This window comes from Myxine glutinosa, chromosome 4 (assembly GCF_964187855.1).
Source record: "Myxine glutinosa chromosome 4, kmMyxGlut1.1, whole genome shotgun sequence".
NCBI classification, from domain to species: Eukaryota; Metazoa; Chordata; class Myxini; order Myxiniformes; family Myxinidae; genus Myxine; species Myxine glutinosa.
In genome coordinates this window covers 186361810-186428802 of record NC_136264.1, presented here as the reverse complement: position 1 = coordinate 186428802, position 66993 = coordinate 186361810, and the positions used below count along the sequence as shown (strand labels likewise).

The window sequence follows — 66993 nt, the reverse complement described above, 5'->3', positions numbered from 1 at the left end:
GGTGCAGTGATGTGGGAGGAATGGGGGTGGGGAGGGAGAGGATTTGAGCTCTTGAAGTCACATTTTACATGAGATGTAATGACACATTTCAAACTGTATTTCCCATGTGCACACACATGCATTCACATGTTATCAGAAGTAAATACATTGTGTAGATGACATCATTCGTGGATCTGATAAATTGCCAGTAATAATTTTGCAAAACTGAATGTGCAGCATCTAAATGAAGATGTCCAAATGTCACACATATGTCCATGCTCGTGGGATTCCCATGGGTGACCCCACCAGTATCAGCGGCGGATCTAGGGGGGGGGGGGGAGGTGCAGGAGGTACTCCTCCTGGATCGAAGGGGGGGTGCGCACCCCAACCTCCCTCTGCAACGCAATGGCATGGATGTGCTGGAGGCATACCCTATGATTGACGACAAGTAGAACGCGCTCACTCAGCTACGGTCAAATGCTGAAACTGAATTCTCTCTGTGGTTCGATCACGCCCGAGGAACCGGATGACTTCCGGTTCCTCGGGCGAGTGAGGCGTGCTTCGAGCTCTCCACGGCATCGAAGTTTGAGTGTTTTCCCATTCTTGACTTTGTCAAATTTCCACTGGTTATATTTTGCTGTGTCCGTGTTATTGTGTGTTTCTAGTTGGTGTTGGTTTGTGGTTCGTGCAAACTTGTGTGTAATTAATCGTTTTCTGGGTTGTACCTCGTGCGTGGCCTGGTGACTTGGGGCTTCCCTCCCCCCGTCGGTGTTTTGTCGGTTTGGGTTATTTCCTTCGCTGTATTGCTTGTTTCTTTTATTTTGTTTTCTCCTCCTCACCTCACCTCCCTAGACAAATAATTCTATATTAATTCTTTCTCTCCTCCAGGACACGTGCTTGTTCGCTCTCCTCCTTGACCTCGTCTCGGCCTGTGCCCCGCCCCCTGTATCTCGTTTTTCTTCCGCCTCTGCTCCTTTCTCAAATCCACGTTCTCGCTTGGAGACTTTTCCCGGATTGTTTTTCATGGTTTTCATGGTTCTGTTGGATATTGTTGGAATATGTTTAAACCGCAGCCGTGATGCTGACGCCGCCCCCCCCCCCCCCCAGAATTTCCATGTTTTAAACGTTTCCCAGTGTGTACCCTGGTCAGAATAGGTACACCGTATCCCTGCGTGTCGTAAGAGACAACTAAGAGGGTTGGCGTCAGGAAGGGCATCCGGCCATAAAAACATTGCCTCAAAAAGAGAACCGTGACAATTACAAGTACATATGGGCAGGGTGCAGCCCGAAGTGGAGATCGGTTTCTGAGGTTTGGGACATGGAATGTAGGGACAATGACAGGTAGATCAGGAGAAGTGGTGGAAGTATTGGTCAGAAGAAGAGTGGACATATGTTCTGTGCAAGAGACGAGATGGAAGGGAAGTGGTGTGAGAATGGTGAAGGGTAGGCAGGGACAGAAATACAAGTTTGTGTGGCAAGGGTGCCCGGAGGGCGTGAATGGTGTTGGTGTCCTGTTTTCTGAGGAGTTTGTAGACAGTGTGGTGAGTGTGACGAGAGTGAGTGATAGGTTGTTGATGGTGAAAATGATGATTGGAAAGCTCTTGGTGAACGTCATCTCGGGATATGCTCCGCAGGTTGGTCGAAGCGATGAAGAGAAGGACAAGTTCTGGTGTGCGATAGAGAAGCTGATGGAAAACGTGAAAGATGAGGAAGTTGTTGTGGTGGGAGGAGACCTGAATGGTCATGTGGGAAGGAGTATGGATGGTTTTGAGGGAGTTCATGGGGGTTACGGATATGGTGTGAGAAATGGAGAAGGTGAAAGGATTTTGGAGTTTGCTGATGGAGCTGATTTGTTGATTTGTAATACTCAGTTCCAGAAAGAGGATAATAAGCTTGTTACATACACGTCAGGTGGGTCGACGACAACCGTTGACTACCTGATGGTGCATAGGCGAGATAGGGGGCACCTCCGGGACACAAAGGTGATCCCAGGGGAGGAGGCTGTTTCACAGCACCACTTGGTTGTCTACGACATAAGGGTGAAAGGTGCAAGGAGAGCTCGGCGGGTGAAGTACCAACCGAGAATGAAGGTGTGGAGGTTGAAAGAGGTGACAGTAAGGGAGGCATTAAAAGAGAGGCTGAGTAGGGTAGAGGATGATATGGTTGAGCTTGAAAGTGGTTGGATGTCAATGAAAGCTAGTCTGTTGGGAGCCGTTGGTGAGGTATGTGGATGGACAAAAGGACCACCGAGGCACTCGGAAACATGGTGGTGGGATGTTGAAGTTGGAAAGAGGATTGACGAGAAGAGGAAGAAGTTCAAGGAGTGGCAGAAGGCGAAGGGTACGGGAGCAGAAACAGCAGAGCATGAAAGTTATAAGGCAGCCAGAAAGGCTGCAAAGAAAGAGGTAGCAAAGGCGCAGGAGGCATGTAGGAAAATGTTCGGAGAACGCTTGGATTCGGAAGAGGGTCAGAAAGCAGTATTCAAGATTGCAAAGCACAAACCGAAAGAGAGGTGTGATGTGATGGGGGTGAGTTGCTTGAAGGATGAAGTGGGACAAATCGTTGTCGACCCAGATGGAATTAAAGGAAGATGGAAAAGATATATGGAAATGCTGTTGAATACAGAGAATGAATGGGATGGCAACATAGAGAGTAACCCAGTTTTAGGACCAGCAGAGAAGATAACTGAGAAGGAAGTTGAGGAAGCGATAAAAGCAATGAAGAGTGGAAAAGCAGGAGGGCCGACGGGAGTTGTGGGAGATATATTGAAGGCAGCAGGAAGTTGGGGTGTGAAGAGAATGACAGAGATCTGTAATCTGGTGGTGAAAGAAAGCCGCATTCCAGTGGATTGGGAACTGAGTACCCTCATCCCTCTATACAAGGGGAAAGGTGACCCTCTGGAGTGTGGCTCGTACCGAGCGATAAAGTTATTGGAGCATGGAATGAAGGTATTGGAAAGGGTGTTGGAGAGGAGGATAAGGAAGAAAGTGAAGATCGACGAAATGCAGTTTGGATTTATGCCAGGAAGAGGAACGACAGATGCGCTTTTCATTGTGAGGCAGTTGCAGGAGAAGTACATGGATAAGAGGAAGAAGTTGTTTTTTGGGTTTGTTGATCTGGAGAAAGCATTCGATAGGGTTCCACGCAAAGTATTGACATGGGCATTTAGGAAGTTAGGAGTGGAGGAATGGTTGATCAGAGTAGTGATGGCAATGTACAAAAGAGCGTGCACAGCTGTAAGGATGAAGGACGGGAACAGTGGTGAGTTTGAGGTGAAGGTGGGAGTGCATCAGGTGTCGGTACTAAGTCCACTACTATTTGTAGCTGTGATGGAGGTGCTGGCTCAGAACGTAAAGGAGGGTTTACTGTGGGAGTTGTTGTATGCAGATGATCTGGTGTTGATTGCGGAAAGTATGGATGGACTGAAGGAAAAGATGAACAAGTGGAAGGAATGTATGGAGACAAAAGGTCTGAAGGTGAATATCAGAAAGACGAAGGTGATGGCAAGTGGTAAAGCATGTGGTGAGATGGAAAGAACTGGGAAGTGGCCGTGTGCTGTGTGCAGGAAGGGTGTCGGAGTGAACTCCATTCAATGTACAATGTGCGCTGAGTGGGTTCATCAAAAATGTAGTGGTCTGAGAGGGTCATTTACCAGTGTGGCAGCTACATTCAAATGTAAGGTGTGCACAGAGGGAGCTGCAGATGGAGGAAATGTTGAGTTGGATCTTGGAGAGGGCGTGAAGCTGGAAGGTGTGAAAACATTTTGCTACCTCGGAGACATGCTGAATGGAGAAGGTGGATCAGACTCGGCAACGGTTGCTCGAGTGAGATGTGCATGGAAGAGGTTTCGGGAACTGAGTGGCGTGCTGATGAGGAGGAGAGTGTCGCTGAAGCTGAAGGGAAAGGTGTATGCTGCATGTGTGAGAAGTGTTATGATTTATGGGAGCGAGACATGGGTAATGAACGTAGAGCAGCAACGAAGGCTGGAAAGGGTGGAAATGCAAATGGTTCGATGGATGTGCGGAGTATCGTTGAGAGAGAGGAAGACAAATGATGAATTGCGAAAGATGATGGGAATATTGCCGGTGATTGATGCTGTGAAGAGGAACAGGTTGAGATGGTTTGGTCATGTGTTGAGGAAGGATGAAAGTGACTGGTTGAGAAGAGTGATGGAAGTTAATGTAGAAGGAAGTAGAGGACGGGGAAGACCGAGAAAGACTTGGCTAAAGATGGTGAAAGAAGAAATGCGGGCAAGGGGGTTAACAAGGGGAGATGCAGAAAATAGGGCCAAATGGAGAAGATTGTCATGGGGACCGCAAGGCTAACCCCCGCTCTAGCAGGGAAAATGGCCTTAAAATGCATGTTGTTGCTGTTGTTTGTTCGATCACGCTAAGGCCATGATATAATCTGTAGGAGGTGATGTCACAATGCCGAGAGTTGTAAAACGACAAATCCTTCGTCCAAACACTGCCGCCAATACTCCCTTGCTCTTCTACCTCAGAAACATGCCCATTCCATTCCTCGACCACCTCAGCCAGGAAATGGACACCCGATTCTGTGCTGAAAATCGGGAAGATCGTGATCTGTCTCTGCTGATGCCATCTGCAATAATCGCCGATACCTGCGACATTCCAGCCCTACATCAGAAGCTATTGGGTTGGAAAAACGACATGGAACATCCCGCAGGACTGATAAATGAGCTTACAGACCAGCAGATGTTTTGGAGAAGGAAGCCCAACAACACGCTTCCAAGAATATTCATGGATTGTTTCTGCGCAGTAGATGGAGACGAATTTCCATCCATCAAAGTCCTACTCCATATTGGATGCACCCTCCCTGTCGGCTCCTGTGAGGCCGAACGCTCATTTTCTTGCCTGCGTTGTCTGAAGACCTACCTAAGAAATTCCATGAGAGAAAGTCGGATGGCATCTCTGGCCCTCGTGAACATACACCATGACTTCACCATATCCGCACATGATGTGTGTGACATTTTCATTCAGAAACACAAGCTCCGTCTATTCCAAAATAGCATAATTTACGATTAATAAAATAATTCACAATCCGCTTTCCTGTCTTTTGTGGGGAGGACCCCCTGCCTTGAGCTTCACAACCTCGGCGCATGGCGGTGCCGGGCTTTGCCCAGCACACAGTCTGTCATCGCCATCATTTCACACCATGGGAGTGCACAGGTCTTTTGTAACTACGAGTGAGCCCGTTGGTCCAAATGGACCAAATTTTCATCGGCTTTCATGGCCTTGCAGCAGACCTGCCTGCTATAGTGCTTGAGTTGGAATAAATGCTCTGTAAAATATTATCATCGTTTTTGATATTATTTAGTAATGAAAATGGCATGCCAATTGCCATGGAAGGACCTATTAAGCTGCTCTATACACCTTAACATGGCGTGCGTTTAGAAACATGGGAATTCTTCTGGATTATTTGTAGTTAATCAGCCTAATTAACTCAGGAGATCATAACAATCATTTCGCGAGAACTACACAAATCAGAAATTCCATATCAGAAAGCTCCAGTAGACTACACAAAAAACATGCCGCACGCATGCACACACCACACATACACACACACACACACACACACATACAGACACACACACACACACACACACACACACACACACGGACACACACACACGGACACACACACACACACACACAGAGACACACACACAGAGACAGACACACACACACACACACACACACACACGGACACACACGGACACACACACACACACGGACACAAACACACACACACGGACACAAACACACACACACGGACACACACACACACGCACACAAACACAAAATTCATCAATTTATAGTAGAAGGAACAGCTGAACAAGTCGTTTTCCCAGTTCCTCTATCTGACCATTAATCATCGCGAATCTGTTGAACTGTTGGACCAGAGAAGAACGCAAGGAACTGCAGAAACTTCCAAGAACGCACGAAATGCCGTTTGTGACGATCTTTTTTTTTTAATTCCTGAGGGATCCGCCCCTGAGTATATATGTATATATTCAAATTCTAAAGATTGATGAGAGAGGAAAACAAATACAGTGAACACAAAGGATTATCCTCCAGCATTGTGTAACAGAAATTCTCCATACACTTAATTTAAATTCCGCACATTTCATATTATCACATGAAAGAAGTCGATGGATGCCGATGTCGGACATGTTAATCTGAGGAGAAACGAGCATTTATAACTTGCGCATTGTGTTTACAATTTCTTTCACTTTTCATTCTTAATCGATTAAATATTGTTTGGTGATAGTGTTTCCAGATTATATATAATGTGACTATGTGAGGACTTTAAAAGGTGCTACTGTAAAAAAAAACACGCAATTCAACAACAACAACAACAACTCACGGAGTTCCTCAAAAGCGGTTGATGTTGCCCTCGCACTCGCAGACTCACATACAAAGTCTAAATCGGCGGAGTTTCGGAGTTTGCGATGACGCTCGTGGTTGGCATCGGTGGGTGAGTTCTGCGGAAAGCGGTGTCACGATGACCAATGGAGGAGGTTTTTGATGAATCACAGTCGGTGGTGTCGTCTAGTGGTTAAACCGAGCTGTCCGAGTCTGGGAGGGTCTGCGGTTCGAAACGCACCCGAATCGGGCGGATGGATGTTTCAATGCTCCGTGCTGCTTCCTTGCTTCGTGCTCAGCATTTACGAAGGATAGAGCACGGACCATATGTTGGTAACCATAGCTAAGACTTTCAGCTGAAGTTCCTTGTTGAAGAAGGAATACAAATTATTAAGAGCACTGTGCCGGGTTGTGACGCTTTTTTCAAATGTGAATTAATTCCAATGTTGATGAATTTGTTCTTCACTGTCACAGAGTAACCAATGGCGGGAAAACGACTCTGGCGCTGAGGCTGCTTTCTGCATTCCCACAGTGCAGGATCATTCATCAGGACACTTTCCTGAAAGCAAGTTGTTGTGGAAAAAAAATACCTGTCTTAATACTACCTATGTGACGTCACAGTCTGATATACATTTTACATTCTGGTATTAATGTTTGGACACTGATGTCAATGTCATATTTGTGTGACCTGACATTCTGAGATTGATGTCATATTCTGATAGTCATTCTGGTATTGATGTCATATTAATGTGATGTCACATTCTGAAATCAATATCATATTTATGTGATGTCACATTCTGAAATCAATATCATATTTATGTAATGTCACATTCTGATATCAGTCATAATTATGTGATGTCACATTCTGATATCAATGTCATAATTATGTGGTCACATTCTGATATCAATGTCATAATTATGTGATGTCACATTCTGATATCAATGTCATAATTATGTGGTCACATTCTGATATCAATGTCATAATTATGTGATGTCACATTCTGATATCAATGTCATAATTAAGTGATGTCACATTCTGACATCAGTCATATTAATGTGATGTCACATTCTGAAATCAATGTCATAATTAAGTGATGTCACATTCTGGACATCAATGTCATATTAATGTGATGTCACATTCTGAAATCAATATCATATTAATGTGATGTCACATTCTGAAATCAATATCATATTTATGTGATGTCACATTCTGATATCAATGTCATAATGATGTGATGTCACATTCTGATATCAATGTCATAATTATATGATGTCACATTCTGATATCAATGTCATAATTATGTGGTCACATTCTGATATCAATGTCATAATTATGTGATGTCACATTCTGATATCAATGTCATAATTATGTGATGTCACATTCTGATATCAATGTCATAATTAAGTGATGTCACATTCTGATATCAGTCATAATTAGGTGATGTCACATTCTGATATCAATGTCATAATTAAGTGATGTCACATTCTGATATTAATGTCATAATTAGGTAATGTCACCTGCCGAAATCAATATCATATTTATGTGATGTCACATTCTGAAATCAGTGTCATATTAATGTGATGTCACATTCTGATATTGATGTCACATTCTGATATCAATCATATTGATGTTATGTCACATTCTGAAATCAATATCATATTTATGTGATGTCACATTCTGATATCGATGTCATAATTATGTGATGTCACATTCTGATATCAATGTCATAATTATATGATGTTACATTCTGATATCAATGTCATAATTATGTGGTCACATTCTGATATCAATGTCATAATTATGTGGTCACATTCTGATATCAATGTCATAATTATGTGGTCACATTCTGATATCAATGTCGTAATTATGTGATGTCACATTCTGATATCAATGTCATAATTATGTGATGTCACATTCTGATATCAATGTCATAATTAAGTGATGTCACATTCTGATATCAGTCATAATTAGGTGATGTCACATTCTGATATCAATGTCATAATTAAGTGATGTCACATTCTGATATCAATGTCATAATTATATGATGTCACATTCTGATATTAATGTCATAATTAGGTAATGTCACCTGCCGAAATCAATATCATATTTATGTGATGTCACATTCTGAAATCAGTGTCATATTAATGTGATGTCACATTCTGATATTGATGTCACATTCTGATATCAATCATATTGATGTTATGTCACATTCTGAAATCAATATCATATTAATGTGATGTCACATTCTGATATTGATGTCACATTCTGATATCAATCATATTGATGTTATGTCACATTCTGAAATCAATATCATATTTATGTGATGTCACATTCTGATATCGATGTCATAATTATGTGATGTCACATTCTGATATCAATGTCATAATTATATGATGTTACATTCTGATATCAATGTCATAATTATGTGGTCACATTCTGATATCAATGTCATAATTATGTGGTCACATTCTGATATCAATGTCATAATTATGTGGTCACATTCTGATATCAATGTCATAATTATGTGATGTCACATTCTGAAATCAATGTCATAATTAAGTGATGTCACATTCTGGACATCAATGTCATATTAATGTGATGTCACATTCTGAAATCAATATCATATTAATGTGATGTCACATTCTGAAATCAATATCATATTTATGTGATGTCACATTCTGATATCAATGTCATAATGATGTGATGTCACATTCTGATATCAATGTCATAATTATATGATGTCACATTCTGATATCAATGTCATAATTATGTGGTCACATTCTGATATCAATGTCATAATTATGTGATGTCACATTCTGATATCAATGTCATAATTATGTGATGTCACATTCTGATATCAATGTCATAATTAAGTGATGTCACATTCTGATATCAGTCATAATTAGGTGATGTCACATTCTGATATCAATGTCATAATTAAGTGATGTCACATTCTGATATCAATGTCATAATTATATGATGTCACATTCTGATATTAATGTCATAATTAGGTAATGTCACCTGCCGAAATCAATATCATATTTATGTGATGTCACATTCTGAAATCAGTGTCATATTAATGTGATGTCACATTCTGATATTGATGTCACATTCTGATATCAATCATATTGATGTTATGTCACATTCTGAAATCAATATCATATTTATGTGATGTCACATTCTGATATCGATGTCATAATTATGTGATGTCACATTCTGATATCAATGTCATAATTATATGATGTTACATTCTGATATCAATGTCATAATTATGTGGTCACATTCTGATATCAATGTCATAATTATGTGGTCACATTCTGATATCAATGTCATAATTATGTGGTCACATTCTGATATCAATGTCATAATTATGTGATGTCACATTCTGATATCAATGTCATAATTATGTGATGTCACATTCTGATATCAATGTCATAATTAAGTGATGTCACATTCTGATATCAGTCATAATTAGGTGATGTCACATTCTGATATCAATGTCATAATTAAGTGATGTCACATTCTGATATCAATGTCATAATTATATGATGTCACATTCTGATATTAATGTCATAATTAGGTAATGTCACCTGCCGAAATCAATATCATATTTATGTGATGTCACATTCTGAAATCAGTGTCATATTAATGTGATGTCACATTCTGATATTGATGTCACATTCTGATATCAATCATATTGATGTTATGTCACATTCTGAAATCAATATCATATTTATGTGATGTCACATTCTGATATCGATGTCATAATTATGTGATGTCACATTCTGATATCAATGTCATAATTATATGATGTTACATTCTGATATCAATGTCATAATTATGTGGTCACATTCTGATATCAATGTCATAATTATGTGGTCACATTCTGAAATCAATATCATAATTATGTGATGTCACATTCTGAAATCAGTGTCATATTAATGTGATGTCACATTCTGATATCGATGTCACATTCTGATATCAATCATATTGATGTAATGTCACATTCTGAAATTGGTGTCATAATTATGTGATGTCACATTCTGAAACAAATATCATAATTATGTGATGCCACATTATGATATCAATGTCATAATTATGTGATGCCACATTCTGATATCAGTCATAATTATGTGGTCACATTCTGATAGCAATGTCATATTTATGTGATGTCACATTCTGATATCAATGTCATTATTATGTGATCTCACATTCTGATATGAATGTCATATTTATGTGATGTCACATTCTGATATCAATGTCATAATTATGTGATAATTGTGATATCACATTTTGATATTGACATCACATTCTGCTAATGATATAACTTTCTTATTCTGACAATGAGATCCCAGTTTGATATTGATTACATCATACCCATCCGGGTTAAAGGTCAAGATCAAATGACAGTCTGAAAAAAAAGTGTTTTTGTCATCGCTCAATTTTGCCAATTGCGGAATATCAAAGACCGCTTGGCATTACAAGATGATCTTGCATCATAATAGTGTACCTACACTGAAGTTGTGCACCTGATATTTCTTTCTTGTTCTTGACCGACTTTTTCGGATTGTGACATAATTAACAAAAAAAACACCCTTTTATCATAACTTTAATAAGTTCAATCTTTGGATAGATTGTAGATGGGGACACATTTTCTTTATTTACACTCTATCCCTAAATGTTGAAGGTCAAGGTCATATGGTGGTCTCAAAAATATGACCATAATTGGATCGCAGGCCAAGGGTAAGTGGCGGGAGATTGCCATGGGTAAGTTTCTCCGGTTGGGGGAGGCTTACCCTTGGTGATTGCTTTGTGATCGCAGATATCTAGTTTGATATTGATGTAAAATTGTAATATACTAGAGAAATACCCGTGCTAAGCACGGGTGGGACGCCAGAAGCAAACAGGCAATGCAGATACGGTGAATGCTAAAGCCTGAAACAAATGAATTCCACATTCCTGTAGCACCTTCAGTCGCACGTTAGACATGGACAGCAGGTTCGTGAAGGATTTCCATGAAAAACGTACCTGTTCGCAAACAAACGGGTACGTTCACGTAGAGAAACATCGATCGTGGGTCCGTGGCGAATCTGCATATGGCGATGGCAAAATATCAGAAATTGAAGGCTTTTTTTTATTTTAAACGATTCATAAAAACATCCGTTAAATCATATCACACGCAAGTCATCAAAATCTAAACAGTATCTTTAGAATTTCAATAAAAGCCACATCACTGTTCATATCGGTAAATATTATTCCATCGTGTTTCGAATCGTGATCGATACACTATGATCGTGTCGTGATGATCGTGATCGTGAATCATGATCGATAATCGTGTTCACAATCGCTATGTCGTATGTACTCCCGATACGGGTACCAAAATCCCCGATACGTGTAACTGTACCAAATTAACAGTTAAAAGGATTTTGAGCCGATAGGTGTTACGGCCTTGGCAAGATCGATGGAGACAGCGATCTGTTAGATCTGATCCTCCTTCATGCCGAAGTGCAGATCCTCCTTCATGCCACATCCGATCGATGCAGCTGTGCAGCGATCGGTGCAGTCGTTTGTGTGGCACACGGTGCAGCGATAGGTGCAGTCGTTTGTGTGGCACACGGTGCAGCGATAGGTGCAGTCGTTTGTGCGGTACACGGTGCAGCGATATGTGCAGTCGTTTGTGGCACACGGTGCAGCGATAGGTGCAGTCTTTTGTACGGTACACGGTGCAGCGATCGGTGCAGTCGTTTGTGTGGCACACGGTGCAGTGATCGGTGCAGTCGTTTGTGTGGCACATGGTGCAGCGATAGGTGCAGTCGTTTGTGCGGTACACGGTGCAGCGATAGGTGCAGACGTTTGTGTGGCACACGGTGCAGCGATAGGTGCAGCCGTTTGTGTGGCACACGGTGCAGCGATAGGTGCAGCCGTTTGTGCGGCACACAGTGCAGCGATCGGTGCAGTCGTTTGTGCGGCACACAGTGCAGCGATCGGTGCAGGCGTTTGTGTGGCACACGGTGCAGCGATAGGTGCAGTCGTTTGTGTGGCACACGGTGCAGCGATAGGTGCAGTCGTTTGTGTGGCACACGGTGCAGCGATAGGTGCAGTCGTTTGTGCAGTACACGGTGCAGCGATATGTGCAGTCGTTTGTGTGGCACACGGTGCAGCGATCTGTGCAGTCGTTTGTGCGGCACACGGTGCAGCGATCTGTGCAGTCGTTTGTGCGGCACACGGTGCAGCGATCGGTGTAGTCGTTTGTGCGGCACACGGTGCAGCGATAGGTGCAGTCGTTTGTGCGGCACACGGTGCAGCGATATGTGCAGTCGTTTGTGCGGCACACAGTGGAGCGATCGGTGTAGCCGTTGTGCGGCACACGGTGCAGCGTTCGGTGCAAACGTGGACTCCCACACTGCCACATCCTGCTGATACTTGCTCCCGCATGACGGATGTTTATATAAATCGGTTAAAAGAGAAAAAGCCTTCAATTTCCGATATTTAGCCTTTTCATTTGGGCCTCTCAATTGAAGCCCCGCCCTTAGGACGGGTACCGTTGCTCCACGTAAGAAGACGTCATAATGAACGTCGTGCGAACGCGAATGTTATGCGGGAGTCCAAACCTGAGAATGCTTGAGACTAAAGCTGAAATTGGGAAAACTAAATAGCCTATTTTACTCCTGGGGATCCCAGGACTATCCACTCAAAATATCTTTGCGATCGGTTCAGCAGTTTTTACGGTACCTTCGACGGACAGACAGACAGACATTTGGTCAATTATACTAAGATATACCATCTTAATGACATATATTACAAAGCAATGTCACATTCTGATATTGATCGTTCATTCTGATATATCAGCCATATTTATGTGACTTAATATTCTAATCAATGTCACATTGATGTAGTCACATGTGATATTGATGTCCCATTCTGAGAATAACGTCATATTTTGACATCGATTTCTCATTTGTTGCTCTTTAACGGGCACTATTATCGCACCTTGTGGGGTCGGCCGGGGAAAGTTTGGCCCAAGTCTTTCACGAACCAGCCTGGCCAGGTGACATTTGCTGATAGTTGTAGACATTCGCTCCTTTCCTTTTCCATAGTGGGTAGAACAGAGGTTATGCCTGACATGGTGCTGGCATTACTCGCCTACTCTTTGCGAGGGACACCATGGGATCTTTAACGTCCACCAACCCATGCTGGCAGATGGGACTCCTAGTTTAACGTCCAGAAAGAGGGACGGCACACACATTGATGAATCACCCTGCCTGTGAAACACCGAACTGACAGTTTATAGCTGCGTCGGGATTCAAACCCAGGCTGGACAGCTTGGAGGACTAAAACTAAAACAACTCATGGAGGACTTTTTCTTCCTTTCATTTTCCATAGTTGTAGAACAGAGGTTAAAATAGCAATTTCAATGTTTTAATTGATAATGAAAGGAATGAAAAGGCTAGCAAGCTGAATCGGGAAACAAGGTGACAATTGTCACCACGGTGATCTCAAGAGAGAAGAATTAGGAGAAAACGGCATGCAAAAAGGAGGAGATGGAGAGAGATTTCCTGATAGGATTTTGAAGGAAACCAGAAAGGAAATGGGGAATTCAAGATGTTGTTTTTGTGGCGGGAGATGAATCTTTGTTCATGGAAATGCATGTTTATTGACCTCTTTTACAGCCTCCAGAGCAGTTGGCAATAGGAGCGGATGGATTTCATCAGTATGATGGTGAGAAAATTGCAACATTGTACTTTGTGGCATCAGACAAATTTATCTTTAAAATGTTCTGGCCAGCCTGGTCGGTGTTCTCATCTGAGTGCACATTGATCGTGATGTGAAGATGTCAGGATAGAATCCCATGTACTGTTTTGATTTTCCTGTTGATGACCGTATCGTTCATATATGTACCGCATGTGGTAAAACATTGGGGTGGTTGGGATTATACATTTTTAAAGAAAGAAGGTGCTTCCATCCAGAAAGTAAAACGAGAAGGACACTCTTTGATGTCAGGACGTCGACCGATATGTCTCCGCCCACATTATTGCATCATTATACATACCTGTACCAACTTTTAATTTAAATCCTTTCAGCTGTTCACAAATTATCACTTTTTACCTGACATGACCTCTGACCTTTGACCTTGGGACCCCAAAATCTAATCGGTTCCAAATTAGATTTTACACAAGATAGACTATACACTATACAGGCCATAAGACCTGTATAGTGTATAGTGTGTGGGTATGTCAACAGTCTGCCCAGTTAGACCACCCTCTCGATAATACAGTCCCTCACCATAAGACCTGTAGGAATTTTGAGGTGGACGACTTTTCTCATTGGATCCTGTTAGGGCATGCCTAAAGGAAGGGAAAAAAATATTTGCTAGACATCTGGCATCCAGGGCCTAATATCTGGCATCCCATCATACACACTGATTTGTGCTTTTTTTGGCCACGACTGTATAATACATGGTAATTTTGTAGGCTCCACTTTAGATGACGGTGGGTTACGTGAGGTAACCTCTGCTCTTAGTCTTTTTGATGGATTTGTACTGGAATCTGGAAGTGGTTCTTCATTTGGTCCCTCCTGCAGCAGAACTTCATTTTCTCTCTGTTTTTCTGAGCAACGTTTTCTTCAGTGTGTATGATTTGTAACACTCATTTGTGCAATGATACACAAAATCAAAATCATCTCCTAGATAATTAATTCGTTCCAGAACAATGTATGTTCATATTTCAGCTGCTGCTAAAATATTTTGTCTTCTCTCCTGATTTATGTACTCAGCCTGTCATCCTTCTGAGGTCGGCAAATTGAGTACCAGTTCACTGGTAATTCCCTGTGTGTCGCAAGAGGTGACTAACAGGGTTGGCGGCAGGAAAGGCATCCGGCCATAAAACATTGCTTCAAAAAAGGGGACCATGGTGCCCGAAAAAGGCCAACCCCTGCTCGGTGGGGAAAATGGCCTCTAAAGGTGGTTCTTCTCCTGATTTGTGTCTTTCGCATATGATACACTTCCAGGTGTCCGTCTCTGTAGAAGTTCCTGTATACCGACGTAGTTGCAGGCCAACCTTAAGTAGCTTGTTTTCTGCCATTTTCACAAATCACTCAACCTGAAACACAAAACACAAATACAATGTAAATTAGTCATAAACTAGAGCAATGAGACTGTGTCACCAATATGCCTCTGCATAGTCCCACAACAGGTTGATGCCTTGTTCACTGTCCTAAAAATAAACATGTTTGATTTAAATCCCTTCAGCTGTTTTCAAGTATCACATTTTCACCAGCCATGACAGGTTTCACATCGATCGGTAAAGCGGTTTCAGAGAAGGGATTTTTTTTAATTATCGGCTTTCAAACTAATATGGCTGCCACACCATGTGACATATGACCTTTAAAATGTACACTCTGCATATGCATTGGCAGCGGATCACGTTTGTGAAGTTTCGTGTTGATCGGATAAGGTTCTTTTTTTTTTTTTCTTTTTCTTTTTTGTATACAAGATCGAGGCTCGTGAAAGAGCGAACATTAATCACACAGAAAGACAAACCGACACATAAAACATATAACATCGGGAGCGGTAGACAAGATGGGGAGAGAGGGGGAAGGACACAAACACAACATTTGAGAGCAGGGACCGAGAGACATGGAGACATCGAGAGATCTGAGAGAGGGCGAGGGCTTTGGGGGGGGGGGGGCATGGGAAGGGGGCGGTGGGAGAGGTATAAAACATATGGACACTGCCAGGACTTCCAGGAAAGAAGTTGGAATTTCAAACAAGGTGGATCTGGGGTGAATTAGCGGGGGTAGAAAAGATCAAGGTTTTGGATGGGGGAAGATAAGAGATGGTGGTGAACAGCTGTTTTAAAGACCTGGAGGGAGGAGTGGGATTGAAGGGAGTGAGGGAGTTTGTTCCAGAGGCGGGAGAAAAGAGGCATGAAAGAGTGAAGGTGAGCAGAGAGCCGAGATTTCGGCAGTTTAACCATCAGAGGGTTGCTGGCAGATCTTGTGCGACCTGTAGGAATATTTGGGGGACAGAGCACAGAGAGTTGGGGTGCAAGGCCGGAGAGGAGTCGGTAGAAGACAGAAAGACCACCTACCTGCCTGCGGTGAGTGAGTGAAAGGCCCTCAGAGATAGCTTCATCGTGGGAGATTCCAATAATTCTGAAAGCTTTGGTTTCAACAGCGTGAAGCCGAGCTAGGTGTGAGGCAGGAGCACCGGCCCATAGGGGAGAACAGTATTCCATTGAGCTGCGGATGAAAGCCTTGTATGTGGTGAGGAGCTCAGGTGTGCCAAGGAAGGACTTCGCACGACGGAGGATGCCCAGTCGGCGACTGGCTTTGGAGGCCAGCTTGGAAATGTGGTTTTCCCAAGAAAGATCATGGCAGATAGTGAGACCCAAAAGCTTGAGCGACAGAACTTCTTGGAGAGGATTGTTGAGAAAGTAGATGGGAGGGTTGTCCAGTCGATCTTTTCGGAGAGACATAGTAAGAGTGTGAGATTTGTCAGGATTGAAAGACATGTTCCACTTGTTTGACCAGTCTGTGATTTTGTCCAAGTCTTCAGAGAGTGAGGAGGCTGCAGACTGCCGATCTGAGGGAAGAGGACACCGTCACAATTTCGGTCTTTGAGGCCGGCCGATAGGCACGAGGTTCTCCTGACCACGTGGCCCTTGACTTGGTTTGTCCGCACAATGTGGGCGCTTTCAGGATGAACTTTAGCCGGGGAGCGTTTGGGTGCGTGGCGCCTTTGGGCGCCCCGGTCTGATACTGCCGCCCACGCGCAGAACACCATGTGAGTGCACGTGGGTCCCGGCGGTCCCACTGGCCTAGCGCTACCATGTTTAGACAGCGAGATCCGTCCCCGGGCACCGGCAAGCCAGGCACGGTAGGACACCCGCGGAGCCCCGGCGGGCCAGGGGCGCGCGAGCCTACGCGTTAGCGTGCTACGGCGGAATCAACGGCTTCGGCCACGGCCGGGCCGATACTCGGCCCGGTCGCACCGGAAATGAACTGGTTCGAGCGGCAGAGAGTTGGAGCGGCAGAGAGTGGAGCGAATGGAGCGGCAGAGAGTGGAGTCATCAGCAAAGAGATAGAGAGGATTTTCAAGAGAGTCAGAGAGATCATTGATGAAGACCAGAAAAAGCATGGGGCCCAGAACACTGCCTTGGGGAACTCCAGCCTGAACAGGAAGAGGAGATGAGAGAAACCCATTCAGGGCCACACGTTGACGACGACTAGAGAGGAAGTCCGCCAGCCATGCGTGGAGATTTCCATGGATACCAAAGGAGGAGAGTTTGGTGAGCAGAGCGGGGTGCCAGACCGTGTCGAAGGCACGTGATATGTCGAGGGAGACAGCTCTAATTTCCTGTTTGGCATTGAGGACCTCCATCCATTGTTGAGACAGCAGAAGCAGCATGTCCAGAGTAGAGTGACCTGGTCTGAAACCAAATTGATGATCAGAGATCAAGCCATTGGAGAAGAGGAAAGATTTCATATCCGAAGCAATGATGGATTCCATGACTTTGCTGATAATTGGGAGAAGGCTGATTGGTCTGTAGTTGCTAGGATCTGTTTTTGCACCTTTTTTGTGCAAAGCGGTGATGTTGGCTGATTTCCAAGCAGATGGCAGTTGACCTTGAGCAAAAGAGAGGGTGAAGAGAACATAGAGAGGGTGAGATAGAGCAGCAGGGCAGGATTTTAGGACCCGTGGGCTGATGCCGTCGGGTCCAGTTGGAGAATCAGAGTCGAGGGTTGACAGAAACTTTTCCACCTTGTCAGGAGGAAAGGACACTGAGTCCAGGAGCAGCAGGGTACGACTGGGTATGGTGGGTACAGAGAGGGATGGGTTTGGGACACAAGATTTAGAGGCAAACACAGAGTTGAGGCATTCGGCTTTGTCACGTGCGGTGTCAACTGTGTAGCCATTTGAGGTAAGGGAGGGGATGGAGGGGGAACAAACACCAGAAACGGATTTGACCAGACGCCACCAGCATTTGGAAGAGGGAGACAGATAAGAGAGTTCTGTCCTGAGAACGGAGAGATATTGTTTCCTGGCTCTCCTGAGGGTGGACACACACTTGTTTCGGGCTTTGTGAAAGGAAATGAGATTTCCTTCCGTTGGATTTGCTTTCCAGGAGACGAAGGCAAGTTGTTTCTGGGCAACAGCCTCACCACAAGATTCCGTGTACCATGGACGGGAGGAAGGGTATGACAACTGAAGACGAGATGGGATAAATCTGTGCATGAGAGAGAGCAATTTACTTTGGAAGAATTCCCAGGATGAGTTGATGTCAGAGGTGGTAGAGATGGGAGACCAGTCCAGATGATTGATGGCTGCTTGAAGACCGTGCCAGTTGGCCTGAGTGAAATGCCAGACTCGTCGACGCTGAGCAGGCTCCCTGAGGATGGTCAGAGAGATGTCCACTTTAACAAGGACATGATCAGATGATCCGATTGGAGCAGAAGAAGAGCAGCAGACATTTTCAGGGAAGTTAGTCATAACCAAGTCCAGAAGAGAAGATGTTCCGTTGACTGAGATCCGGGTCGGGAAATTGACAGATTGTGTCAGTCCCAGTGAGTCGCAGAAGTCCTTTGCCGAGGAGCCATGGCTGGTGAGAGAGGTACGCACACCCAGCCAACTGGCATGATGACAGTTGAAATCACCACATATGAGGAAGAGAGAATTGGGATGAGTAGATAGAAGTTGGTCCATATTATCAGACAGCGAGATGTAGATGGAGTCATCACTGTTTGGTGGACGGTACAACACACATATGAACAAGAGGTGGGAGCGAAGGGGAAGCCGTAGCCAGAGGTATTCCTGGGGGTGAGGTGGAGAGAGTGCAGTGCAGGGCGAGTGAGGAAGAGAGTTTTTGATAAAGATAGCAAGCCTGCCTCCAGGACGAGGCTCAGGTCTATCATACCGGAGGAGGGAGTAGCCCGGGAGAGATACTAAGGAATCAGAGACATCATAAAGGAGGAAAGTTTCTGTTAAGCAGATCACGTCTGGTTTGGCAGAAGCAACCTGTATGGAGAGATCAGTTAAGTTTGAACGAAGGCCCCGGATGTTTGAGGTCCATACCGTTAATGAAGAGGAAGGGGGAGCATCAGATACAGAACAGGGGGGAGGAGGGGTAGGGTAAGATGGGTAAGATGTGGAAGAGGTGGAAGAGGTAGGGAGAGCTGTTGAAGGTGTGTCAGAGATTTCAGAATAGCTCGGAGAAAGGGAAGGATGGGGCAGACAAAAGGTTTGATGGTGATTGGGTGAGGCACAATGAGGTGTTATTTGAGGAGGGGGAAGAGCGAGGCAGAAGGTTGGGGGAGATGGAGGTGAGCGTTGGAAGGGGGAAGAAGCGGGGAGGACGCTTTGAGGAGGGGGAGTGAGAGGGGGGAAATTGAGAAGCAATGAGGGTGGGGAGATTTGAAGGTGAGGGGTGAGGGGGGAGTTTGGGAGGGAAGGGACAAGGGGAGGGATTTGAAAGGGATGGGATATGGGGGAGATTTGGAGGGGAGGGGTGAGGCAGGAGTCTAGGAGGGGAGGGGCGAGGGTGAGGGGGTAGTTTAGGAGGGAGGGGGCAAGGGGGGAGATTTGAAAGGGATGGGTGATGGGGAAGATTTGGAGGGGAGGGGTGATGGGGAAGTTTGGAGGGGAGGGGTGAGATTGGATTTTAGAAAGTGTACGATTTATGGGAAACGAACATTTATTGCTAAATGAGTTTCTTGTGACCTTCGAGTCAAAAATACGTTTAAGGACGCTGGATGGAGGATGGAGTGCAGGAGAGTTTAGGGAATGTAGAAAAAAGGCACTATAGGAGATGGATATTTTTTTGGGGATGAATTGATTTGGTGAGCAAGTCGAAAGCAGCCTTTTAAAGAAGAAGAAGAAAAAGGTGTTATAAAATATGACGGAATACATAACTTGAGGGGAAAGTGTAAACATTGAAGGTTAATAACAGTGAAAACTATCTGGGGAAATGGGGGAGAAACACGTGGTCGAAGAACGAACGAACGAATAAGAATGAATAAACGAATGAGAACAGAGAAGGAAATGTTTTTATTTTTTATTTTTTTGAGTTGAGATTTACACAAGGAAGTAGGCTATGGGTGAAAAGCCTGGGAATACAGAGAACGAAATTTATTGGATCACAAACGACGGACCGCTGAGAGAAAAACAAAGCCTCAAGGTTGTACAGTGTACACTGTACAAGGCCTCAAGACACGACACGAATTAACACGATTTTCAATACAGGTATGAAAGATTTGCACCGAAAAATCTTCGTCGGGACACAATATACGTACAACACCATAAATAAATAGTTTTAACGAAAATACAAATGGGAACAATCACTTAAGTTCGATTTCAAATCGTTCGCGACGTGGCAAAGGCCTTGCTCGCGACACGGCAAACAGACGATCAATTTATGAAAGATAAACACCGAGAAACAACCAAAGTTGCACACAATAACTTCACACACCGAAAGATAAATACAGTTTCGACAAAATACAATTGTGAACAGACTTAACTTCGAAAAACGTGGAGACCGTGTGGAGCTTCGAAAATCCCTCCCACCGTCTCCGAGATCTCGCGAGACTCCCAGTTCATTTTTATATCCAAGATGGCTGCCAAACCACGTGACCTATGACATCATCATTTTCAAACTATATGCAACAGTGGTGTTAGATGATATTTGTAAAATTCCGCATCAATAGGGTAAGTGGTTTCAGAGATGGAATGATTTTTTATTTTCCTTCAATCCAATATGGCTGCCACACCATGTGACCAATGATGTTTTCTTGATCATCTTTTAATCGCCATGCCTAGTCAATGACACACATAAAGTTTTGAGTCAATCGATTTGGTGGTTTTGGAGAAGATGTTTTTTAAAGGTTTTAGGTTAATTCCAATATGGCGGCCAGATTGCAGACAATGACGTGCTGTTTCTGACAATGTCGCCGTTCCCTATGGAAGTGTTATATGACAAAGATCTTGCAGGATGAAAATGGAATGTTGGAAATGCAATAAAACCTAAAATTACATAAGGCAGTATCTCATTACAGAAATTAAAACTGAGTAAAATCAACTGTCTTTCTTGTGTCTTTGCAGTATTGGAGGCACTGAATATGGATGCTATGATGGATGAAATCCAAATGTGGATGAACGCAAAAGATACCAAGAATCCACGCATCCTAGTAGTTGAAGGTTTTCTCCTCTACACTTATCTGTAGGTTTTTACTCTACTTTTTTCTGTTACATTCTACAGATTATGTTTTGGAACTTGGTGTAACATTTTGCCCTCACCCCTTGACTTTTTCACATTTTGTTGTGTTCAGCCTAAATTTAAATTTGATTAAATCGAGATTTTTTTTTGTCACTGATCGACAAATAATACTCCGTAATGTCAAAGTGGATTTTTTTTTTTAGAAATCCTTACGAAATCATAAAAAACTAAATAGAGAAATATCTAATTCACATAAGTATTCACACCCCTGAGTCTTGGGGTCATTGTCATGTTGGAATGTAAATCTCTGCCACAGTCCAAGGTATTTTACACTCGGAAGCAGGTTATCAAGGATTTGCCTGCATTTGGCTCCATTCATTGTTCCATCTATCCTTACAAGTGTACCAGTCCCTGCCACTGAAAAGCACCTCCATAGCATGATGCTGCCACCACCATGCTTAACAGTAAGGATGCTGATGGAAAGGTGGTGATGAGCTGTGCTCAGTTTCCGCCAGACATAGCGCTTTGCATTCAGGCCAAACTGTTCAATTTACCTCTCATCAGACCACAGAATCTTTTGCCATGAAACAGAAATTATGCTCTGAGTCTTTCACGTGACTTTTTGCAAACTGCATGTGTGCTGTCATGTGCCTTTTTCTCAGTAGTGCATTCTGTCTGGCCACTCTCCCATAAAGCCTAGATTTGTGAAGTGCGACAGAGACTGTTGTCCTTCCAGCAGGTTGTCCCAAGTCAGCCAGGGATCTCTGTAGTTCTGTCAGAGTGGTCATTGGTTTCTTGGTCACCTCCCTGACCAAGGTCCTTCTTGCCCGGTTGCTTAGTTTGGTCGGATGGCCAGCTTTAGGAAGTGTCTGGGTAGTTACATACTTTCCATTTCCTCCTAATTATGGAGCTCACTGTGCTCTTAGGAACTTTCAACACTTTAAAATTGTTTTATGCCCTTCCTCAGATCTATGCCTTCTCACAATTATATCTCGGAGTTCTACAGACAGTTCCTGGGACGTCATGGTAGAATTTCTGCTCTGACATGCACTGTCGACTGTGGGACCTTATATTGAAAGGTGCATTTCATTGTATATCATATCCAATCAATTGAATTGGCCACAGGTGGGCTCCAATCAAGTTGTATAGACATCTCAATGAAGATCAAAGGAAATTGGATGCACCTGAGCTCAATTTGGAATATAATAGCAAAGGGGATAAATGCTTATTAACTCGAGAGATTTCAGCTTTTCATTTTTAATTGTTTTGTAAAAAAGAAAAATATATATCCACTGACATTATGGGGTATTATGCTTAGATCAGTGACAAAAAAATCTCAATTTAATCCATTTTAAATTCAGGTTGTAACAAAACAAAATGTGAAAAAAGTCAAGGGGTGTGAATACTTTCTGAAGGCACTATATGTCTTTTTTATGGACTTTAGCACTTGTGCTTGTGGACTCGGCTCAGCCCGCAGTGCAGGGCAATGACTTGATGGATGGAGCTGTGGTTGGTCCTCGTACGGCTCGGCTCGCAGTGCAGTGCAGTGACTCGGCGGATCGAGCTGCGATTGGTCCTTCCCTGTGCCTGTGGGCTTGCCTCGGTTGTCCTTTGTGAGTCAGCCCTGCTTGGCAAGGAACTGATGGACCGAGAATGTGAGGCTTGGCAATTTTAAAGAGCATGGGAGCTAAGGAGGTCCGAGCGTGGGAGTGAAGGAGGTTCAAGCATGGGAGTCGATGAGCATTTTTGCGCGAGCGAGATGAGGGTCAAACTGAGTGATTTTGCACTATAATTTTTGTTGAAGAACTGAGTGATTTTTGTGAAAGCATTTATTGTTGTAAGCTGAATAGGCACAATTTAATGTATTAAGGACAGTGGGTAGAGCGGGACATAAGGAAAAGGAAGGAGATGGGTAAGGGGGATGAGGAGATGAGGTAGGGAGTGAGTGGAGTGAGGGGAGGGTGGGAGTTCAGAGAAGAGGGAGTGAGTGGGGTGGAGGTACGTATGAGTGCCTCCAGGGTGGGGGAGAAGAGTCGAGCGTGGAGGGAGTGAAGTGGGCTGGGAGGAGGGGAGTAACGAGTGGAGAAAGAGCAGTGTGTGTGCGAGAGCATACACAGGGTTAGGCTAACACGCTCGGGTGTTAGGTCCAGCAGGTCAGCCCGGGTTGTGCTGCTGATTGATGACCTGACCTGAGCATCCCATATTTATCAAGATGGTACTAGCTCTGCCAGGTGGGTAGCGGTTCAGAAGCAATGTTAGGCAAGGTCGTTTGAATGTGGGATCAACGGGATGAGGGGAGAGGGACCGAGGTGGTGGAGATGATGCAGAGAAGGAGGTAGTAGGTGTTGTGTGTGCAGGAGACCAGATGGAAATGAGAAAGGACGAGGAGGTTGGTAGGAGGGTACAAGCTGTTGCATGCAGGAGGGGACGGAAGGAGTAATGGTGTGGGAATAATAGTATTGGAAGAGATCAGCAAGCCGGTCTACCTTTACGGTCTGGAGACAGTGGTAGTGACTGAGAGACAACATCAGAGGCTGCAGGTTTGTGAGAACAACTGGGTCAGGAGGATTGTGGATGTGAAGAGGGTGGCTAGGTGGAGAATGGATGAACTGAGGGAGGAGATTGGTGAAATGCCAGCTGAGATGGGCTGGATGTTTGGTGCAGATGGGGGAAGAGAGGTTGGCAAAGAGAGTGGATATTTTGAGGGAACAAGGTAGGAGGAAAACAGGTAGACTTTGGTTGAGATGGGAGGATTGTGTGAAGAGGGATATCAGAAAGGTGCGGGTGGTTGGAGAGTGGAGAGAGTTGGCTGACGACAGAGGGGAGTGGGGGAGGATCATGGTCAAGGCAGGGCAGGAGATTGGTACCATTGGACCTCAGTAGTGTATATATGTTGCTTCTGGGACACTCTCATTTTTCCCATTGACTTACATGTTAATTTTTCCCCTCCCTCATTGCCCCTAAACACCTCTATTTCTCTCACCCTGTTCTTTACGAACCTTCTAACCTTTTGACATGTTATCCTTATTCATTAGACCACTTAAACAATGGTCCTTCTGTGTGAACCTGTGATCCTTCTGACCTTATGGACCTTTTAACCTTTTACTCTTAATATCTTCTGGTGAATCATCTTTGGCCCACTCAAACAACGACCCTACAAATATTTGTTTATGCGTGGGAAATAATTTAATTCTCTTGCCACTCCCTTCACCATCTAATATATTAACAAAAAAGATGTTTGAGTTTGGTTCTTTATTAAGATATTTTAACTGAGCTAAGATAAAATGGTAAACCTCCCTCAATGTTCTTGTTTGAGTGCCTCCAGTGCCACATACCATTTTTAAATTAAAGTATATATTTTCCTGGCAACCATCAAAGTTTTCCGTCCACTCAAAAATATTTCCATCTTTTTTACCCAATTCACCGGTATTTAAATTAATTCTCTTATTTGTTTTGTAAATTTTTTTACCAGTTGTCTTTTCAATTATACCTATTTGATATTTTTCACATTCGTTATGTTTACCATTTATATACCAAGGTTGATTACACCTCCACTCTTTAGTCTGGTTGGTACTTGGTTCTGTCATTTATATAATTGTAAAAAGGCGGCGGTAGCCCGTTAAAATCCCTAACCCCCCTTTTTAACTTATCACTTATATACTTATATAACCATAAGGGAGACTATCAATTCCATTTTCTAAAATAAACCTCTTATCATCAAAAGCCCCCAATGCTTTCTTATTTATCTCTTCTGAATATAATTGATGTTTATAACTTCTTATTCCATTAATCTTTCTAAACTCTTCTTTCTTTGTTGTTAAACAGTTATAATAATCCTTAAAGTTTATTGTTTCTTTAATGACATTTTTCTTTATGCCTTTTAACTTCTTATCAGTTTTTTCAACGTTATTCACAATGTATTTATAAGCATAAGCCTTAGACCTCAATCCCACAAATTCACTCATGACATTTCCTCCTAATTCATCCTTAAACTTTCCAATCACCTTTTTATTTTTAGAAGAGAACAACTCACTCTCTGGACTGTAATTACTAGTGTCATAGATATTAATGTCCCTTTTCATGTCTGAATAAACATCATCAGTATTAATTTGCAAAATAAAACTATCTGTATCCATATAAAGTAGATGAACATCATTTTGATATTTCTTCCTCAAGTTATTATAAAAGTAATCATACATTAATGACTTTGATAAATCAAGAATTGATGTTCCAATATAAATAGGTTTGTCCATTTTAATACTCTCTTTAATCAAATGGATCGCACAAAAGTTCTCAGTAAAGACCTCAGCTCTAGTAAAACTCGGTCTATTAATTAATTTTGATGCTTGTTTCCAAGATGTTGATAGTCTGATATTTTGTCTTTTTCTCACATTTTCCATGGTCTTACCAAAGACCGCATTATTCATCAATTTATAAAAGTCTTTCTCAAAATCTGTTTTTGACTCTGTTCTTCTTTGTGTATTAAAATCAATGTACCCCTTCAACCAATGACTTTGATTGAACTTTAGAACCCTATGGATCTTCTCTACTCTTAGACCTTTTGATAAATATTGTTGCAAATTTCTTTGGTGTAGAACATAATTTTTCTTGTTATATAATGTAGTAAGTAATTTTTCTGTTGATTCACCTATATTAAATGATTGTTGATAATCACTTAACCACTCCTTCTTTGGACTTTCCTTTTCACAAGCAAATGGGAGATCTTTGTGTAGGTTATGAAGTTCCTCTGGATATTTCAAATCGACCTCAAAATAATAACCAACCTTTGAATCATTCAATTCTTTTTGTGTAGAGATACATACATCTTGTAAAACCTTTTTGTAATCTTTTTCCTTTACCCATCTAAGTTTTCCATAAGGAAGAGCCTGAGACATTGCCCAGCCATACAGGTTGTTCGCATCATAATACATCAAGTAGGAGCTCTCTACCGATGGATTATAATTTGGAATGTACTTGTTATTTGCTTTAGCATATCTCTTTGAACAGACTTGTGAAATTCCTCCTCTCTTTGCCTTTTCAATCATCAAAAGCATATCAACATCGGTTATCAAATCCAAACTTGTTTTGTCATTTTTAACATCGCGCTCCAAGCCAATCCAGGAGCAGTGTAATAGTGAGCAGGATCCAATCCATATCCAGAATGACAGATTGTTCTGAAAGCCTCAAACACATCAGCCAACAAAAGCACATCAGTTTTGAGGTACAAATCGTGATACTCACCAAGATTCTTAATGTTATATTTTTTCCAAACATTTTGTGCGTGTACATAATCTTTATCAGATATATGACTATTATTTAATTTGTTATAGAAATTTTCTTTTAAAGGAAGTTGTGTTTCATTGAATCTCTCAAATGAGTCCATATAGTCATAGGGGTAAATTCCCTTTTGTGTTAGAAAATCTTTATCTAAAAAATACTCTGAAAGACATGGAAACTCTTTTAGATTTTGAACCAAGTTAGCCAATGGACTTGCCATGAATTTAAATGTATCAAGAAATCTGATATGAGTAATAGGAGATGTGTGAATTGTTTTTGTGAATGAAATGTATTTCTGATCCGTGTTTGGAATTGCTGAGATACTTCCAGAAGTCTTTGAGAGTTCCTTGATAAATAGATGTGTATCATAATGAGCGTTGTTATGAAGAAAGACAGGAATGAAAGGGGGGAGTTGATAATTAATATTACAACTTTGATGAGCCGGACCTCTATATTTACCAGTGAGATGACAATGGTCTCTAACCTTTAGACCTTTACCAATTTTCTCCTCACAAATATGACAGACATTGTTTTTTATAAATTCCCTTTTTTCTTTACTTGTTAAGGACATTGGTCTATTGGTTTCTCTCATTATCTTGGTTAATCGAACACAGTCTTTTTCTAGTCGTTTCACAAACTCCTCTGGGGTATTTGAGCCTCTATACATCTCTAACTTGTATATTTATCACCAACGGATGATTTGATATAATAACAAAAACCACAAGGAGTATGTTTTTGATATTTATTTGTGTATGATTCTTTTGGATCTGGAGAAGCAGTATCAATTTTTTCTAAAATACTTTCAAAATCAGCATATATAACAAATGGATGTTTTATTGTTTTCTTTTCATCTTTGAATGTGATCTTTGAGTCTTTTTTAGGCATGTTGATTACCGTTGATTTATGTTCACCACAATAATTTGAATGTTTATCTAATCTTTCTTGTGTATGGAAGAAGTTAAGACAACGCATACAAATATATATTTTATTTGTTCTTTTACATACTTGTGGTTTTATTAATTTAGCAATATCTTTGATGTATGTATAATGTGAATTTTCCTCTGAATTAAAATATAGAAGATTAATATGAGTTTGTTTACAATTGTCAGAAAGCTTTAAAACCTGAATGTTGTTTGTTTCTGTTAGACCATAAACATTAACTGATAAATTATTCATCTTTTCAAATTTAGGAATATCATTTAAAGTCATCGGAAACTTTAGATCTTTCGTATTTAATGTATTCTCATATTTTTTATAATGAGATACTCTTTCATCATGAAAATGTGGAGGATGTAAGTGTGCTAAAATAGACCAGAGAAAACATTTATTGTCTTTATTTTTGATATTGATAACTGCTTTTCTATTTTTGATAACACTGGGTAAATCAATGTAAGAAGAAGCTTTTAGAGGATCTGATTTAAGAATATGAATGTCTATGTAAATAATTTTTCCTATATTGAATCCACTTCCTACGATTGAATTATCCACATCTTGCTCTTGTTTAATAAGTTCATCATAGACTCCTGATGTTTTAAAATCTTGATATGAAGATATAAAGTGTGGCTCAGTTCTCATGTATGGTGTATCTATAACTCCTTTATCCTTTGTCATTTCTAATTTTACTCCCATATAAAATTTTAGTGGTTTCATTTCTTTTAGTGTTTTTTCAATCAACGTTTGAACAGCAGGTTTAACTATTTCTACAGCATCAACTATAGACTCTGGTTCAGGAGGTTTGAAGTTAAAGACTCTTATTTTAATATGTCCTTTGAATGCACCATCAGTATTTTTAATAGTAAACAATTTTGACAAGTGTTTGTTAGTTTTAAGATGGGCTTTAAACCCCTTCTTGAGGATGGTTGTTTTACAGACCTTACAATGTTTTGTTTTAGGTGGAAGAGGGGAAAGTTTGTTAAGAATGTTGTATGTATGTTTTGCGGTGAGAATATGTTGTTTATAATATTTTACTTCCTTCTCGCAAGTATCACAATAAACCATATTTATAGCGTGAGAAAACGTGGTGTTTTATATATATCACTGTGCTTAAAATAAAACACTTTTGAGCTTAACAGCTCCGTTTTATATATATTGCTGTGCTTAAACTAAAACACTTTTTCACTCAGAATCATCTAAGTCATAACTATCACATGAATACTCAGAATCATACTCAGAGTCATCAATAAAGCTACTCTCATAACTATCATTTGAGCACAAACTATTAGTATCATAACTATCATCTGTGTTCAATGAAATACTATCATCACCTTCGTCCGAGTTCAATGAAATACTATCATCACTATCGTCCGAGTTCAATGAAATAGTAAAATCTTCACTGCTGTAATGACTCATATTTAATTAGCAGAAAAAACCTTTCCATCTATACCAATATACTTTCTTTCATTAACGGATTCAATCTCTACATTTTTAATATCAAAAGTTATCTTTAAATAATCTCTAACTATCATAGAACGAAATGACATTTCACCAGAAATATTAACATCATTCATTTTACTTAGATCTACACCCTTTGGATTATTAAAGTAAATACAAATTTCTCCACGAGTATTGTTGATGGTCTTATCATTCTTTTTCAAAGTATCGTGGTCAATCACTTTTTCAAGCTTTGAATAAATTGCCAGGAGTAGAGGAGAAACTTTTGTTAGATTTACTTTAATGGATGTCTTTCCAGGTATAGTTAGAGCTCTTCCTTTAAATGAAATAGAGGGGCTCATGTTATTTTCCATAACTGGTTTTACCCAAAAATTTCCATATTTATCTTTGTTCAATTTAACATCTTTGACATATTTTTCTATATTTTTCACCGAAGTAGAGTTTGATTGAAATTTGTCTTTTGTGCTTTGAAACATTGTATTTATTAATGAATAAACTTGCGTTTAGTTTAAGTAAAAATTTACCATATAAATATGATAAGTTCTGAAGGATATTTAGAATTTCCAGACTCTCCATATGATAAATTAGAGAATTGTCCGGCTTGTGATAGAATAGGGCTTAATAATGAGGGTTCATATAAACAATGTATTTTCTGTGATTTAATTTTAATTAATGATAATAAAAAATATAAATATATATATAACTCTTTTAAATTAGAACCAAAAATGAATTACTTTACAAGATTAATAAGAGAGATGAATGTTAAGTATTGTGATGATAATACACCATTTCTTTCAAGGGAAGAGACTATTTGTATTGAGGAAATGTATAAGGGTTTAATGATATTTATTATTCAAAATAATTTTAATGGAAATGTTAATACAAGATACTATATAAATAAAATAATGAATTATTTTGAAATTAAACCCGAACTCAGGATAAAATATAGAGTTTCTAAAATAGCTCAAAAAAAGTTAGATGACTTGTTTTCCAAAGATATAAATGAATGATTTTTTACCCGTTTGGGAAAATAAGATAAAATTTAATAACCATAAAAACATTCCAAATTCATTGAGATGTCTAATAGTTGGTTCAAGCGGATGTGGGAAAACCTGTTTACTTTTAAAGATGCTCCTTGGTCCTAATTTTTTAGATTATGATAATTTAATAATTTTTACAAAGTCAAGTTTTCAACCCGAGTATCAACTACTCTCACAGGGTTTTAATGCGGGTCTTAAAAAGGAAGACATTATCGGTTTATTTAAACTTCAAAACAAACTAAATGATTGTAATATTGAAGATATAATACAATTAGTTTGTGATACACAGAAATCAAAACCAAAACCCATAACTTGTATTCTCAGTGATAATACGGATGATATACCTTCACCCCAAGATTTAGATAAATCAAAAAAGAACCTCGTTATCTTTGATGATTGTGTCAATGAGAGAAACCAAACAGTAATGGATAGCTACTATACAAGAGGGAGACATTCTTCTTGTAATTGTATTTATCTTAGTCAGTCATATTTTCAACTCCCTCGGCGCTCAATAAGAAACAATGCTAATACTTTTATTTTATTTAAGTTGAATTCAATAGATACAAATAATAATTTTTGGAGAGATAGTTGTTCTACATTATGTAGTAAGAAGGAATTTGAAAATTATATGAAACACGATTGGAAAATAGAAATGTATTGTTGTGAAACAAGATGAGATACTAACTGATATTTTACACACATAAATGACAACAATTATTATTAATCTTGTCGGTAAATCTGCTTCAGGAAAGAACTTTCATAAATCTAAACTCTTGAATAGTAAAAATGAAAAGATTATAAGTTTTTTTTTAAAAACACCCTATGATTCGTTTTGTGAGTACTACAACCAGAGCAAAGCGACCAGGAGAAGTAGAAGGGAAAGATTATTACTACATTTCAATGGAGGAACATATGCGATTGAGGAACGAAGGTCAAATATTTGAGGAGGTCTCTCTTGGTTCTACAAAATATTCACATTGTAAGAGTGAGTTAAATAAAGTAAAATCTAATGGTCTTGGGATTTTAGAAACTAATCCTGAAGGAATGAGACAAATTATTAAACAATTGTGTGGTGATGGAGTTAAGATTTTATCATTCGGTTTTGATATCGATGAGGAGACTCAACGCAAACGTATGAAAAGCAGAGATACAAGTATTAGTGAAGAAGAAATAACAACTCGTATTAATACCAATAAAGAATTTGATGAAATATTTAAAGAAAAGGATTTATTTCAACACATTTACTATAATGACAAAGAAAAGGAAAATTTTCCCATTGACCTTTACAATTCATTAAATGATATTTTTCAATAAATAAATACAGAAAATGAATACCGAAGAAAGAGCAAGAAAGTTTAAAGAACATCAAGAGTTGGTTTCAAAAGTTGTAAAGCAACAGGAAGAGATAAAGAAGAAACGGAGACAGAAACTAACTGGTGAAGAAGCCTTTGAAAGAAAACAAGAGAAATTTTTTAAACCGCTTTTAAAAACTCAACACCCTACAGTTCCCACGGTAGAATTTACTCCGAAAAAACTTCAAATGCTCAAAGATTTTAGTCAGATAACAAAACAAGAACTTGGAAAATTAGAATATAATGATGAAGAATTATTTCAGAAACTTGAAGAGGTAAATCAACCCCCTAATTATGTAGTGGAAGCTCTTCAAAACAATGAATATTTGGCAGATTCAAAAACCAGAGCAGGTCTCATTCCAACAGAAGAACCAGCAGTGTTTCATCTTGTGGAAGAAAAGGTATTGATATTTATTGATGTTCTTGAGTTCTACTCAACCAAATGTTAAATTAACTCCAAGATTAATGTTTCTTCTAACAAACCCCGGATTCAGCGGTTCAAAATATTTTGAGGAACCACTTGATATGGAAAGAGAGGAAGATAGGGTATATATTGAGTTGCTAAATGCACTTGATTATGGAGTTTCTGTTGCTGGTAAAAGTAAGAAGAATGAGAAGGAGAAACATATTATTGATGCTTTAAGTAAGCTTGGTTCGGGTGTTAGTTTTCTTCCAAATGACCCATCACAATTAGTTAATAGGCTATTATTGTTGTTAGGTAGTAAGAAGGCTGGAAACAACAATTGTTTTAATGAATCCTCAGCCATTTTAGATCAGTTGATGAACATGAAAATAATTAATAAATGTCAATACAAAGATATTTTATTAGATATTAAATAAGATGAGAAGCACAATTCTTAGTTTTAATTTCACAACGAGCGATTACACAGCTTCATTCCCTTACCCACTACAACTTGACCCCCTTACCTCATATGAGGCATCTTTGTTGTCAATGGAAACTTACAATACCCTTTTTAATATCACAGAGAAAAACAACAAGTTTAGTTATAATCCAGGAAGTGGATATAAAACTATAACCGTTTCACCTGGAGCTTACGAGATTTCTCAAATATCTTCAGAAGTCTCTCGCCTTATGAAAGAAAAAGGTGATGAACCAAAAAATATTGTAATAGATATTCAAAAACACACTTCAAAATCAACTATTAAACTTAAAAATAATTATAAAGTTGATTTCACGATTGAAAATTCGTTTAGAGAGCTATTGGGTTTCTCTTCAAAAAAGATTGAAAATAACGGGACGTTTTACAGTGATAATGTTATCCAAATATCCTCCGGTATAAATTCAGTATTAATTCATTGTGATTTGATTGATGGTGCTTATAACGATGGAATAAGAACAAATACAATATTTTCATTCAGTGCATACTCAACCCCGATTGGTTATAAATTTAATATGGAACCAAAAAATCTTGTCTATTTACCTGTGTCAGGAAAAACCATATACAGAGTAAATTTTAGGATAACCGACCAAGATAATCGTATGATATCCTTTAATGATGAAATTATATCCATCAGAATTCACCTACGTGAAGTTTTTCAATAAATAAATAATGGTTATTGTGAGAAAACACGAGTTGGGAAAATATAAAATAATTACAGGGGAGGGCATGTACCTTTCACCATACTATACAAGGTATGTGGGTAAAGGATACTATAAACCTAAGAGACAACGAGGTGTAGGTCATCAATTTCGAAATAAAGGAGATGGGATAATTGATACTCTAATGGGTATTGGTTCAACCATCCTTAAACATAAAGACCTAATTGGTTCAACTGCTTCTGCCGTGGGCTCCGTTGCGGGTGCTATAAAGAGTATAAAAGATGCTCAAAAGGAGTCTCATAAATTACAAGCAATCAAAGAAATAAAAAAGGTAAAACTCAACTATCTTCACAAGAACGACAAAAAATCATTAAAATACTTGGGTCAGGGTTTCAACGATTTTAATACTATATAAATACAAGTATGGAAGCGATTGATAGTATCTATGATTTGGATGATACAATTATCATTTCAAACTCCACAAAAAAGGAAGACTATTTTAAGGTAAATGCTATAACAGGAACAGACTGGAATTCAAACGGAACAAAAAGTTTTGAAATAAATAATCAACAAACTTACTTGAATATAGCTGATAGTTTCTTGCTGTGTAAATTTAAATTCACTAAGGCTGCGAATAATACTAATGCTACACTCGTAAATGATTTCTTCTGGAAAATGTTTGACAGTGTCCGCCTGTATATTGGAACACAAGAGGTTGAAGCGGTTGATTATGTCTCTGCTACATCTGAAATGATGAAATTTACACTATATTCGTTTAGTGATAGAATGGGTAAGGGAGCTGTTGAAGGTTTTATTCCTGATATGTCAACGGGTACAAACGCAGACCCTGGTTATAGTCAAAGGAAGTCAATGTATAATGATGACGCAAAAGCTGAGAATAGTTTTACCGTAGCAGTACCTCTGAAAGGTATATTTGGATTTTGTGATTATGATAAAGTTTTGTATGGGCTTAAAATTAGATTTCAACTACAAAGGAATGATAATGTAAATAGATTGCTTTTTGGGGTTGAAAATGCTTTTGGAGAAAATAATAAATTTGTTATTAATGATTTGTGTTGGTATATCAGTGAATATACTCCTAATCTTAAAACGGAAGAGATGTTAAATAGAAGACTTAACTCAAAGAAACCGCGAAATGTATCATACCTTAAAAGAAGATGTCAACACGTTAAACTGGTACACACTACCTACACTTGGAATTTGGGTGTTCTTCAAGTAAAGCCACGATACCTCTGGCTCATTTTTAAAAAACCAGATGGAGAGGACGGTACTAATAAGAATAATGCCCTGAGTGATAATGCTAAGGTGAAACAACTTCGGGTTTCTCTTGATGGCACATTTTATCCGCGAGATAGATTGGAAATTGATTGGGAAAAAAATGATTATGCGGCAGCCTACAAGTCCTACCAAAAGGTGTGTGAAAGTAATGGTAATAATGATCCTATTTTGGATATGGTTGCGTTTCAAAAACTTTATACAATCTACGCAATTGACCTGAGTTCTCAAAAGGAAACTATAAAGTCTAATCGAGTGGATACTTCTCTATACATTGAAAGAGGGGAGAGTGAAGAGGTTAATGCATATTGTTTGCTTTTGGAGGAAACAGAATTACAGATTAATACAGATAATGGTGTTATGATTAATATCACATAGGTTTTTTCTCATAAATAAATGGTTGGGGTATATGTTAATCAAATCAATCTTAATAAATTAACATCTTGTATTCAAAATCAAAAGCCTTGTATTATTAATGTTAATACAATTCAAAGAAAAGGAGCTGTAAGAATTGATGTTTTACTCACACACACACAAGTAAAAACACTAAATGATGTTGGATCACTTAAAATTAAAATGACGAAACCTATGTTAAAGAAATATTCAATAGACGAGTCAAGAGGAGGATTTCTCCCGTTTCTAATTCCTTTATTTGCTGGTTTAAGTGCGGCGGGAGCATTGACTGGTGGTATTTCAGCAGCGGTAAAAACTGCTAACGAAAGGAAGGCACAACTAAAAGCTCAAAAAGAATTGGAAAGACATAACAAGGAGTTGGAGAAACAAATTAGTGGAAGTGGTGTAATTGTAGATTTTGCTCAAAAACTTGAAAGTCTACCTGATAAAGCTAGATTGTTGGTTGGAGATATGCTTTCCTCTATCGCTCAAGCGGGTGTTAAACTAACTAAACGGGGTAATGGATTGTATCTTTCTCATAAATAAATGGATAAATGGTTTAAACAATTTGGAAAGAATACAACGTCAAATATAGAACTAGCTAAGTATTGTAAAACACTAAAAATTGATAATGTGGTTATTTGTATGAGAGATGAATTAATACATATAAATAAGAATACAAAGAATATTATTATGAATTTAGACACACAGAATGGTTCTCATTGGGTTTGTATTCATAATAGTCAGGATAAATATTATTTTGATAGTTATGGTATGCCACCACCTGTTGAAGTAATACAATTCTTACAGAATGGTGTTTATCAAACATTTCAAGTTCAAGAAATTAATTCTAAATGTTGTGGTCAATTATGTTTATATGTATTATTTCAACTCAACAATAATGAAAATTTTTATGATATCATTTATAATCTAATATAAATGACATGTTGGAAAAGATGGTTCTATCTTTGGAAAATCCTCTCAGGATATTGATTTATCAAATTATTATACAAAGGCACAGGCTGAACGACAAAAATATAGTGTAAGTAAAAATATTAATATGAAGAATACTTATAAATTAATCAATTATCCAAACCCTACAGATGCAAATGACTTAATTAGATTTAGTGATTTATCACAATATATATTTTTAAAGAAAACAGCACGTTTTGTTAAACAAGTAAAATTTACAACCACAACACCTGGTTATACTGACCATACACCTTTCCTCATTGAATTTAACTACCTGCTTACAATTGAATTTTATAAAGAAGGACATATAGTTAATATGCGAATTAATAAATGGGGGTATGATATGCCTGATTTAGGGTATAATTGGTCTTTTTCAATAAACATAGAAGACCTACATGATTTTAATCAGTCTCGTAAAGAAGAATATTATCCACTTGGTGAGGATAAGGATTTATGTGGAAGTACAATTAATAAACAACAAATACATGGTTTTAAGAAAAGAAAAATATATGATAGTATAGCGATGGTTAGCATGACAAAGAAGGAAGGTCATGAGATAAGGATAGAAAGCCAAGGAATACAAACCAATTTGGTAGTGGGAAGATGGGGTGGTATTACCTGTCATAATATTAATCTCACATATATTTCTGATACATAAATGGCAGGAAGAAGACTACAAGAGAATTATAATTTTTGTATTCAAGGATACCTACAAGAAAAGGGTGCTCGGTATTACATACCTTATGATTTGGAGCATATACATGGGAATTTTGTCATAAAAAACTGGCCTTATACTGATATTGTTAAACCCACAAATAGAGACTTGTTTAAAGTATTAAATAAAAATGAACTTCTCAAAGTTATGAAATATAAAACTCTTTTAGAAATCGTCAACAAATCTTATTGGTATCCTATTATGAGAAAAATAATTATAGATACAAGAATATCTCAAAATCCAGATGAGTATATGTATAATATTCTTTGGGGTTTAAACTCAAGGGTAGCAAGGGATGAGGAAGGAGTTGAAGAAGAGAAGGAGAAAAGAGAGAAAAGAGAGAAGCAGGAGAGGGAACAAAGAGAGAGGGAGGAGAGGGAGATGGAAATCAGAGCGATTCAAAAAAGAGTGGATGTATTACAGCAAGAAGATCAATCTCAACTCACCGAAGAGGAAAATAAAGAAAGAATGAATGCTGTGAAAATATTGATATCAAAAATTGCTAAGATAAATGAGGAAGGAGTTAAAGAAGAGAAGGAGGAAAGAGAGAAAAAGGAGAAGGAGGAAAGGGAGAAAAAGGAGGAGGAGAGGGAGAAAAAGGAGAAGGAGGAGAGGGAGGAAAGGGAGCAAAGAGAGAGGGAGGAAAAATATAAAAAGATGGAAATCAGTGAGATTCGTAAAAGATTGAGTGTATTACAGCAAATAAATCAATCTCAACGCACCGAAGAGGAAATTAAAGAATTAACAACTCTTATGAAGATAATGGTTTCAAAAATAACAATGTCAATGTCTTCAATTTCAGGGAGGAGATTTAAACGAGAAAGTGATGAAGAAGAAGAAGAAGAAGGAAAAGATTATGTGATTGATGATGTTGGTGTCATTGACTTTAGTTAGTTTTTATTTGTAAATAAATGGAGGAGAGAGTGAAGGCATTCCTTAGGATTCTTTATGTTTTAAAAATAAAGATTGAAATGTATATGTTGAAAACCAAAAAGGTTTTGATACTCTGTCGGAATTTTTCTGATAAATAAATATGAGTTATTGTCTCAAATGTAAAAAGAAAACTAAATCTAAAAATATCTCTTATGTTAAAGCTAAAAATAATAGAGTTTATCAAAAAGGAATATGTCAAGTATGTGGCTCTAAAAAGTGCCAATTCATCTCTCCTAAAAGAGGAGGAGACATACAAAAGTTTCTGTCAGGAAGTAAATTTACAACTGGAATTCCAGGGGAATTACACCTTCCAGGGTATTCTTTCTGTGGTCCAGGAACAAACTTGGATAAAAGATTAGATGAGGCTGACAATCCTAAACCTTGGTCTAAACCTACAAATAGGGTTGACGAAGTGTGTATGAAGCATGATATTGCTTATGGGAAAACCACTACGTTGACTGAAAAACATAAAGCCGACAGCGAAATGTTGTATAATTTGTCTTTGATACAAAATCCAACGTTGAGAGAGAAAGTTGATAGGTTTATTGTGAGAAATTTGATAAATGCTAAATTGAAACTTGGTCTTGGTTATTCCTCAAAAAACTATTAGGCTCTAATGATGTCATCAAGACTGAGGAGCTTTTGGCTGAAGAATTACACAAACCTATAATCACAAAGTTTAAAAGAAGGAAGGTTTATTCTAAATACACCGACCACATATGGTCCGCTGATTTAATTGAATTGAATAATGACAGGGGATACAGGTATGCTTTAACCGTTATTGATTTGAGGAGTAGATTTGCCTGGGTTGTCCCTTTAAAAAATAAAAGGGGTGATACTTTAATGTTAGCCTTTAAGCTAATATTTGATCGGGATAAAAGGAAACCAAAGAAGTTATGGACTGATGAGGGAACAGAGTTCTATAACAAAATATTCATGAAATTTCTTAAGGGGAAGGGTATTAAATTATACAGCACCTTTAATGAAGGAAAGGCAGTTGTTATTGAGCGTTTTAATCGTACTTTAAAAGAGAAATTATATAAAAAATTCACACAACTCGGTTCTCAAAAATGGGTGTATTTAATTCAGGATATTGTAGATAATTACAATAATACAGTTCATTCATCAACAAAATCAAAACCATCAGAAACATTTACAAAATTAGAATATGAAAAGGAGATTAATTTGAGAAAGCCCAAGTTCAAAGTTGGTGATATTGTAAGAATATACAAATGGAAAAGCCATTTTGAGAAAGGTTATACAAAGAGATGGACTAATGAATTATTTAAAATCGTTGATGTAATGGCTACAAACCCTTGGACCTACAAATTATATGATTTAAATGGAGAAGAAATCTTGGGTTCATTTTACTCGCAAGAATTACAAAAACACAAGTAAGCAGATAATACCCTTGAAAATAATAAATAAATAAATAAAATGTAATGGGGATACGTTTTTAAATCTGTGAACCCCAAACACAGAATCCCACAACTTTTTAGTTGGGGCTTAACTTTTGTGTGTGTATAATGGGGATACGTTTTTAAATCTGTGAACCCCAAACACAGAATCCCACAACTTTTTAGTTGGGGCTTAACTTTTGTGTGTGTATAATGGGGATACGTTTTTAAATCTGTGAACCCCAAACACAGAATCCCACAACGTTTCAGTTGGGGCTTAACTTTTGTGTGTGTGTGTGTATGTGTGAGTGAGTCATAATAATATACAAACCCTAACCCAACCCCATCCCTAACCCAACCCCATCCCTAACCCAAACCCATCCCTAACCCAAACCCATCCCTAACCCAAACCCATCCCTAACCCAACCCCATCCCTAACCCAACCCCATCCCTAACCCAACCCCATCCCTAACCCAATCCCATACCCAATCCCATCCCTAACCCAACCCCATCCCTAACCCAACCCTAACCCAACCCCATCCCTAACCCAACCCAACCCTAACCCTCACATTCAAAATCCCAACCCTAACCCAACCCCATCCCTAACCCAACCCCATCCCTAACCCTCACATTCAAAATCCCACCCTAACCCAACCCCATCCCTAACCCAACCCTAACCCAACCCCATCCCTAACCCAACCCATCCCTAACCCTCACATTCAAAATCCCAACCCTAACCCAATCCCATCCCTAACCCAACCCCAACCCTAACCCTCACATTCAAAATCCCAACCCTAACCCAACCCCATCCCTAACCCAACCCCATCCCTAACCCTCACATTCAAAATCCCACCCAAACCCTAACATAATCTTTCTTTTCTTCTTTTTTAAAATACGTATTTCTTTTTTTTCCTCTTCTACCAATTCTGTCTTTCAAGGCTTTCAAGTTTGAAGAAGTAGAAATGGGAAGAAAGAATTTTCCAGCATTTTCTTCCTCGAACTTTCTTGATATTGCTTAAATCAAGCGTCATTAAATAATGAACATTGTTCATTGCTTTAGAATCCAAAGAGTCTCCAAGAGGAACCCCACAGGTAGAGTCTCCAAAATAAAACCAACTTTCCAAGTTCCCAAAGTATAACCACATTCCTGTTGAGCCTCCAAGATAGGTATCACAATCCGAGTCATCAAAACAAAACCCCCATTCCGAGTCTCCAAAAATATAACCATCTTTCCAAGTCCCCAAGGTAGAACCACAATTTTCAGAAATATTGGGGGTTTCCGTGATAAGTCTCACATAGTATAACTGCGGACCATCAGGGAAAACTTCCCTTTCCCAATTTTTTAGGGTTTCTATGATGTGTCTCACATAGTATAACTGCGGACCATCAGGGAGAACTCTCCTTGCCCAATTTTTTAGGGTTTCTATGATGTGTCTCACATAGTATAACTGCGGACCATCAGGGAGAACTCTCCTTGCCCAATTTTTTAGGGTTTCTATGATGTGTCTCACATAGTATAACTGCGGACCATCAGGGAGAACTCTCCTTGCCCAATTTTTTAGGGTTTCTATGATGTGTCTCACATAGTATAACTGCGGACCATCAGGGAGAATTCCCATTTCACATTTTTTTAGGGTTTCTATGATGTGTCTCACATAGTATAACTGCGGACCATCAGGGAGAACTCCCCTTTCCCAATTTTCAGAAATTTGTGGGTCTCCAATGTATGACTTGTATTCTGGCTCATCAAGGTAGAACTTGTTCAGTGGGTTTTGTTTTGATAACTCACAACAAGTATTGTTACAGACGCGGTTGTGGATGTTGGTTTACCGAGCGGTTTGGTATGACCGCGTCTGCACGTTTACCCGATTATACTCGAACGTTTGCCGAGTCGCGCTACGCTAGATCAATGAAGGAAAAGGACACAACGGCTGGGATTAAAATGACACGACACCAGGGATACGGTTCTCAAGACCTCCGGAGGAGGTTATAATATGGCGGAAGGTTAGATTACAGGAATGAGAGGGACAGCATAGAAAGATAGGCACTTAGACACACTTATCTTATTCCCGACAGACCACAGATAAACAGGACAAAACTGACTCACACGGGGATTGATGGCAAGGAAAGCGGGCAGTCGATGGCTCAAGGTGCACTCTTGGCTCAAGGACAGAATCGACCCGGTCCGGTCCAAAGATGCGGGGAGGTATCGTCGCGCTGGGGGTGGCGTCCTTTGCTCTCCGTAGTTCAGGCGCATCTGACTTCACATCCGGTAAGTCGCTGCGTATCTCCGGCGGGGAGTGACACGCCCTCGGCTCATTAGCTCCGCCCCAGATGGAATCGGCCCGTTGCTTCTCATTGGGTGCGGGGGGTTACCGGCTCCGCCCTTGACGAGGGGCCGACAGGCAGCCCCTTCGTGGTAACCCCGTCGGCGCACATGGGCAATGGCGGCTAACCGAGCCGGAGTGAGGACGCACACTCCCCGCGCGTGCCGTTGTTGTAGTTGTTGTAGTTGTTGTAGTTGTTGTTGTAGTTGTTGTTTGGGGAAGAAGATGGGAGGAGGTATGGGAAGGTCCTAAACTCACTACTGGTGCCATATAATCACATTCTGGTGCAACGAAGAGTCAGAATTAATGGAAACGAGTCCTTAACTGACATAGACTAAGAATAACTAGCAAGATGTCCGAAAGTTGTCTACGTGAGATGCGGTGGACCTGGGCACGACATTTAATGGGGGAAAAAGGGGAAGGTCGGTTCTACAGAGTGTTGTTTACAGACAATGGGACTAGGGAATGGGGGATTGGGGATAGTTGGGGAGTATTGGGGAAATAGGGGAATATTTACAAGCGGACATGGAGGCCAAATCCCATATCCGCAACATTGCACCCTTCTCTACCCTCGGGGCGTCCCGACCCGATAAATGTTTACCTATTTTAGTGTGGCACTCAGATGTAGTTCCCTCTACTATTAACTCTACCCTGAGTGCGACAGTTTTACAGATATTCACAAATGAGTAAATATGTCCCCCTGCGACGTTGCACCCTTCTCCTCACAGAAACACACCCACAGGATAACCGAATCGCGGAAAGAATTCGCAAACTAAACATACAGCCGGTAGGGAGCATTATTTACACAAGACTACACTGATATTTACACTACGATCCAGGACCTGTTTTTGGAGGAACACATGCAGATGTTATGCATAGAGAGAGCACGCATGCCAGCATCGATACACCAACCCACGAGTGCTCTGTGGCCTTACGGCCTTTAATAATGTGCAGAGCACCCCTTCCAAGCACCAAAAGCACCACCCCAAGCACCAATCGGTGCAGTCACCATTGTTCATTAAAATAAAAACAACAACCCCTAACCCTGCAGGTGTCTCTTGCTCTTCGTGTGGTGCACTTGGCCTTCTTGCCTCTTTCAAAAAAGAAAGAAAGGCGCCAACCGCGTCCATTTCTTTATTGTGGCCATCAGGGGGCCAACTATAAGTGGTTCACCTGTATGGCATAGGTGCCACGTTGACCCATAGGTCCATCCACGGGTGGTGCTTGGCCGCATAAGAACTGCGGTCCATGGTGGGTGGCCACAAACATTGCGGTCCATATGGTGTATCGATCCAGGCAGCAAGCAGCGAAAGTGCAGGCCCACAACTGCGAAGCCAGCACCTCTCTCTCCTCTCTCTCTCTGCCCCAAAGCCAGATCCTCGGAGGTGGGAGACAAAAGAAGCAGACAAGTGAGTAAGGTGGTAAGGGCGCAAAAGTGCACGCAACACAAGGTAATGCACACTAGGGGCACATGGGAACCAGGTGAGACAGGTACGTTCCTACCGTACGCTCCCCCCCCCCCCCACCAGGTAACCTACATGGCCCCTCCCTTACCCCTTACTGTATCCACAAAACACAACACTACCCATAAACATCTATTTTACTAATCAACAAACGTCCCTACTGTCTTCCCCGTTCCTCCCATAAACCAAATTCGTCTTCTCTCCCTCCTAACCAATCAAATTTGCTATTTCCAACTCTCATCAAAATTTGCCATCTCCAACTCAACATCATAATTTGCCATTACCAATTCATCATCAGTCCCTCCTAAGGAGGGAGAGATGGAATCACCCCAATGTCTCATCCACGTCGTGATGCGTCTCACAAATCCTCACAGCAATTCTCATTTCCTGCAACAGAACAAAGAAAACACAGGTGTGGAGTCATCATCACCACAGGTAAGTGGCTGCGTATGGTGCGACAGGTTCTTCAATCCTAACTATTTCCTAAATGACTTTAACAACTTTACACTACCCGGGGTCTTTCTCCGGCCAAACCATTGGCCCTCTTACACTATGGGTTCTAAAAAACCAATTCCCATTGGCCAAACTGTGGTGCTTTTCAATTTGGGGTCTCACTCCCCCGATTCATCTCTCGGTGCCCTCGCACAATTTCTGGGCCGCGGCGTGTACCTCTCCCAGCGGGTCTACCCACCTGCACACCTCCACCACTGCAGTTGCCTCCGAGCTTACCTGCTCCTTACCCTAACCTAACTACCTGGGGAAGGCCCTCTGGCGCTCTCCCCACTCGGTGCCCTCTCTGGCACTGGGCTACCCGGGTCCGTCCTCCGGATCCTCGGGCCCCATCCACAACTCTACCGGCTCCCAGAGCCCACCTGCGGCCTCACCTGGCCGACATCCTCACAGTGGTGGAGTGCCCAACCAACTACACACACTAACAGGCTACACGCCCAGCCATTTCCACAACACTAATGCACCCATCCACAACACCATTCTGCATCCGCACCACAAATGCCAATATCCAACCACAATTTACCTATACCCTCTACCTAACACTTACACTACCCGCCCCGGGTATCCGTGATGGGGGTCCACTCTTCCCCCATTCACACCTTCGCACCATGCACACCACTCCGTACCACTTACTCCAACTCCCTCCACACACCTGTACTTGCACACCTGTGCTCTCACACCTGGTGCCACCTGCACCCTTCTCTCCCCAAGCGCATTCGCGCTGATCAACACACTCACTACTCATACACTGCTCCACACACCTGTCCAGTTGCACACCTGTGCAATTCTCACACACACGGCATCATCTCAGCTAACTACTCCCTTCTGAAACTTGCGCTTCCCAGTCGTCCCTTTAAACTATTGCGCTCCCTCGTCATTATCATCCATACTAATCTACCTGCGTCCCCACTACAGGTATCAGTCACTAACTAACCTTAACGTCACCTAATGTCATCTTCGCTAGATCCCTACCAATATAACCTAACCCACCCGGGCTAGTTTTCACTGCCATACACCCCATAATCTATTGCTCCTTTGCCCCCACTATATGGGAAGGGTGGCAAGGATGCCACCCTTACCCACCGGGCCCATCGCTCACTACCAATTTTGCACATCAAATTTCAACAAATTAAAAATTTGCCAATCACTACCCATCATCTGCCAATCACTACTGCCAATCCCTTGCCAATCATCAAATTTTGTTTTTCTCTAATTTTGGGTCCAAAACACTAACCTCATCACCCAGTCTACTCACTAATGCCTCTCGGTGCGCCAATTCCTGTCCAAAGCCCGGCTTCGTACAACCAAGCCATGAATGCGGGTTGTTTGGTGCCAGCGGCTGGATACGTCTCGCACTCGGTGCAGGGACGGGGGCTTACCCGGGCCGAGATCCCACGCACCATCTCGGCGTGGAGCCATCCAATGTCCCGATCTCGACCTGCCGGACTGCCTCAACAAAAAGTGGTCGCCATGACGACCCTTTCTATCGGGCTGCCCGCTCCGCCTAGTGGAGCACGGACGCGGCCGTTCAAAGCGAGGCCCAGCACGCACCGAGGGCCCGATTCGGCTAAAAGTCGACCTAACCGCTGCTCCGTTTAACGTCGATGCTTCACCTGCATGCTTACACCCCGCAGCCCGTTCCTTGCTCACACATCCAGCCGTTCCCATGCTCCTCGTACCTTTCCTTACACACCCAGGTACCCTCATTCCACTCACAGCCTTGGTTACACACCTGACCACCGAACACTTTGGCACACATTCGTTGGTCGCACACCTCACCAACACACCTCTTCGCACCCCCTCCTCGGTCACCTCCTCTGTGACAATCACAGGTGTGCTCTCCTTCGCACACCCAACCACGTGCCTCACCACCAACTCCAGCGTGCATTCCCACTCACGCTCTACCATTCCAGGTGTGCATCCTTCCATCCCGGGTGTACATCCTCGCTCACCTGTCACAACCAACTCACTCTCCTTGTCACTCTCACTACTCTCACCTCCATTCTTGACAGCGCACTCACCCTTACTCTTGACAGCGCACTCTTTCCTCATGCACCTGTCCGTCACACACCTTTCTCGCGCACACTCTCCCGTTACACCCTCTGTAACACTCACCACAGGTGTGCATTCTTCCTTGCCTTTGACAGCGCACTCTTTCCCCATGCACCCGTCCGTCACACACCTTTCTCGCGCACACTCTTGCGCACACTCTCCCGTCACACCCTCTGTAACACTTACCACACCACGCTTCCATGTGCTCCCTCGCACACGTGCTACGACCGACTCACTCTCGCCAGCACCCTCACTCCTTGGCACGCACTTTTTCCTCACACACCCCAGAGTCGGACTTTCTCGCACACCTCCTTTTTCGCACACCAGACCTGTCGCACACTTCACCAACGGCCTCTCACGAACACCCGGGTCCATCTCAACCCCCAAGCTTCTTAAATCCCCTGGCGCATCATACGCACGACCATATTGGTCACCACTTACACCGGGTCCTCTTTCTCTTCGCTTCTCCTCCATCACCTGCGAATCCCTCATCCGGTTAATGAGCACATCATTACGATCCGAACACAGACTTTGGACCAATTCTTTTATCTCCTCTTTTATCTCTTTCTTATCCCCTCTCCGTCGCTTCTTAATTTCGCTCACCCCTTCTTCCACTTCTTCTAATTTCTGCTTCACCTCTTTTATTCCCCGGTACGTCTCCTCAAGCTCGTCCTCCAAGGCTACCTTGACCGTTTCCATGTGCGTCCTCACCTGCCGGTCCTTCGTCTCCATTACCTCTATCACCTCGTCCAGCCTCGTTCTCAGTCCCTCACGTACCATCTGACATTCCCTCTTCGTCGCTACCAAGTCATCTTTTAGTTCTTTCTGTGTCGCTTTTAAATCTCCTAATACCGCAGTGTTCCTTTGAACCTGCTCCACTAACTCCGTCTGTCCCACCGTCAGCTGCTCCACCTCCTGCGTAAGGTCCTCTATGCCCCCTTGTAACTTTACAGTCCCCTTTCTCACCTCCTTCTCCATGTGCTCCTTACAGTGCCTCACCTCCTCGCGCACTCCTCCGACCTCCTCACTCACTCCTCTTCTGATCTCCTCTCCCATCACTTGCATCTCCTGCCCAGCTGCCACCCTCATCTGCTCCATTTCCTCCCTGTGAGCATCCAGTTTGGTTTCTACCCCCATTCTGACCCCCTCTATCTGCTGCCCCATTTGTTTAACTTCCCTTTCCGCTTGGTCCCTCATGTCCCTCAATTTGCCTTCCATCCTGTTTTCTAACCCCTCTAACCCCTTTTGCATTCCCTCTATCTGATTCTCCTGGGCAGCCATTCTGTTTTCTACCCCCATTAACCCCTCCTGTATTTCCCCTAATCTATTGTCTAATCCCTCTATTCTACTTCCTAACCCACGTTTCACCCCTTCTATCCCATTGTCTAACCCCTCTAATTTCTTGTCTAATCCCTCACCGGTACCCCTCGCTTCGTCCCTCATTACCCCCAATTGCTCACTCTGAGCCCTCGCTTCGTCCCTCATTACCCCCATTTGGCCCTCCAATCGCTCACCCATTTGTTCCATAAGGGCCCTCATTTGCAGGAGGAAAAGGTTCGAATCCACCAGGGGCGCTGCCACGGTCGCGGGCGCGGTCGCCGTGACCAGCGAGGAGCCATTTTGTGCGTCTGCTACCCTCGCTGCTTCGCTCTCCTCACGTCCCTCAATTTGGTCCTGGACCGACCCTGCCTCACTCTCCTCTACCGGACCCCAGCTGTCTTGATCCGCCATAGCGCGACTTTCAAAATTCGGGTTTTTATTTTCGTAAAACACAATCAAATTTCGCCGTTATAATTTCGAGCGCGTAAAACGCGCTCCGGATCGAATTCTACCTCCCAACACCAATTGTTACCCTAGTGGTACAATTGGTGTTCCAAAATTTGGGCCTAATAAATTTAGTCCCAGGTCCGAATCCGACACTCCTGACACCAATTGTTACAGACGCGGTTGTGGATGTTGGTTTACCGAGCGGTTTGGTATGACCGCGTCTGCACAGTTTACCCGATTATACTCGAACGTTGGCCGAGTCGCGCTACGCTAGATCAATGAAGGAAAAGGACACAACGGCTGGGATTAAAATGACACGACACCAGGGATACGGTTCTCAAGACCTCCGGAGGAGGTTATAATATGGCGGAAGGTTAGATTACAGGAATGAGAGGGACAGCATAGAAAGATAGGCACTTAGACACACTTATCTTATTCCCGACAGACCACAGATAAACAGGACAAAACTGACTCACACGGGGATTGATGGCAAGGAAAGCGGGCAGTCGATGGCTCAAGGTGCACTCTTGGCTCAAGGACAGAATCGACCCGGTCCGGTCCAAAGATGCGGGGAGGTATCGTCGCGCTGGGGGTGGCGTCCTTTGCTCTCCGTAGTTCAGGCGCATCTGACTTCACATCCGGTAAGTCGCTGCGTATCTCCGGAGGGGAGTGACACGCCCTCGGCTCGTTAGCTCCGCCCCAGATGGAATCGGCCCGTTGCTTCTCATTGGGTGCGGGGGGTTACCGGGTCCGCCCTTGACGAGGGGCCGACAGGCAGCCCCTTCGTGGTAACCCCGTCGGCGCACATGGGTAATGGCGGCTAACCGAGCCGGAGTGAGGACGCACACTCCCTGCGCGCGCCGTTGTTGTAGTTGTTGTAGTTGTTGTTGTAGTTGTTGTTGTAGTTGTTGTTTGGGGAAGAAGATGGGAGGAGGTATGGGAAGGTCCTAAACTCACTACTGGTGCCATATAATCACATTCTGGTGCAACGAAGAGTCAGAATTAATGGAAACGAGTCCTTAACTGACATAGACTAAGAATAACTAGCAAGATGTCCGAAAGTTGTCTACGTGAGATGCGGTGGACCTGGGCACGACATTTAATGGGGGAAAAAGGGGAAGGTCGGTTCTACAGAGTGTTGTTTACAGACAATGGGACTAGGGAATGGGGGATTGGGGATAGTTGGGGAGTATTGGGGAAATAGGGGAATATTTACAAGCGGACATGGAGGCCAAATCCCATATCCGCAACAGTATCATCATGGTAAAACTCTTTTTCAGGATTTTGTGGATCTCCAAGGTATAACTCTTTGGCTGGGTCATCAAGGTAGAACTCGTTCTGGGGGTCTTGGTTGTTCAAAATGTCTTCAAACAAAAAAATAACTTCATCCCAAGTTGTGTTAAAAGCAGAATTTTCATTTCGTATCTCAGATACAATTTCCTGTGAAAGAAAATAACAATGTATTAATTTAATACAATATTTTTTATTTGTATAAATCAAGCTCTATGAATATTAAAATAAACTTTGTTAACTCTTACACGAGTCTCATCTAAAAAAAAAAAATTAAAATAAATAATTAAATAAATAACTAATTAAATAAATAAATAAATAAATAAACAAACTTACCTCCATTGATAAGAGGTTCGAGTCCAGTTCATCAATCTGAAGGTTGAGTTCTACACAGGTAGTAGGACTCCAAGGAATAGCAAAGTTATCCCATTCCATTTCGGCATAGTAGTCCATTCTCAAGTGAAGCAGAAAGCGTGTTTGAAAAAGCCTGTGTGGTCGGTGCCTTTTATAAGGACTGGGTGTGTCATTTCCTGTGGAAATTCCCTGGGCGTGTCTTAACTGGAAATGATGTGATGGAAATTCCCTGAAAATGATGTAATGTATTACCTGGAAATGATACAATGCTGAAGAGTTTATAAAGTGGGTGGGACTTAACAAAGTGGGTGGGGTTTAGCAGAAGTGGGCGGAGCTTAGCAAAAGTGGGCGGTGCTTAGAAAAAAATGGGCGTGACTTAACAAAAAGTGGGCGGGTTTAGTAAAAAGGTGGGCGTGGCTTAACAAACGTGGGCGTGGCTTACCAAAAAGTGGACGGAGCTTAACAAAAAGTGGGCAGAGCCTACCAAAAAGTGTGTGGCACTGGAGGCGCTCAAACAAGAACATTGAGGGAGGTTTACCATTTTATCTTAGCTCAGTTAAAATATCTTAATAAAGAACCAAACTCAAACATCTTTTTTGTTAATATATTAGATGGTGAAGAGAGTGGCAAGAGAATTAAATTATTTCCCACGCATAAACAAATATTTGTAGGGTCGTTGTTTGAGTGGGCCAAAGATGATTCACCAGATGATATTAAGAGTAAAAGGTTAAAAGGTCCATAAGGTCAGAAGGATCACAGGTTCACACAGAAGGACCATTGTTTAAGTGGTCTAATGAATAAGGATAACATGTCAAAAGGTTAGAAGGTTCGTAAAGAACAGGGTGAGAGAAATAGAGGTGTTTAGGGGCAATGAGGGAGGGGAAAAATTAACATGTAAGTCAATGGGAAAAATGAGAGTGTCCCAGAAGCAACATATATACACTACTGACCTCACCCCTTATTAACGGAAGAGGAGATGAAGAAGAGGAAGAAGAAAAAGAAGAAAAGCACCTCTATTGTAAATTTATCAATGTTCTACAATTTTGAATTTTTTGAGATGATCTGGAAGAAGCAATTCCTTTTTTTTTTGTTTTTTTCTGTAACTGACAGTGGCAGCGAAAGTTTATCAAGAAAACAAAAACATTCCTTTGTGTCCAAATGCAAGTTTTTGTATAGTGTGGAGGCTCGTGGAGGGGCTAAAACACAGAATGTATCAGAGGACACAACATAACAAAAAGAACAGCAGAGAGAGGGAAGGGGGGCGGCGGCGGGAACTAGCATCAGGGTTGAGGGACAAAATAGAGGGAGACTTGGAGAAATAAGAGATGTGGGGAAGAATGAGGGGTAGGAGAAGACAATGGGTGAACAAGATGGAAAGTTTGGATTAACTTGTGTTGTTTTGCTTCTTGTGACTTGTACAGCTTTAGAGGTTTCTTGTGGCTTGTATCGATATGAAGACCCGAGCGAACATTATCTATCTTGAGGTTTATCTCACAGATTACAAAGTGAATCCAGTATATAGTATACAGGCAACCCCCGCTTAACGTCGTACCGCATTAAGTCGTTTCGTTATTAAGTCGTAGATTAATTAGAGCACGTTTTCGTTTAACATCGTGCTATTATTCGTTATAACGGCGTCTACCCATACATATTACAGTATTGCATCGTAAAGTGACGGGGAACTTACTTTGCCACGCATCGTAAAGTGATGGGGAACTTAGTTTGCCACGCATCATAAAGTGTCGGGAACAGTAGCTACTGTACTTTGCTGCACGGCGTTCTTACGTTGTGAAGTTGGCATCTACAAACTCTATTATGCTAAATAACTCGTGTGATGGGTCCAAAGCATGCAGCAAGTGAGTGTAGTGCTAAGAAATGCAGAAAAAGCATTAGCTTGAAAAAAAACTCGATGTATTAAGGCGATAATAATGTATAATATTCCCAAGAAAAAGATCTGAAGGAATAATCCGAGGGAGAGGTGGACGATTCTGCATCTTCATCATCTCAGTGACTCCACCTCCTCAAACAAGCTTCATTATCATCATCGGTGGGTACAGTACATTGTTAACTTATTATAATAAACTTCTGAAAACTTCAAATGCCTTGTGTCTGGTGAAAAAACAAAAAGTATCGGGAACCTAACCCCCCCTATTTACATTAATTCTTATGGGGAAGCTGGATTCACTTAAAGTCGTTTCGGTTAAAGTCGCACTTTTCAAGAACGTAACTACAACATTAAGCGAGGACTGCGTGTACTGGGTGCACCATTTTAAAACAGTACATTAACACCTCCTTCGGGTCAACTAAATAAAATGATGACCTTGTTGTTTGTGACTTTCTGCTGAAGGTAATAATCTCATTACCTCCGCCTCCGAAGGTGGATGAAGATTGTTTTCACACCTGTTTGTCTGTCTACCTGTCTGTGAGCAGGCTATCTCAAAACGTTATTTATGGAGTCAGACGAAACGTGGTGAACAAGTCGGGTGTGTGAGACGGACAAATTGATTCAATTTTGGTGAAGATGCGGATCCGAGAATCAAGTGATTCTTCACCATGAAGAGAAGGGGCCAAGATATATAGCATGCTATTTCAAAAAGTTATGGACGGATTATGACAAAACTAGGTAGATGAGTTGCATAGGTGACAAGAACAGGCCGATTCGATTTTGGGTCAGGTACAGGTTCAGGTCTGGATGCAGATCCAGCCTATTAGTGGGATACAAAACGTAAACTGTTCTGCCTGGCGGAGGTATGTGCTCTACCTAGTGCCGTTCTAGTTTGCCATGTTTTCCTTCTGCATGGCTCCATTTATAAGTAGTAACACATTGATTGTTGAGAATATATGCAGACCTTTTGATAACGCTCTTGTAGGCAGCTCGTGTTCTAGGGTGCCGTGGGGGGGGGAGGTAGGGTTGTTCAGGATCTTGAAGAGAAAGAATCTGAGAGATTGAGGGGGAATGAGGATCTAGCCTCATTGAAGAGAGAGGTGAGAAAGGAAGGAAATGTTGCAACCTGCAACTCGATGGGAGGGTTGATGAGTATAAAAAAGGTAATTGTGGGGAAGGATGATTACCGGACATAATGGTGCACAGCTACTTGAGACGAACAAAGGTGTGTCAGTGAGTCTAGATTTTGGGTGTTTCACAAGGATGGAATGAATGGAAGAATACATGTGACTTGGAGGAACTGGGGATGGATAGAGGGATGAAAGAGTGGAGGGAGCCAGAGCTGAGAAGTGTGAGAAAGGCCACCAACCTGTCTACGATTAGAGAACAGCGGAGCCGTGTATTTCTGCTTCTTTGTGGGAGATTCCAACTAGCCTAATTGCATAAGATTGTAAACGTGCTTAGCAACTTTCAGGGAGAGTGACATAGTTTTGCAGAGTCGATAAGTTGAAACAAACTGCATTTTCCCTTGTTTCCAGCCCGCTGATCGGAGTGTTTGACCGACGATACTTCATTGAAGTACCTCATGAAGTGTGCAAGAGAAGAAGAAGGTGATGGTGAATTTTTTTTCGTTGAAACTTGACCATGACCTTCATAACCCGTGATGTACTGAAGTTTGTTCACAGCACTAAGAAAATAGAAGTCTAAGAGGGTCCAAGGGGAGGGAGGGGGGGGGGGGTCAAAGTGGGTCCAGGTTTGACCCCCCCAAAATAGGTATTTGCTTTCTTCTCTGAAACTACACATACAATTCCGATGAAACTTTACCACAACTATCACCACCCATGATGTACCGTGATGTACCAATGTTTGTTCATGGCGTTAAAAAAAAATGCCCCTTTGGGCATCTACGGGAGGGTTGCCACCCAAAATAGGTATTTGCTTTCTTCTCAGAAACTACACACGCAAGTTCGATGAAACTTCACCACTACCTTCATCACCCGTGCTGTACCAATATTTGTTCACGGCATTAGAAAAATTTGGGTCTGAGTAGGTATACGGGGTTGCGGGTAGGAGGGGGTTGCCACCCCAGAATAGGTATTTATTTTTGTTTGTTTGTTTAAAGTCTTATGATTATGTTAGTACGATTCTACATTGTGCCCTATCTTCTAGTTTTTTGTACATTATGTCGAGGCTTATATATGAACTAACACACAGAACATATAGGAAAGGAATCAGGAGACAAGAGAGGGAAGCACAACAACAGTAGGGAACAGGGATATCAGGAGATCTGTGGAAGAGAGAGGGTTGGGGTGGGTTACACAGGATAAACATGATTGACACTATAGGGACTTTCAGAAAAGAAAACAGGGAATTTGAAGGTGGTGGATTTGTTCCCACATGATCCCTTGTGCCTGCCTCTGTGATCCTGTTCAGGAGCTATGCTGTCAGGTGCGGGCTTGGCCTCATGGTAATTTGCGTGCCGGTCCAACTATGTTCTCTGCACATCATGAACTACAAAGCACAGGAACAGCAGGCTGGGAAAGTGCCAAGAAGAGGGCGCAGCAGGGACCCCAAAGCATGTGCAACCAAACACACAGCAGTGTACATGCATTTATAATGTCCTGTAAGGCATATCGGACCAGCCGCAGTGCACACCCATTTGCCTGTCAGATGATATTTGCTGGGCTGCACTGATTGGTGGGAAAGCCAGGCAAATTCCATACCCGGACAGTCAGTTAGCCTTGAGCATGCCAGATGTCCATATGTGGTCATGTCCTCAACATGTTGCGAACTTTGGGCCCATTTATGCCATGTTGTGGGATGGTGATTGCTGCAAGCTGCTCAGAATGGAAAAGTACACACAAGGACAGATGTCCATTGGGGAAAGACTTAAGATTGGAGGCAGGGGAAAGGGGGAGGCGGGGCATAGACACAGACAATGGGGTGGGGGAGACGAGGGGTCTCAAAAACGTGATCGACACATTATCGCTCACTGGGGGGGGGGGGGGGGGGGGGGAGTGTCGTTGAAGCTGAAGGGAAAGATGTATGCTGCATGTGTGAGAAGTGTTATGATTTATGGGAGTGAGACATGGGTAATGAACGTAGAGCAGCAACGAAGGCTGGAAAGGGTGGAAATGCGAATGGTTCGGTGGATGTGTGGAGTATCGTTGAGAGAGAGGAAGACAAATGATGAATTGCAAAAGATGATGGGAATATTGCCTGTGATTGATGCTGTGAAGAGAAACAGTTTGAGATGGTTTGGTCATGTGTTGAGGAAGGATGAAAGTGACTGGTTGAGAAGAATGATGGAAATGAATGTAGAAGGAAGTAAAGGATGGGGAAGACCGAGAAAGACTTGGCTAAAGATGGTCGAATAAGAAATGCGGGCAAGGGGGTTAACAAGGGGAGATGCAGAAAATAGGGCAAAATGGAGAAGATTGTCATGGGGCCCGCAAGGCTAACCCCCCCCCCCCCCCCCCCCGCTCTAGCAGGGAAAATGGCGTTAAAATGCCTGTTGCTGTTGTTGCTGTATTCTTATCCCATGGATGTCAAATGTTTTTGATACAATTGTCAGTTCAGATAGAACGTCCCATATTGTGTGCATCCTCTTTTCCCATAGTACGAGGATTTATTTTCGACCAGATCCCCCTGGCTTCTTTGATGGCCACGTGTGGCCGATGTATCAACTCAATCGGAGACAGATGCAAGAGCAACAAGTGGATGTGGGTAAGTCATTAACTCCAAAAGACGTGTCATCAAGACTGTTTTGTTTATCCTCAGGATGTCCTTTAGAAAAATTGTACTTAAAACAGGAAATCACCTTTTTATGTTAATGATCCATTTCCAATTAAATCAATGACAGTTGGGGATGCAAATTTAAAAGGGGCTTTATTTTATGGGTTTGTAACCTCTCCACTATGACATTACTTTGGATATATGATATGAAAGGTGAACCGGGTGTGACCTTGTAGGTGTGCGTTTAAAGGAGATTGGATGGGTGCCTTTATGAACCCCTATCGCCTGGTGTTGGCTTAGCGGTTAGGGTACCGGCTTGGGATCCTGGGTTCAAATCCTGGGTTCAAATCCTGGTAGATCACTGAATTAACACCAGGGGGGTTGACTCAGCCTGCCATCTTTCCAGGGTTGGCAAATTGTGTACCAGTTCACTGGTATTTCTCTGTGTGTTGCAAGAGGCGACTAACAGGATTGGCGGCAGGAAGGGCATCCGGTCGTAAAACATTGCTTCAAAAATGGGACCACGGTGCCCAAAAAAAGGCCAACCCCTGCTCTGTGGGGAAAAAATGGCCTCTGAAGGCGGTTATGAACCCCTACCCTCAGATGAATTGAGCAGATTCTAGAAATTGTACTTAGTAACGAATCATAAAGAACATTAAAACGGCACTCGGAAGAGCTCATACCTCTGCCAGGCTGAACAGTTTAGGTTTTGTAGCCCACTGATGGACTGGACTTGGATACATACCTTAACCAAAACCGAATCGGCTTGTTCTTGTCAACTACCTAACTCACCAACCAAGATTCGTCCAAATCCGTCCATAACTGTTTGAGATATCATGCTATATCATACATATACATGTTCAGTATACCTCTATATACAGTGCCAATAGAAGGTCTACACCCCTTTTCAAAATTTTCACTTTTTGTTGCCATATAGCCTGGAATTAAAATGCATTAAATTGGACTTTTCTACCTTTATTTCCACATCGTAACCCACAATTTCCAAGTGAAAAACAAATTCTCGAAATTTCCGAAAATTTATTAAAAATACAAAACTGGCATATCCTGATTGGATAAGTGTCCACCCCCCTGAGTTAATACTTGGTGGAAGCATCTTTAACAGCAATTACAGCTGTGAGTCTGTTGGGATAATTCTCTACCAACTTTTCACACCTTGATTGGGCAATATTTGCCACATTCGTCTGTACAAAACTGTTCAAGCTCAGTCAAGTTGCGTGGGGAGCGTTGAGGAACAGCAATCTTCAAGTCATGCCACAGATTTTTGATTGGATTTAGGTCGGAACTCTGACTGGGCCACTCGAGGACAATTATATTTTTGTTCCTTAGTCACTCCAGTGTAGCTTTGGCTGTATGCTTTGCATCATCATGCTGAAAGGTGAACTTCCCTCCCAATTTCAGCTTTCTTGCAGAGGACAGCAGGTTTTCCTCTCGGAATTTCCTGTACTTTGCTCCATGTATTTTCCCTTTTATCCTAACAAGTGCCCGAGTCCCTGCTGATGAGAGACATCCCCACAACATGATGCCTCCACCACCATGCTTCACAGTAGGGGTGGTGTTTTTTGTGTGATGTGCTGTGGTGGGTTTGCGCCAAACGTAATGTTTTGCATTTAGTCCAAAAAGTTCCATCTTGGTTTCATCAGACGACAAAACTTTTTGCCACATGGCTTCAGAATCTCCGGAGTGGTTTTTTTTCCCATACCTTAAATGGGACTAAAGGTGGGCTTTTTTGAGTAATGGCTTCCTTCCTACCACCTTACCATACAGGCCAGACTTGTGGAGTGCTTGGGATATTGTTGTCACATGCACACAGTGACCAGTCTTTGCCATAAAGGACTGGAGCTCTTTCAAAGTTGCCATTGGCCTCTTGGTGGCCTCTCTGATCAGTCTCCTCCTTGCTTGGTCATCCAGTTTTGGGGGATGGCCTGACCTAGGCACGGTCTTGGTGGTACCATATGCTTTCCACTTCTTAAAGATTGGTTTGACTGTACTCCAAGGGATATTCAATGCCTTTCAAATATTTTCTACCCATTGCCTGATCTGTGCCTTTCCACAACTTTATCCCGGAGATCTTTTGAAAGCTCCATGGTGCTCATGGTTGAGTCTTTCCTGTGAAATGCACTACTCAGCAGAGGAAACCTACAGAAACAGCTGGTTTTTTTTTTCTGAAATAATCAGAATCACTACAATTTAACACAGGTGCAGGCCAATTAACTTGGTGTGTGATTTTTAAGGTGTTTGGTTACACCTGAGCTCATTTACAATTGATATTATGAGGGGTGTGGACACTTATCCAACCAAGATTATCTAGTTTTGTATTTTTAATTAATCTTTTGAAATTTGTAGAATTTGTTTTTCACTTGGAAGTTTTGGGTTACGATGTGTAAATAAAAGTGGAAAAAGTCTGGTTTAATGAAATTTTAACTCCACACTATGAGGCAACAAAAGGTGAGAATTTTGAAAGGAGGCGTAGACTTTCTATAGGTGTGGTAGATGGGGTATTTTAAAATGTAACTAAATGGTAAGCTTGGACATTGTAATTTAGGAGGTATAATTATTTTATACAAAAGTCTAATGGAGAAGCTTGGAGGAGCAAAATGATAGAGGACAGCTTTGCAGACTGACAGGGGGTAAAAGAGGAACAGGTAGATGAAGCACATGGACTTTCTTGCTATTAGGGAAGAAAGAAAGAAAGAAAAGTATTTTTGCATGTATAAAGAGACTTGTTTAACAAACATCTGAGAAAGTTTTCAGATGACAATACATTTTAAGGTTAATTTGTGTGATTAATTTGAGTGAAAAATAACTTTGAATATTTTAATCTTATAAAGTTCATGTTGGGTCGGTAGTGCAGCATTTTTAATGTCTAATGTCTCGTTAAGCAATCGTGACGTGTTCGGCATCGTACCATGTACTATGTTGCGATAAAGGTTATGCTTTATAGGGGAAAAAGTTTTCTGATGCAGTTTTGTGTCTTTTGCTCCCAGTGTATCTCGATGGAACCCAGCCGACAGAAGAGCTATTTCAACACGTGTCCCAAGACATCACAGAACTTCTTTTGAATTGCAATAATGCAAATTGTAAAGAGCCATTATCAAATAAAAACTTGTTTTGATTTTTTTCTTTTTTAGCTGAACATCATCAGAAAAAGTGTTGGGGACAGTAACTGCAAGGTGTTTCTTTTTCATTCATTATCATTCGCATTCAAAACGGTTTTTAATTATCAATCTTTTGTTCACTTTCTACTTGTGCGCCAATTACTTGTACGAAATGATGGAACTCATGGTGACAGGACTTGTGGTGGGAGTGGCCTGACCCATGGTAGGAGCGGCACGACTCGTGGTGGGGGGCAGCATGACTCACGGCGGGGAGAAGGGGGGGGGTGGCATGACTCGTGTCAGGGGGCACAATCCGCAACAAGGGCAGGCACGACTCACGGTGGTGGAGGGAGAGGGGACAGAGGACAGCTTTGCAGACTTGGCTGCAGTGCATGAGGCAGATGCTGCACGGTGTGTGGCAGAGGCCGCAGCACAAATACGAAAATGTAGCAAGTTGTGTCATCACAGTGGTAGTCGACGCAAAGGCCCTCACCATGATGATGATGGTGTGAGTCGTCGCTTTCGACCAATCTCTTCCCTTCGTTGGCATGCTCACTAAGCATTGTACATTGTGCGATGGCTGTATAGGTAAATATGGATGGTGAGCAGGTGAGCCAGCACCATTGAAGGGAAAATCCTGCACAGAAAAGGGATTAAAGTCATAGAGCCTTCACCATAGTACTGCATTAAACCTGGGAGTGCAGCATTGGCCAAAACATTCCATAAAGCACACACTGCTTTGTATTGTGGGAACAGTTTGCACTTATAAGGTGGGAAGGTCCATTTAAAGTTTGGCTCTGCTGTCTTAATATTTGTGGTGATATCGTATATATATATATATATATGTTTGGATATTTTCTATGGAACAGCTGTTTAGTACATTGAAATTGTTTTAATCGATTATAATCCAATATATTGTCATGATACAACAACACAACAACATGCATTTTAAGGCCATTTTTCCTGCTTGAGCGGGGGTTAGCCTTGCGGTCCCTGTATATATTGACCCAATCTATTGTCATGATGCTCAATGCATATCGTGTTAAAATGTTGACGAATCTCAGGGCTGTTAAAAACAATTTTTTGTGATAAATAACCTGAAAATAAACTTTTGAAAAAGTACTTCCAAGCTTCCGTGTTAACTATAGCTAATGGGAATTTTCAATTTATTTATTTTGGTTTCACAACCATTCTCATCTTATCTCTCTTGTCAATTTGTTTATGCTCAAACAGAGAGAGTTTTCATGTGACATTTAGGTTTCGGAGAATGTGAGGAGCGATGGTAATGAGACAGAGAACTCACTCACTTTGAGCTCTCCCTCGCTCCTGTTCTCTGAAGTGTCTCTTGCACCGGTCTTCCTTGTTTTCACTTTGGGACCTTTCCTATCAGCCTCAAAGAGCTTGCCTGATAAGTTGACTGAGCTCTTGCTTTTTCAGCTGTACAATCTCTCGCTCAATCGGGTCTCCAATATTGCACAGTTCCTGGAGTTCTCGGGTCTCAGTCGCTCAATTTCCTCTCCAAACTCTCACCCACTCAGGTCTTTTTGAGCTTTTGCTCACTCAGTCTCCCACTCTCTGAGGTGTCACTTAGCTCTCACTCTCTAGAGGTGTCGAGGGTGAGTGACATCAAGGGGTTTCTGGTTTCTGAGTGATTGATGACACATTCCTCATCTGACTCCTGAGCCCCTCTCATCTCTTGAAAATGTTGCGTTGTTGCTGGGAGATTGGAGAGTGTTTCTGATACAAAGACGTCTACTTCCGAAACAGGAACTGAGTCAGGTTGGTGAGGTGTATCTACTGGGACTGGACAGAGCATCTATAGAAACCTTTTGTTTTCCAGGAACATATTGTTACAGCCACGGGTTTCGGGTGTACTACGAGGGGGATTCTGTGGTTCTCCTCAAACAGATTCCAATGAAATGACAGATCAAACTGATTTCTAATTCTGAGGGCCTTTCACTTGCTCACCACAGGCAGGTTGGTGGTCATTCTGTCTTCTACCGACTCCTCTTCGGCCTAGCTCCCCCAGCTTTTTCTGTGCTCTGTAACCCCAAATATTCCTTCAGGATGCACAAGGTCTGCCAGCAACCCTTTTCTGGTGAAACTACTATCGTGGAAGTGTTGTGAGACTCAAGACTCCAATGATGTCACAGGTTTACAAAAGATCACAACTTTATTAACTGGTTGTTCACTTCATTCCAATACCAAATAACTACCGTTTAACTCAATGGACCAGGTAACTCTATCCGCATAGTCCCTCTTTCGTGGCTGATGTCTTCTCCGCAGCGCCGTACTCATGGTACGCGTTCATTCCGTCGGGCAGGGCTTCTGAGGATGAGTGCTCCTTGACTCAAAGTCTCTTCTGTTTATATGGGCAAACTTCAGTTAATCCTCTGTGCGCTGAAATCGTAATCCCTTCTCCGCAGCAATGTTACTCAGTCATCCTGCTCGCCTTCCTGGCACCAACTCGCTCCTCCCTGCTGGGAATTTGCTTCATCCTCTTTGCATCCCGATGAAAGACAATAGTACGGGCTTGGGAATGTGTGTTAGCCCGGGGTCGTGCTAAAGCTACACAACAGGACTCCCAGCTTCGACAGGGCGAGATGCATTCCTGACATTCTTACGACCACCTGCTCGTACCTTGGTTCGTTACCAGTTCCAACCAATGAGTTACACTGAGTTACACTTCCACAATTCCCTCATCTTTTTGTTTTTGTTTATATTAACCATTAATCTAAACATCAATATAAGTAAACAATCAATCACTACAAGTAAACATCAATACAATTTCCTTAGGCATACACCGTCATCCTGCAAGACTCTGATCACAAAACATTTCGTTGGTCATTGACTCCTTCCATATTGTTAATTCAATCTATTTCATTTGCATCACAAATATCTTTGTAAAACAACACTTCACCATCACCAAGATACAACAATTTTGCTTCACCATTTTCAAGTTTTTAAGGCATCTGCAACATCTGGCAAAAACGTTTCCCTCCAAACAAACGTTGATTCTTTGTTTGAAAGGAAGGGCTGATCACTTGTGTTTGAATTCAGGTATGAAACATTTTCTTCTGTCTTTATAAACACCTGCACTACTTCGTGTAGGATTTCGCTGTTGTGGTAATGGTGCGGAGTCATAGACTGACCCTGCTCTCCATGTAGCATTCTTGCCACTCTTGCTGTGAACCATAATGATTCCTTGAACAAGGCCTTCGCCCAGTTGTAGTCGACTTGCCTCCTCCCTCATTATGAGTGGGCAGCAAGTGTTGGTGTAATGTTGATTGGCCAGCAAGATGTGGAACAGGGATGCTGGATGCATCCACAATGATGTTGGGACCATGGTGTTCAGGTCATTCATGGTCCATACCAGGAGCAACCAGCAGAATCGTGCACAGCTGTTGTGACAAGGGCACAGCCGTTTTTTTTTTTGCAGCTCCATGCTGGTTCCCCGGACGTTGGTGAAGTAATAACATATGTCCCCGCATTTCACAGAGGTTGCAGGTAAAATGTCGTTGTCCTGCAACTTCTGATGTGATGAATGTTCGGAGCCTTCGAACAAGAGTCAGTGATCGCCTTTCTTTCATATGTTGCAGTGTGATCCAGGCAAATGGTCACATAAATTTCCTTGGTGAAGGTAAGCATCCATCTCCAAGTTACACGGGAGAATGTCTTCATCATTCTTTGAGAAAGAGGGTGAATGCCACGATTAACTTCATTTTTTAGCCACAAATTTTCTTTCTCGAACTTCTTCCCAATTCCGTTAGCACTCCCTTCAAAATGTGATCTCGTCTTATCCTTATGTTCAGTCACATCTGAATCTGCTTTCCACACACACTGAATCAGATAGGGTACATCTTACCATGAAATCAGCATAATCATGTATGTCTTCCGACAGTTTCACATTCAACAATTTGTTGTTTTTTCTTAAAACATTTAAAAGTTATACTCATTTATATGCGTCACACAAATAATATTCAATCAGGTATGTATTTGACTACTAAACTAAGAATAGCATCCACAAATGCTTTCAGGTTAATATAGTTCAAAAATTAACTCATGCAGGTATTTTAGCACTACTCTACGAAAATAAATTGTATATGATTACAATCACAAACGGGAATATCTAATTCCCAACAGCAATTTTTCCAAACCAACAAATTAAGCATAATGTATTATTACCATAATTCCTCTCCACTTTTTCTTTTCCCTTTTTTTTTTTTTTTTTTTTTTTTTAACAGTGTGTCACTCGTGGTGATATGAGTTCACTGATCTTGTAATTGACACAACTCATAACATTGTCGTTATGCCATTATCTTAATTCTACTGTATTCATTTGCAACATCACTTGATTTAATCTTTTAATCTCAGTATTTATGTCGCCATAAAAGTCTTCCTCTTGTGGTTCCACATTTCTTTCCTCATTTGTCACTTCATGCGTTATCATCGTGTTGTTGGTTACCTTATTCAAACACACCGTCACTAAGGCTTTCAAGCAAGCCACCAACGAGCAGGTGGTCGTAAGAATGTCAGGAATGCATCTCGCCCTGTCGAAGCTGGGAGTCCTGTTGTGTAGCTTTAGCACGACCCCGGGCTAACACACATTCCCAAGCCTGTACTATTGTCTTTCATCGGGATGCAAAGAGGATGAAGCAAATTCCCAGCAGGGAGGAGCGAGTTGGTGCCAGGAAGGCGAGCAGGATGACTGAGTAACATTGCTGCGGAGAAGGGATTACGATTTCAGCGCACAGAGGATTAACTGAAGTTTGCCCATATAAACAGAAGAGACTTTGAGTCAAGGAGCACTCATCCTCAGAAGCCCTGCCCGACGGAATGAACGCGTACCACGAGTACGGCGCTGCGGAGAAGACATCAGCCACGAAAGAGGGACTATGCGGATAGAGTTACCTGGTCCATTGAGTTAAACGGTAGTTATTTGGTATTGGAATGAAGTGAACAACCAGTTAATAAAGTTGTGATCTTTTGTAAACCTGTGACATCATTGGAGTCTTGAGTCTCACAACACTTCCACGACACTACCAAAATCTAGACTCTCTGCTCACCTTCAATCTTTCATTCCTCTTTTCCCTGCCTCTGGAACAAACTTCCCCACTCTCTTCAATCCCACTCCTCCCTCCAGGTCTTCAAAACAGCTGTTCACCACCATCTCTTATCTTCCCCCACCCAAATCCTTGATATTTTCTACCCCCGTTAATACACCACAAATCCAACTTTTTCAATCTCCAACTTCTTTCCTGAAATTCTTAGTACTGTGGTAGTGTTCATTTGTTTTATAACGTGTACCCACCCACCCCTCCCCCCCCCAAGCCCCCTCCTTTCCACAGATATACCGATGTCCCTGTTCTCTACTGTTGTTGTGCTTGTGTTCTCTACTTCCCTCTCTCTCTCTCTCTCTCTCTCTCTCTCTCTCTCTCTCTCTCCCCATCTTGTCTTCTGCTCCATTTATTATATGTTTTTATGTGTCCGTTTATGTTTTTTGTGTTTAATGTTTTAGCTCTTACACGAGCCTCGACTTTGTATACAAAAAACAAACAAAAAAAACGGTTTCTAGCCAACCGTGAATGCCAATTAATCCACCACGTGGTCTCAGGGTCCTCTGTCTGACCACCGTTTACCTGTGCTACGCAGCTTTCCAATCGGGGACGTGCCCTCAGCTATGCACTACTCTTATCTTAATTGGATCTTAATTAGGAAGGCTGAGCTCACCACTGAAGCATGTCGGACTGAATGAGCCAATTAGTTGGGGATTTATAACCTCTCAGTCTAACCTAAGTGCGAACGGCGCTGACTGGAGAAACGGAGGAAATGATGGACATTGGAAAGGAATGTTAACAAGGGATTTATTATTTACAAGCAGGGATAATGCAAAGGGGGTAGGGTACTCAAGGAATTGAATGTTATGGGGTGGTGGGGAGTGGGGGAGCTGGGGGTGGAAGAGGTGCACGCAATGTGGATCCGGCTACGAGTTTTTATTTTTAATTGTTAGTGATTCTTCACCATTGAGTGATAGGATCCGTTCAGTGTATGACTAATACTAGTTCTTCCACGAGTCTCGACTACATATACAAAAAAATCTGGTGACTAGAAAAATCGTGCAGGAAATGGGATACATCATTCATGTTTAAAGGCTTATTTAAGCACTTTTATTAACTAAAAATCCTTGTAACCAAGCTCGCAGCCTACCTAGTGGCCTAGCAAGTCAAGACGGCTTGGATACATTATTTGATAGTGGATGTCATAAGCACAGAATACCTCAAGGACGTTTGTCTGGTTTCCTCCAAATCTTTTTCAGTTTTGTGGGAAACAACAGTAGCGCCTGTTTCAAAAGGTAACCATGTGTTCGACATAATTGACTGAATAGTTTGTGGTTATAGTTGAATAGTTTTTCCCCCTGGCAAGTTTGGGTGAGATTGGACAAATATTGACCGAATGTATCGTGGACAGACAAATAGACAGATAGCATATTTCATATTTTCAAAGACAGATAGCAGTCAGGCACCAATTAGCATATCTTAGCATGATAGACGAAGAATAACAAGGAAATTAGATGCAGGAGGAGTCAGTTCAGCCTGTCATTCCTGTGCTACACTAGTTCCAGGTCAAACAGTGCATTTTCCAAGCATGAACCGCCATTTTGTCTGAATCTTGATGTACCACCTCCCTGAGAGCTCGCGACAAATTTGATTGGTCGTGATGGAGTAAAATGGCGTAATATTTTGCCCAAATACTCCTAAACTGAAGGTTTTTGGAAGTGGCAGGAAGGCAATCTGTCTTCTAGTGTTCAAGTAGGTAATTAAATTGTCATGAAATAAAGATTTTAAAGGTTGTAGAAAAACAAAAACATTTTTGCAGGATGTTTACCGCCATTGATGCAGTGTCTTTTACACCACCTTATTTAACACGTTGCATTCCTTATTCGTGCATGTTGTTTGTGTCGTTTATGATGTCCTTAGAAACAGCAATCGTCCTGTTTGGAATGATTTTCAGTTTTGTTTACCTCCCAGACAGGTAGACAGACTGAAGCAATTACCTTACTCCTCCGTGTGCATGTGCGCTCGGTGCACGATTCCATACAATTATTTGCCAAAGTACTGCTAGACTGCAGGTTCCGATTCGACAGTTTTCAAACTATAAAATTCAAATGAAATTAAGTAGTTTGTTGATCACAGACTGATGTCTGCAGACAGATAACCTACACAGAGTTAACCAATTGTTTAACTCAACTTTGTGCTACTAGGGTGATACCCGTGCTACGCATGGGTGGGAGGCCAGAAGCAAACAGGCAATGCAGATACGGCGAAAGCTAAAGCATGAAACCAATAAATTCCACATTCCTGTAGCACCTTGAGTCGCACGTCAGACATGGACAGCAAGTTCGTGAAGGACTTCCATGAAAACGTACCTGTTCGCAAACAAACAGGTACGTTCACGGATAGAAACATCAATCGTGGGACTGTGGCGAATCTGCATATGGCGATCCGCGAAGTTCACGTTCAGAAAGTAGAAACCATCACGGCATGTAGTCATTCAATTGAACTCGATATCTTTTTTTTCATTCCAAACAACATAACTCCAATTAATCACAAAATAAAGTTTTAACATTGATAATGTTTCCTTCATTGTAAAAACTACCAAATCAACAGTTAAACGGATTTTGAGCCGATAGCTGTTACGGCCTTGGCAAGATCGATGGACACAGCAATCTGTTAGCCATTAGCATATTCACCGCCCAAATAGCTATGTGGAATTCTCTCATGTAGAGATTAAATGTTGTTTGAACTTTGGCCGAGGTCATTATTTACTTTTAATGGTGTTTATATACGAATGATGTTTAATGATGTTTATATTGGTTTTGGGTCGTCCTTTCTGCATAACTCGTGGGATTGTATGTTGGAGAGACGACTGTGATGGCGGGGAGGGGTTTGGAATTCTCTCAAGCAGGGATTCAACCCGTGTCCTTATAAAAGGTCTTTGTCCGAGGTCACCGAGTTCGATCGGTGCAGCTGTGCAGAGATCGGTGCAGCCGTTTGTGCGGCACCCGGGAAAACAACATCGTCACAATGAAAACATCGTCACAATGAACGTTATGCGAACGCGAATGTTATGCGGGAGTCCAAACCTGAGAATGCTGGAGACCAATGCTGAAATTTGGAAAACGAAATAGCCTATTTTACTCCTGGAGATCCCATTATCCACCCAAAATATCGTTGCGTTCGGTTCAGCAGTTTTTACAGTACCTTCGAACGGACAGACAGACGGACGGACATTTGGTGAATTATAGTAAGATGCATGTTGGGTAATACAACTACGTTTGTGAGTAGGTTCAATGTAAATAAAGCAGGGTACTGTGCACGGGGTGATTGTTTTATAAAACAGCGTGTGTGTGTACAAGGTGTGATGTCAATAAAAACAGGGTACTATTGTTCATGGTGTCATTGTAAAAGGGTTTGTTATTATCGCACGTTCCCGTAGAGAAGAACATTTAATTGGAGGTAAAACACAGTTAATGGTGTGTGTGTTTATGGGTGTGCATGCATATCAGTTACCTGTACAATATTGGAGAAACATTCAAGTGAGTTCAAGATTTCAGAGGTCAAAAGAAGCCACAACAACTGAGCACGAGCTTTATTGGACAGCAGGGCTGCTCGCTGCCTCTGTACCTAGGTCTTGGACCGGGCCTAGTTTCCCATTTCCCGAGACAAACACCCTCTTTCTCTTAAACATTCCTACAAGTGCTTCTAATCAGCACAGAAGCATGATTCTTATAATCAACGGTCTTAACTTTCAGGGTCATCGGAAACAAAAGCACGAGTTGTCAGATCACCAACCTTATCTTTCATGGTCAGTAAACCCATAGGTCATTGCTTACTTTTAATCATGTGTCATATTAGGATCATTTGTTGGATGTACAACATGAAACAACAAAGTTATACAGTGCAATCATGTTTATCCCATAAGCAAAACCACTATTTGTGAGATCCTAGACTTGTACTTTTTTGCCCATGAATTAACGCTCTACATAGTGCAGGTGACTGAACTTCTCGTCCGTCAATGCGTACATTATACCTCGTCATTCACTTCACCTTACCATGTCGCTCGCTCACTCTGCACTGCCGCATCGTAAAAAGACGTGTATGAACACCATGGGGCACACCGCAGGTCTCTTTCAACATACAACCCGTCGTTGGCAAATTCCACCTGTCGTTTTGCTGATGGGACTACCAGGAGTGGGGGAAACTTCAAACTCAGTGATTGTGTGTCACCACAATCACTGAGTTTGAAGTTGTATTACTTGTGACCTCATTATCATTACTCCTCAGTAAACAGCTATCCCAGTATTCTGTTGTATTTTGTGTCATTGACAGTAAATAAAGCGTTCTTCACCATGTTTTGGAAAAATAAATAATTTGACATCGCCTCCAACTTGCCATGTGTCGTGTCGAAATCTGCATGTTCTGTCGGACAAATTCAGTGATATGCCCCAAAGAGGTCACAGTCTACGCCAGTTAGCTGAGATAGACCTTATCCTGTTCTCACTCCATCGGATCACACACAGCACGCCGTTTCT

General features: G+C 41.6%; 1 protein-coding gene across 2 annotated transcripts; it reads left to right on the top strand.

The window, feature by feature from the left end:
* Positions 1–6356: 6356 nt before the first annotated feature.
* Positions 6357–58523, top strand: LOC137425997 (nicotinamide riboside kinase 2). 2 transcript variants are annotated; one of them, XM_078776803.1, is made up of 7 exons: positions 6357–6477; positions 6840–6930; positions 14037–14085; positions 21461–21578; positions 52089–52160; positions 54170–54276; positions 57291–58523. In XM_078776803.1, exons 1-7 carry the CDS (start codon positions 6452–6454, stop codon positions 57416–57418), a joined length of 591 nt encoding a protein of 196 aa, XP_078632929.1. In that variant the 5' UTR covers positions 6357–6451; the 3' UTR covers positions 57419–58523. The 2 variants fall into 2 exon arrangements, with proteins under 2 accessions (XP_078632929.1, XP_067970820.2); XM_068114719.2 differs by having other exon boundaries at positions 6376–6473.
* Positions 58524–66993: the final 8470 nt, after the last annotated feature.

Bases quoted from the DNA above. Each gene is read 5' to 3' on its own strand.
- LOC137425997 (XM_068114719.2), top strand. From the start codon at position 6,388: ATGTTGCCCTCGCACTCGCAGACTCACATACAAAGTCTAAATCGGCGG. The intron at 6,931-14,036 runs GCAAGTTGTTGT...CCTCTTTTACAG, and splicing joins ATCAGGACACTTTCCTGAAA to CCTCCAGAGCAGTTGGCAAT. The intron at 52,161-54,169 runs GTGATGGTGAAT...CTTTTCCCATAG, and splicing joins GTGTGCAAGAGAAGAAGAAG to TACGAGGATTTATTTTCGAC.